The sequence below is a fragment of the Emys orbicularis genome, chromosome 3 (genome assembly GCF_028017835.1).
Source record: "Emys orbicularis isolate rEmyOrb1 chromosome 3, rEmyOrb1.hap1, whole genome shotgun sequence".
Taxonomy (NCBI): Eukaryota; Metazoa; Chordata; order Testudines; family Emydidae; genus Emys; species Emys orbicularis.
The window spans coordinates 171,298,747-171,361,171 of NC_088685.1; the positions used below are offsets into that span (position 1 = coordinate 171,298,747).

The 62,425-nt window shown below is 43.9% G+C and overlaps 1 protein-coding gene across 1 annotated transcript; it reads right to left on the bottom strand.

Moving 5' to 3' along the window:
• Positions 1 to 30,628: 30,628 nt before the first annotated feature.
• FLVCR1 (FLVCR choline and heme transporter 1) lies at positions 30,629 to 60,579 on the bottom strand. The gene is made up of 10 exons (XM_065401799.1): positions 59,935 to 60,579; positions 46,481 to 46,625; positions 40,362 to 40,502; positions 39,293 to 39,360; positions 38,936 to 39,039; positions 37,538 to 37,648; positions 35,337 to 35,442; positions 34,974 to 35,085; positions 32,038 to 32,105; positions 30,629 to 30,703 (listed from the first exon to the last, which is right to left on the bottom strand). Exons 1-10 carry the CDS (start codon positions 60,562 to 60,564, stop codon positions 30,629 to 30,631), a joined length of 1,560 nt encoding a protein of 519 aa, XP_065257871.1. The 5' UTR covers positions 60,565 to 60,579.
• Positions 60,580 to 62,425: the final 1,846 nt, after the last annotated feature.

A 62,425-nucleotide genomic window follows, 5' to 3' on the forward strand; every position in this document is an offset into this window, starting at 1 on the left:
ACACTCAGACTCCGTGCTTGCGAGAGGGGAAGTATTGCCTCTTAGAGGTGCCCAGGGGGAGAATGTAATTGTCCCAGGTCACTGGGTGGGGGCTCAAGCCGGTTTTTCATTACGTTATTGGAAGGGAACCCCTAGATACAGAACCCGGCCCTTGTTGCTGCCAACTTAGATGGGCAGAAGGGTTACATTAAATTACCCAAATAATGGAGCTTCCATAACTTCTCTTGTGAGACTGTCCCTCACCTAACATATCACCATTAGGAAATGTTTCCCAATATTCAATTTCAGTTTTCCTTTGTTTATTTCCATCCTGCTACTCATGGTTTATCTCCTTGTCCCAGGAGATCATGCCTACCTATCACAGCCCTAGCCCAGCAGTGATCCTGATTGGAGCAGCTAGGTGCTACCACAATGCAAATAAATAATCATCTAAACGGATCTGCTCTCTCCAGTGTCTACACCCTTCAAATGCTTGCATAGAGTCCTCAGGCCTCCCCTTCATCACATAACCAAGTGAATACTCTCGTTAATTGGTAGTGTATGTTTAGGGCCAATCACTATCCAAAAGAGACATCTTCCCTTTGTCAATCCCATTAAATAATCTCCTGCAGTAATTCCTGTGATATGACATTACAAAATCTCATCATTATGTTTAACAGCAAAGGAGGTCAGAGAAATGCTGTTTGAACAACTAATGTAAACCACCTCTTTGGGCTTGTGGTGCCTGCTTAGTGTTAGGTTTCAGCATTGAAGCCAGTTTTACACTAGAAGATTAAGTTGGTTTAGCCACATCACTCAGTGGTGTGAAAAATCTACACCCCTGAGTGGCACAGTTATGCTGACCTAACCCCCAGTGTAGACAGCGTTACATTCTTCTATGGAAGAATTCTTCCGTCAACCTAGCTACTGCCTCTGGTGAAGGCTAATTACCTACACTGATGGGAGACCCCCTCCTGTCGGCGTAGGTAGTGTCTCCCCTGAAGTTCTACAGCAGTGCAGCTGTAGCAATGCCACTGTAGCATTTCAAGTATAGACAAGTCCTAGGTATTTTGGAAGGAGGTAAGAGGATAGTTCACACCAATTCTATTTTGTATATCCTCTTTCATAGGAACTGTATCCCACTACGCTCACCAGAGTTCAGACATACACACATTTACATCATTAAGACTTGAGAAAGAAGGCCTGGGAGAAAAGGTAGGTGTTCCATAGAATCATCGAATCGTAGAATATGAGGGTTGGAAGGGATGTCAGGAGGTCATCTAGTCCAACCCCCTGCTCAAAGCAGGACCAATCCCCAACTAAATCATCCCAGCCAGGGCTTTGTCAAGCCTGACCTTAAAAACCTCTAAGGAAGGAGATTCCACCACCTCCCTAGGTAACCCATTCCAGTGCTTCACCACCCGCCTAGTGAAAAAGTTTTTCCTAATATCCAACCTAAACCTCCCCCACTGCAACTTGAGACCATTACTCCTTGTTCTGTCATGTGGTACCACTGAGAACAGCCTAGATCCATCCTCTTTGGAACCCCCCCCTTTCAGTTTTCCAGATGGGAACTGATGACGTTCAGAGATACCGGGAAGCTGTGCCAGATGGTAGGAGCCACAGAAGAGAAGGCTGTTGCTCTAACAGGGTGAAGGAAGTTAGAGGAGGCTGATGCTAGACAAGTGGAGGGAAGTGGAGACTGGTGAGGTCTGTGAGTTAGGCTGGAGCAAATTCAAGGAGGGGCTTAAAGCAACTTTTGAACATGATCTTGAGGGAATTGATTGAGGTGGTCACACTTCATGGTAGGTGTCAGAGGGACAGCAGCATAGTGCACGTACTGGAGCCTGGAGAGCTGGGAGATGAGGGGGCCATAAAGAAGGGAGCTGCAGTAGTTCAGTCGAGGCCACTAGCACTGAGCCTGGCAGTTCCTAAAACAACACAGTGCGTCCAGAGATCGCTGCAGACCTGCCACAGGCTTCTCCTCTAGGCTGCAAAGTCTCATTGCTGAGCCTCTCTATTTTTTCAAAGGAGCGAGTAACCCTCACGCCCACTTCATCCCACTGCTTCTCTCCTCCACCCTCCCAGTTATTAACAAGGAACTTTGGGGGGAAGTGACAAGCAGATATCACTCCAGGATCTCAAAGTACTTTACGTGTATTAAGCCTTGCAACATTTATCAATGTTTATAGACTGCATTGAAGGTGTAAAGTGCTATGTGTTATTATAACACCCCTGTGAAGTAGGTAAGGATTGTGGTGAGATAATTCACCAGGCACTGAAAGGCAGCCATCTATGGGCTGGAACAGAGTGGCTGGTTAACAACACAAACAATGCCATAGAACATTGTATCCCAGGGAGTGAAGAACACCTTGTCCAACTGAACCTGCAGGGGGAGTTTAGGCAGGCAGGACATAATTACTTGTGTTGGGACTTAGCCAAGATACCAGGACTAAGGACAACCCTTCAGAAATGCCACAGGGGGCCAGACCCATATCCCAGGCTAAGTCCCCTTAGCACCAATCCAACAGCACAAAGGGGACTTAAAACTGCCTTAAAGAGGCAGCTGGGGATTCCCACGTTACAGGGGAATCAACTAGTGGCATAAAGTCTCCGTGTCCAGCTTTACCCCTACGTGCACTGTGCTCTGGAGATCTGGGGCCAACAGCAGGGCCGGCTCTAGGCACCAGCAAAGCAAGCAGGTGCTTGGGGCGGCAAATTTGCAGGGGCGCAAGAATCCAGCATGAGAGCTGAGAACCAATAGGGAGCCCTGGGAGCTGTAGTTCCTTGGTTAGCTCCCTGCCTATAAAGCCAGCCCTGGAGCAGGGAAAGAACTACATTTCCCAGCATTCCCTCGGCCGCAATTAACAGGAAAGGGAGGGGAAGGAGTGTAGAACTGAAACCTCATGCTACAGCTTGCTGTAAATGGTAGGAACAGAGCCAGCTCTAGGTTTTTTGCCGCCCCCCACCTCAACCCTGGGCTCCCCCCACACCCCTGCGTTGCCCCAGCCCTGGACTCTTCCCTGCCCACACCCCCTGCTGCCCCAGCTCTGGCGCCCACCTGCACCCCCTGCTGCCCCAGCCCTGGATTCTCCCCCCCCACCCACATCTCCTGCCACCCCAGCCCTGGCCCCCACCTGCACCTCCTGCCGCCCCAGCCCTGGGCTCTTCCCCCCCCCCCCCCCCCCCCGCCACCCGCACCTCCTACCACCCCAGCCCTGGGCTCTTCTCCCCCCCCCCCTGCACCCGCACCCCCTGCCGCCCCAGCTCTGGCCCCCACCTGCACCTCCTGCCGCCCCAGCCCTGGGCTCTCCCCCAAAGAAAGAATTGGGTGGACTAAATGGACAGTGCACCTCTCTATCTGAAGCCTAGCAAGGGAGGTATGTGGATCCCACTAGAATTTAAAATGAAAAGTAAGGGCGGGGGGAGGCTCTATTAGACTGGGCAGCTTTAGATACAGTACCAGGCACGTAGGAGGATTTACACTTCTGAGCCATGGAAGCAGAAATTGACTTTTCCAGATTTAGCTAATATTCAGAAAGGGAATCCAGCACCTGCCTTCCAGATTTGAACACCCTCAAAATTCAGGAGTGCTCAAGCTCAATTTGGGCAGCTGTTACTTCATTTCTCCCAAATCAAATATACTGATCCACTGTAACTTGCTGTAGGAAAAAGTAGAATAAATTGAGCAAGAAATGCTTCCCAGTGGTTATTAGGACTGGAATTGCTATTTTCAACAGCCATTGCTTTTTTTTATTATTATTATTATTATTATTTTTAAGTTTTAGTTTTATTTGTTTAAAAGGAAGACAGTGATATTGCCTTGGCAAATTCCCCATAGAAACAAAGAATGGAACAAAAGAATAATAAAGGCACCTCAACTTTTCCTCATTCATGTAGGACAGTCTTATTATAATATGCCTCCAGATAGCCTTCAATCACACAAGCTGAAAATTGTTCCACTTTACTGCAGTTCTGTAACCATATGGGAACCAATCCTGTCTGTGTTCTGTGCACATCCAAAATTCCTGCTGAATGACCCGCCCTGGGAGCGAGTTACCAGTGACCCAGGGCTGGGGCGGCAGGAGGGTGCGGGTGGGGGCAGCCAAAATTTTTTTTGCTTGGGGCAGCAAAAAACCTAGAGCTGGCCCTGGCCAACAGAACAGTCCCTAGGAACCTGTTCAAGCCAGTTTCAGCAGCTCTGTGGCTTTTCAAGTGCAGTTCCTCTGGTGGTCCACAGCTACCCCTCAGGATTGGGAGAGGGGGCAGAAAGTTGCCATAACACCACTTCTGTCCCCCTAACAGGTGAGCCAAGGAGGGTCCTAGTTCAACTGAGGCTCAGAACAAGACTTTTAATGACCACAACTGGTCGGGCCCTTGCCTTGCTTTTACACTCTACATTATATGAAAGACATCCCGCCCGGAGCAGCACATCAGCCCCTCAGATCACACTGGCTCGGAGGGAAGCAGTGCCACCTACTGAATTACCACCACCATTTGTTGGGCTTCCCTGGAAATCCCGCTTCTAAGTATTGCCTGAGCCCAGCACTCTTTAGCTGTGGCAAAGCTACAGGATCACAGCCCAAGGCAACATAGCTAGGGCCATAGAAAATGATAAAGGAAAGACAAAAGAGCCCAACTGATCATAATTTCAGTGATACCTTTGCCCAGCTAAAATACCCTGGGATTCCACAACCTTGCGGAAAATGTTGGTAGCAATGGACAATTCATCACATGCTTTCCATATTTCTCTTCCATTGACCCTCATAGACTCATAGACTTTAAGGTCAGAAGGGACCATTATGATCATCTAGTCTGACCTCCCGCATGATGCAGGCCACAAAGTTGGAATAATTCTCTCCCTTGACTCAGCTGTTGAGGTCCCCAAATCGTGATTTAAAGACTTCAAGTCGCAGAGAATCCTCCAGCAAGCGACCCCTGCCCCATGCTGCGGAGGAAGGCGAAAAACCTCCAGGGCCTCTGCCAATCTACCCTGGAGGAAAATTCCTTCCCGACCCCAAATATGGTGATCAGCTGAACCCCGAGCATGCGGGCAAGATTCTCCAGCCAGACCCTCCGGAAAAAGTTCTCTGTAGTAACTTTTAATATCCCATTAAACTTAACTGTGGACATTGGCATGAGAACAGGATTTTGCTTCTGTCCCGTTCATTTTTGCTCATTTCTGTTTACTCCTCCTGCAGAAAAATATGATAAATGATAATACTTTGCAGTTCCGTAATGTGGTAAATTCCTGTGGGGGCGTCAACACTCCATTCCATGACTGTATAATCCAGGCCAGGTTCTAGGTAGCATTTGTGTGGGAATCCTGGGAGGCAAAAACTATTGGATGCATGAGTCCTGAACCCTAAATGAAATATCCCCTTTGCATGTACTATACTTCCCTCTGGGAATGAATCTCAAAGCCCAACCTCGCAACACCCTAGAATGGAAGATCAGTATTATCATCGTCCCCATTTTACAGATCAAGAAACTGAGGCACAGAAGCATTAAATGACTTGCTCAAGGGCCCTTGGGAAGTCAGATCTCTCCAAATCCTGTGCTTTCACCACCTCCCTCTTGCCATTCCCACTCTTGCCTCTAGCGAAATCAGTATAATTTTGCCCAACATCACAATAGGCTGCCATGGAAATGATTAGAGAGAGATAAGGGGAGTGTGAGGTAATATCCTGGGACCAACATGGCTACAGCTACACGGCATACATGGAAATGATTGTGACTTTGCAAATGGGATTGTGACTTTCTGTGAGGAATAAGCAGCAGGCCCAGATGAGGAACAAAGCTAATAAACCATTCTGGAGCTGACAGTCTCGGGGCAGCTGGGTGCTGCTGGCCTGTAACCAGCATCTCATTAGCACTTCCATAATGATTTATGATTTGTTTTTAAATCAGAAGCAGTGGTGGTGATTCTTCCATCAGTGTTCGCAGGGCACTTCCCCACCCTGACATACAAACCCTAAAGCAAACTATGCACATTTATTTTCTTCCCAGGTTTTTTGCTCCATACACAGCTGTTAATTTCCCTGTGCAACACTTCCATCACTCAGATGATCCATGCTTGCAAAGCCAGCTGCTCCCCTTTTCCCTAATGGGCAGTGTAAATTCCGTGAAGGGGCTCCAGAGCAACATAAGCAGCAAGCATTTAGGAAGGGCACCAAGATGTTAACAGACATCCAGTTAACAGACAACCCACCGCAGAAGCCCCTGGCACTTTTAAAAGAACTCTATATTCATAAATGTATATATATGCAGCTTGTGACGAAGTGCGGCTTTTCCCTTGTTAGGTTGTATGTGAGTCTTACTGTTGAGCCTATGTGAGTTTTACTGTTTTGCATGAATAATGTGTGCCTCAGTTTCCCTGTGTGCAGCACCAATACCTCGGTGGTGGGAATAGGGGTGTGTGACTTTGGCTGAGACCTCTGGGGCAGGTGAGGCTGTTCCAGCTGTCTGCATGTATGCCATGACCAGTGCCCTTCATAACCTGAGACTCAGGAGGGGGATGCAACCAGGGGATGACCAGGTGACTCTTTGCCTGGGAAGCGAGACAAAGACAAGGAGGAGGACCAAGGGGGGTGTCTGAGGTCGGGTCGCTGGAACCTGGCAGTCTGCTTCGGGGGACTGGAAGAGGGGGACTCCAGGCCGCCTGGCCCAGGACTCCCCAAGATGGACTTGACTGAAAGTCACTGATTTCTGCACTAACAAGTTCTGTTTTATGCTGTGTTCCTGTCGACTAATAAACACGGAAATGATTCCGTTTTACACTGGCTGAGAGTCACATCTGACTGCGGAGCTGGGGTGCAGGGCCCTCTGGCTTCCCCAGGAGCCCTGCCTGGGCGGACTCGCTGCAGGAAGCGCATGGTGTGGATGGGAATGCTGAATGCTCCAAGGTCAGACCCAGGAAGGTCGAAGTTGTGTAAGCTTCTTGCCCTGCAGACACTACGCTCAGAGAGAGGAGGCTCCCCCAGAGTCCTGACTAGCTTCATCTGGAGTAGTTCCAGAGCATCGCCCGGTGACTCCGTGATACAGCTACGGAGTGACCACAACCCACTGGGAGTCAGTACAGAATGAAAGGGTGGTCTTGTGGTTAAGGCATTAGAACAAGAATCGGGAGAGCAGGGGCCAGTTCCTGGTTCTGTTGCAGACTGCCTGTGTGACCTGAGACAAAACATTTAACTGTTCTGTGCCTCAGTTCCCCATCCATAAATTGGCCATGCAAATACTCCCCTGCCTGTTGTGAGGATACTTACATTAACATCTATGAGGTGCTCGGATACTGTGGTATCGTATGAGGGTGTTGGTAGAAGAGTCATGCAAATTTTAAAAATTGGGGTTATTGTGGGACCAGCAGTGAAATCAAATGAGTCCTGCAGTTGCACTGAGCAGAAAATGAAGATGAGTCAGAAAAATTGACAGGACATGCCCCATGGTTGCACCTACGTTGCTGATTAACGGGAGACAGGTCTGATTTTGAAAAGCTCAGGCACTCACTGAGCATGCACATTTGCATGACATTTCCTATGATTGTGCATGCAATTCACATTTCTGAACGTGCAAATGGCCAGCTAGCTGCAGAGACACCCACTGTGCATGCACAGTCACATATAGAAATGCACACCTAATCCTAAGAGCTGTTGTACTGCTGTAATCATTTTTAAACTGACTTTGGATTCTGTTACATTTTCTAAAATATTTCTTTATTCCTCCCTAAAGTATTTCTGCACATTGTCTCTTCCTGTTGTCTGTGACCCCAACAGTTTTATAAGGCTTTTTACTCTAACAGAGCATGGAGGATATGGGGTACCATATAGCACTGCTCCCCGTGTGCTGTTGATTGCCCAGTTTGATTTTCAACAGAAACAGTTGTGTTAACAGTACTTGTTAGCTGTGTTGACCTCACTATTTGGTCAAGCTTTTGATTGGCCTTTGGTAAAATTAGGGACTAGGACAGTGGTTCCCAAACTGGGGTTCGTGAACCCCTGGGGGTTCGCAAAATGTTACAGGGGGTTCTCGGGAAAAAATTCCCTAATGGCGGACAGAGCTGTGCTTAGGGACCTCAGGCACCATGGGGCCAGCAGCCCGGAGCCCCTGGACTTCCAAGAGCTAAGCAGATCAAAGCAAGCAGATCTGTCACACTGAGGAGATTTCAACTTCAAGACTCCTTGTAAGAAATGGAAAGGGAGGTAGATATTTTTTGCTGTTTTTAATATTAAATAGGCAGCTAGTATTGTTTTTTAAATTATTATGAAGAACAAGTTTAAGCTTTGTTGTAGCGTGCGTTGTTTGCCTGGACTGCTCAAAACCTGAATGCTTGTGTAGGAGGAACTCTTTGAGTTGGCTTCTTAAATACCTTCCTGCTGTTTCACATCTGATACTCCTTGATGAAACATAGGAGCCTGGTCTTATAACAGGCTTATTCAAAGTGATACAAGCTACGAAAGTGAGATCTTGGAAGAGTGTTGCCGTTTTCGTAATGTAATAAGAATACTGTAATGATAAATAATAATAATTAATAATAAATAGTGTGTAATAAGCATGTCATAAAAACAAATTTTATATTTCCAAGATCACTGCTTTTCTAATTTATACTCAGGTAAAGTTGAAAATCCCTGGAAATATTCATTTTTAGGAGGGGGTTCGCGAGACGACATTTTAGTGAAAAGGGTTCACAGGTTGATAAAGTTTGGGAACCACTGGACTAGGAGGATGGCTGGTTGTTAGCAGAGGTTTCATTATGCTTTTGATTTTGTAATTAACTATTTTATGAATGCACGCCACGCTGTACTGCTATACATTTCTAAAGCTAAAATGAATAATATTGTTATCCTGCAATCTAATTCCGAATGCAGGGAGATTGTTGCAGCGCTGTTTTCTTGGCCACAGCAGCTAATTTGATCATAAAATCATAGAAGTGAGTTTTACCTTCATTATTTTAATTGCCAGCTAATTTAAGTGTGATACAAAAAAGACCCTTCAGTATAATTACAAAGCCATCTGAGGGTTTAGATTTGAAAGGTTAGATTTAAAATCTGATCTGTAGTACCACAGTAGCAGCATGATATTAACATTTGTACCTTGTCCAAAAAGAATCATATTCTAAGGATATCATATAAACCCAAAGGAATGCTATGCATTGTCAGAGTATCATAATATTGTTTGCAGTGTTGTAGCCATGTTGAGATCTATAGATATATATCTCATAATATTATACTTTCCAGTTAGAATCTGTTCATGAATTTGAATATTTATACTAATAAATTCAGTCCTATTGTGTATCAAAGCCATAGTGCCCTGCCCTACTTTGCATATATGAAGGCCACAGCAGCAGTGGGAACACTTATGGCCATTATTCCTGTTATCAATGGCTTGCAAACAGTCCTTTGGACTGCTAGGCGCAAGTGCATGAAATGAACGGTGGAGGGCTCCCTCTGTCTAGGCTTTGCATGAAGATGTTCGTCCGGTGGATGACTCAAATGAAATGCGGTTGCATGATCCTAACATTCCTAAAGAAACCCTGTTAATACGTGGTAAGGAAGGTAGCTTTATGAGCGTCTGTATGAGTCTCACACACTGAATTCCTTCCTCCCCCCTCCCAGTAACTGGACATTTTCAGTTAAGAAAAGATGTCGGGGTTTCTGTTTTTCCACAAATCCTCTTTTATCCTCCTGCCAGCTTGAATGTTGTATGTACTAGAGGGTCACACACTTCTTAGCTTGTGTAGCTCATTGTGCATAGCAGGGACTCCTTACCTCCCTTCATTCCATCCCAGGAGCTACCATGGGCCAACCTCCCATCCCCCTCTACATCAGGGACTCCCTACAATTCTCCCCAACCTCCTCCCTTATTATGATTATTTGTATTACCACAGCACCTAGGAGCCCCAGGCATGGGCCAGGACCCCACTGTGCTGGGCACTGTACAAACTCAGAATTAAAAGATGGTCCCTGCCCCCAAAGAGCTTGCAATCCCAGTATAAGAGACAAGAGAGTGATACAGATGGGGGAGTACAAGGAAACACTGAAATCATTGATAGTTAGTGTCTCTCTCCTGTCTGGTGATTTACACAGTTACAGAGGCTAACAGTGCAAATGCTCAAATATTACCTTACAATATGGGATACAGATGTTGTAAGTGAAATTAATGCATGCAGCAGTTTACAAGTATTCCGTAAAGTCGAATCACTAAACACGTTCTTATAATTCTAACACCTGTGTTAACAATACGAACACCAAGGTGAGCCAGACTGGTTCCAGCTATATATGTCAGGGTTCAGTGGAGACATGGGGACCTTGGCATGAGCTGGCACCTGGTCTGCCAGCATCATACAGTATCCCCCAGTATCCCCCTGCCAGGGGCTCTCTGTGATCCCCTTCCCCTATACCAATCTCCCCCAATTTCTCCCTGCCAGGGATTCTATGTGCCCCTTATTCCCCTCTTCCCATACTGAGGACCCTATTCTCTTCACATGGCTGTAGCTGTGTGCATTCCCAATTCCAAACTCTCCACTTCCCCCCCATACTAGGGGCTCTGTGTACCCCCATCCTTCCTCCTACAATCCCCTGCCCCTGGCCAAGTGTTCTATGTGCCCTCTGTTACCCCCTCCCCCCCAGCAGGGTCCCCCCACTTCCTGCCCATTTTAGGGGCTGTGTGCCTGCCTCCATTCCCCCTTCCTCAAGACTGGCATTCCCCCATTCTCTCTCCTATGCCAGGAACTCTATATGACCCCCCATTTCTTTCCCTCCCCGCACTTGCCAGGGGCTCTGCATGCCCCACTTATGCCTCCCCTCATACCAGAGTCCTCCATTTCTCCCCCATGACAGTGGCTCTGTGTGCACCCCATGCTTCCACTATTCTCCCCAACCCAACCATTATGATTTGTTTTCTTTCAGTCTGGGAGATTAGTCATTCAGGGTGTCACAGGGTGTTAAACTCTGCTGGGAAGATGAGCAGAGATGAGATTAGGGGGCTTGTTATGCTGGAAGGCATTAATGGCTGCCGTCAATCAGTTCTTTGATCTACAGACAATCACAGAGGTGGTTGAAGCTGTGGGTCTGCTAAACACATGGCAGGGGGTCCATATGTTCCCCATTTCCCCCCTTTTGTTCTTTTCAGTTTTCCCCAAAATCAATAGGGTTCTGTCCAGCAATGCCTACAACGTTCCCTGAAATTTTGGAATTGCTCAGATGCGGTGTTTAGAGGTGTAACAGACTTCCTTGGTCCTGTTTCTGTCTCAGTCGACAAACCACTCAGAGACCCTTGTGCTGGTTCAACACCCTGTGCACTTTATTTATAATTGAGTCCCACCACCTTGGCAGCATGCCTAGCACTGACTCACTCCTGCCTGCTTTCCTCCCTTTCACTTCCTTCCTGCACCTATTTGTGAGCTCTGGCTAATGGCTTGTCCTGCCCTGCCCCACCCACAAATTAGGCACAGGTCTGCCTCATCAACTCCAATCTGCTATGTTATGCCTGATTGGAGCTGCTGTGAACAGAGTGCTGACTCAGGGTTTCCTACCTAGCACTTTGTCTCAAAAGGTTATCGTTTATTTGACAGATACACGGACAGAAATACTGTCCAGTGGAGTGTAAGGCCTTCACAAGCTTAGCCAACAACACTGTAAAATGGTCCTAACAAGTATCTCTTTCTTCATCTTATTCAGTTTGCTGTTAAGAATTAAAATCCCATCCCTACTGAAAAGAGGTCACTACCAGCAGCCTTCCAATGCACCTGTGCTTAGAGCAGTGGTCCCCAAAATTTTGAGGACCGTGCCAGGAGTGGGGCCGCAGCTCTGGGAGGGGGGGGTACATGACCAGGGCTAAGGGGGCCAAGGCCGGGTCCACAGCTGGGGCTGGGGCAGGGGCAAGAGCTGCAGCCAGGATCCAAGGCTGGAGACGGGGGCAGGAGCGGAGCTGCAGCCAGGCTGTGGTGGAGGTTGGCAGCCGGCCCACTGCCACGTGTGGCTCCATGCCCCCAGCCTTGGCCCGGAGGTGAGCCGCACCGAGGATGGGGATGGGGCCAGGAGCAAGGGACACAGCTGTGGGCAGGACCGGAGCAGAGCTGGGGGGTGGGAAGGGGCTGGATGGCAATCCCACCCCGCCCCACATGGGGGCTGGCCTGGCCCCCCCACCCAAAGGTTGCAGGGACACACTCCACAGTTTGGGGACCTCTGGCTTAGAGAAACAAGGCAGCATTTTCAAACTTGGGTGCCCAAAGTGAAGCACCTAAACCCATGGCTAGGCCCCTCAATGGGCAGTCTGCTTTTCAGAGGTACTTGACCACCCTCACCTCTTGACATAAGAACATAAGAATGGCCATACTGGATCAGACCAAAGGTCCCTCTAGCCCAGTATCCTGTCTTCTGACAGTAGCCAATGCTAGATGCCCCAGAGGGAATGAACAGAACAGGTAATCATCAAGTGATCCATCCCCTATCGCCCATTCCCAGCTTCTGGCGAACAGAGGCTAGGGACACCATCCCTGCCCATCTTGGCTAATAGCCATTGATGGACCTATCCTCCATGAATTTATTTAGTTCTTTTTTGAACCATGTTATAGTCTTGGCCTTCCCAACATCCTCTGTCAAAGAGTTCCACAGGTTGACCTCACCAGTAGCTTTGGCTGCTTGGCCCTTCTTAACACTTGGCCTATTTATTTAGACAGATCACAGAAAACAGTGGGCTAAATCCTTGAGTACAATACTGCTGAAGATCAGGGAGTTGCAAAGGTGGCCTCTGCGCTCTCCCATTTTGCTGGGTTTGCCGGCCCCCCTGCTACAACTAAGAGCAGCCATCAGAACCTGAAACATTATCCTGAACAATGGCTCACCCTCCCTTAGAATATTGGATCCAGCTGTAGTTGGCTCTCCTGGAAAAAGATATAATCAAAGGGCAAAGATGATGGTTAGCAGTTCGGAGGGATTTGTATTTGATGAGAAAAAGCAAAGACCAAGATTATTTAGCCCAGCAAAGGGAAGGCTTAGCGACAACTTGAGTGAAGTATTTTGGATTGACTTGTCATGCTGTGATGACTTGGGGCTATAGCTGTACATGAATGCTGATTGATATTGTGAGGTTGTATTATGAAAATCTGCTGTATCATGAGTGCCTACATGTAAGGGGATCCACCATTGCTGACAAGCCCTGTGACAAGAATGCACCAGACCAGACAGGTAAGTAGAAAGTGCTTATGACCCTACTCACATGCAAACACCTGGGACAAAGGGTGAGTTGCCTCTTTGGAAATCCAGTTAGCTGACCCTTTGAAGGGGGACGGGGAGGGAAGGGGGGTGGAAGGCAGGAGCAATGGAAGTTACCAGGAGGAGAGCAAGAGAGACCAGCGGACCAGGATGGGTTTTAAATGCATGGGGCAGGAAAGAGTGAGCAAGGTCACAGAAGCTGGGAAGAGGCTCCATAAGAGAGAGCTCAGCCAGGGTGCAACAGCCAGCACGAAGAGGGGACACCCTGCCCTCCCGGACCCAGATGGTTCCTCCAGGACTCACAAGGAAAGGGCGATAGAAAGCGGGGGACATTTGTGCTTTCGTACATTTATTGTTTTCTAGAATCTGTACTCTCCTGTGCTGAACAGGATTAAATCAAAGAGCATAAAGATGTCAGACTGGACAAAGCATGGGTGTGCGTGTGTATGTGCTTCACACCTTTTGGGTGGAGATCTGGAAGAGGTGGGGTGTTAAGTACTAGGGACCTGAAGGGTCAGCACTGCGCCCAGAGGAGCTAGGCAGCTGGACAGCAGGTTCCAACACTCAGAGGAGGGTGCCAGATAATGTCCACACCCTGACAGTGTGCCTAAGGACCTGAGATTGGGGCAGTGGCTAAACTCTATTCAGGCTCCAGGGACTTGGAACACCTAGGGATCCAGACCACCATTGGCTTGGATTCCCCTTGCAGCACTCCTAGTGGATGGACAGGAGGGGATGCTCAGTAGGAAGTGTGACACATGCTATCCCCTACTAGAAGAACACGGAAATGCAATGAGTGGAAGGTAATACTGGCTCAGACACCACTGAGTCAGCCTCTGCAATTCATTGCTTCAGGCAGTTAATGCATCAAATACTGTCACTGAATTTCTTAAAGGGGCTGTATAATTCTATTGCTCCTAAGAACACTTGCGGTTTTCACTTGCTAAGGGAAGGGTAAGCCAATCCTACACTTCAGGGTGCACACTGATGGCTAAAGGGGTCAGAAAGGAATACCCAGTTACTACATATAGCACTGGAAGACTAACTGAACTATGCATTTTTTTTCATTCCCCTGGCATATCAGGTAGGGGCAACTCTCAGAGACCAGACAGTGGATTTGGACCAATGTTATGACTTGGCATGGCAAATCTATATGGTGGTCCACAGCTTTTTGAAGACATGCTCCCCTCATAAGCCACTAGTGTGATACAATGGTTAGCACAGGGGGATTCCTGGATTCTATTCTCAGCTCTGGGAAGGAGTATAATCTAGTAGTTAGAGGAGGGGGACTAGGAGGCAGGACACTTTTGAGGTCAGAACAGATTATCATAATAGTATTTTCTGGCATTAATATCTATGAGTATGAGAAATGTCCCAGTGTACAACAAAAACACAGCAATGTTAAGACACTATATACAAATATTTCTAGCACCAGGAAGTATTTGTTATATGACCAAGATCTAAGAGGCAGAGTTTAAAAGAAAGATCAGATCCAATGGCCAAACATAATAGATTAAGGCAGAGGATTACTTTGATTGGGGAATGGATGTGTTGAATATGACACATGGTCTAGCCCAGGGACCTCTGCCTAATTAATTGTGTAGTTTGTTTGTTTTTCACCTTATGAAATTTGGCATGTTTTACTTGACTAACTTCTTTGCTGAAGGCTGGGGAGCTGCCCCCTCTCTTTCTGTGCTTATTTAGTAACTGCACACTCTGGTTCACAATGTGATAAATATCTCTTGAATTCTTTGCATCTGTATGTTGCATGTTAGCGTCCATATAAAAACGCTCAGCCCTTTCAGTTTTGTTCCTAGAGTTTAACACTTAATAGTGCTATGAGGTGGGAAGACATCCGTCTCATTTCAGATAGCCAGCAGGGTCATGCTCTCCCCCTGGGACCAGTACAATAACTATGTAAATCCATCTTGATATCTAGATGTTTATTTGAACATGGATATACCACTTTTACCCTCAAATCAATTTCCCCTACTTTTTTTTTAAAAAACTCTGATTTCTTATTTGCCCCTGCAGCTTTAATCAGAGAGTGGCTTCTATTAAATGTAGATTACTTTCCCTTGGGAATTACAGGATAAAAATGCAGCTAACAAATCAGGGGAACTGCTAAACAAGGACAGCTTCTAAACAGATAGACAGGATCTAATTTTCAGAGGTTCTGAGCTCCCACTAACCTCAACAGGAGCTGCAGGTATCCAGCAACCAATATCAGGGCCATAGTGTACCTCCCTTGCAAAATTAGAGTATTAGTTTAATCTGAGCTGCTACTGCCCACATCAAGAGGAATACATTTCAGTAGGAATTTGCTTGACTAAGGACTGGAAGCAGACACTTACTGTAGATAGTGCTGTTTAAAAATTGATCCAGCAGGATGATGATATTAGGAAATGAACCATACCAGTGTGGATGGTAACACACTGGGAGAGAAATATTTTGAATAAGTGTTGTGTTTATTATATAAAGTATAAAACATCCTCATCTGAATCGCATATTATTGCTGGAAGGTGAACTGAATTTTTTTTTTAAAAGGTCAAAAGTTAAGATAATTAACAGCGGATGGTGAAATCTTAATTACAAATAATAAATACATTTTTAAAAACTGACTTTTTGTTATTTTATTAAGTTTGCAAAGATTGGAGTCCAGGATTCAGTGGAGTTTTTCTTACCTGTGGTATGAAAAGATGTCACCACAAATTCCTAAGATCTGATCCACCAGCTTTTTACTCACCTCAGTGCCTTCCTGCAACTCACTCATGGAAGTGAGGGCTGCAGAATGGGGGCCCTAAAGGAAAGGAACGAGATCTGCAAATGAGAACGCCTCCTCCCCACCCCCGCTCTCTAAAAGAGAACAGTGATTGAATAGCCACACACTGCAGAAGTAGCCTTTAGCTGTGAATAACACTCATGTGTTAGTTTCTTTGAAGACAAACCCTCTTACCTCTTAAAAATCCACAGCCCTTAGCTCAAGAACCATCATTTGGATCAAAGTGGAGCTTTTTCTTTCAGTAAGTTTCACTCTGTTTGCTACAGTGTATATTATATCTATGTATAGAAACATCTAAATTTTCAGAAATAACTAGTGATTTGAGTGCCTCACTCAGTTCTTTGGTACTCAACTTGAGACATGGCAAAAAGAGGCCTGATTTTCAGAAAGTGCTGAGCACTCACCCTCTGAAAATCAGGCCCCTTTAAGGGGTCTCAATTTGGGCACCCAAAATCATTAGTCACTTTTGACAACGTAGACCTCAGGTTTAATCGAAGCATTTGCCTGAGGAATCTCAGCTGTTTGACTGTGAATAGAGGCTATTTCCTTTGTGTAAAGTTGACCATATGTCCTGGAACAATAAGTCATTCCACTGTGAATACATGCAGGTGGCTAGATAAGATTGCCTTTTATTTAAATAATCACCCCATGAGTACGATCTTGCTGAGTTCAACAAGGGTTGAGAGTGCTCTGCATCTTGTAGCATCAGCCCCCGTTTACCCCCTGCATCCCCTTATCATCTCACTGGGATTGGAGGGGATTTCAACCACAGCTCATCAGGGATGGATGAACTAAGTCAGACAAAAAATCAGCTCCTTAGCTCAAAATGAACTACTTTGGAGCTCTGAATAATGTCTTCCCTTCTCCAACATTATTATTCATTTCCATGGGCTTCTGTGCTAGGCCCTGAAGAAAAGCAGAGTTGCCAGCCTGCCACAAGAAACACAAAGTCCTGCTGTATTACCAGTCTAACCAGAAACAGATAGCTCTCAAAAATCTCATCGGAGGACAGCCAGCTTTGGATGGTTCTGCCAAGGTTTGGACTTTTGTGGGGGCTTCTCTGCCCTTTTGAGGCTTTCATGCATCAGTAACACATGAAGCCGAGGGACTTTTAGACTTTACATACTGGTGCTATGTTGAGGCAGAATCTTTTTGAAAGAGTCCTCTTCCACTAATCAACTAAATCAATGCAGTAAAGCCTTAATCATTCATAATTACATTTGATTGCTTGCAGCACTTCCGGAGATTATGTAGTGCAAGGATTTACTATAACTAAGAGCTGAGCTACAGTGACATCCTACTTAGGGCCCTAAATGAATTTCAGTCATTTTGTGGGAGCAAAGGATGTACTAGATCAAGATATAAATTGGCTCTTCAGAGACAGTTAATTAGACCATAAGTGAGATGGGGCTATGCTTTTCTTCAGATGATTGTTTCTTTTTATTCAGCTCAGAAGTCAGGTTTCTACTAGTGTCTGTCAGTCTGTTTCAGATTTACCATCTGAATCACTCTGATCAAACCAGGTAAATTACACCCAGAGTAATCAATATAAACACTTATTCTCCAATGTGCCCTACCATAGGCTGGACTCAAATGTCATGATGACTGTTTGTAAAGGTCTTTCCTTAAAAAAGACATGCCTAATTAGGGAGGACAGAAAGTGTTCTGTTAAATTTCAGGTTTCTCTTACCATAAGGCCTCAACTTGAGAACTACCTGAAATGGGATAAGTGACTTTGCAGCAAACATAAATGCATGACGAATGTTATAATGAAGGTGTTTATTGAAAAGGACAGCACAATACTTATAATGCTTATACAGCACTTTACAAACATTAAACTACTTCATCTTCACAACACACCTGTGCTACACCCATGTTAGAGATGAGAAAGCTAAAGGCTATCTGAGCGTTAAGTAATGGTACTAAACATGGAGTCACCCTCAGGCCACAAAGGAACACTGCTGCCAGAACCAGGATTAGAACTCAATAACTATCTCCCAAGCCTGTCAGAACATCAGACCATGGCTCTCACCAGTAAACCAGGTTTCAGCAATTCCTCATATAACTTATTAAAAAAAAAAAAAAAAAGCACAGCAGACAGTCTTTAGTTGCTGAAATTAATTTATTTCTGAAAGGTGACTTCAGCAATAACTGCTTCTTTAAAATGTTCATTTAGAGTAAAATAATTTCCCCCTCACAATACCAAAATAGCTAGATTACAAATTGAAAACATTATATAGATAACCTACCTGTATATGTCTCCATCTTTGAATACAAGTTCTTTCAGTCAGGTAGTACTTTCCCTTACAACTGCTGTGTTCAAGATTGCCAATAACATTTTACTGAACTGAAGTCAATTACAGAGTCCCTTTTTCATGTGATTTTTATTCAATATTTTGCTAAATACAGATACAACACAAAGAGTAAAAACAGTATGGAATTAGTTACAATACTATTATATACATCATAAAACAAACTTAGGATGCTCTTCTTTCCATTCCTCAATTACACACTTTTGTTTAAAATCAAATCCCTTGGGGATGCACATTCACTCTGTTGTCAAGCTGATGAATTTGGACCTTAATGAACTGTATGCTATGATTATCATTTCTGTGCTCATATAAGGCTTCCTTAGACTAGTATTTAGAAAGTGAATCCCACCTCACCCACCTGTGCAGCATCAATTGCTTTGTAGACTCCAGTTTGCTGTTTCTATCGCTCCTACCACAGGAAGACCCTTATCCTGACTAGGGCCCTCAAGGTGTTACTGTAATACAATTTAAAAAATTTACCCAAACATTGTTAGAAATGCAAAATTTTCAGATCCAGAAAAGTCTTATAGCAGGATCCTGATCAATATATGGTATTGTTTCCTATGCTGACGGTATCAGAGCATGCAGGTAAATCACATTTTCAGTAAGCTTTCCACAGACTGGACAATATATCTTCAACCTACATATGTGGCATGCTCACCTCTCCCATACGTGCAATCAAGTATCCTCATGATCTAGGAGAAACACAAGAGGTTATCTCCAGCCCTATCAATTTCAACAGGCTTATTCAAGGGTCGTATTTTGGTCTCAGCCTTGTACGTGGAGCTCTCATGAAAGTCTCAGGAATGGCTCACAGGCCAGAATTTGGTTCTACATGAATTTCTGGTTAGTTAAAATACACAGCTATTGATGGCAATGCAGTTTAAACAGAAACTTCCTACCAGCCTCCCCTGTAAAATGAATGTACGTCTAGCTGTGCCAGTATTTTTAGCAATTATTTTTTAGGGAGGAGTCCCCGAAGCAGGTTCCTGCACCTCAAAGCTCAGGATGTTATTGTTTTGTCTTCCAAAGGATGTTGTTTCATTGAAGCTCTAAACAATTTATTTTGATAATGGTTGGATAAGGCTGTCTCATTGTGATCAAACCCAGCAGGCAGGAAATCCACCAAGCTCCTGAGAAACCTTTTCTGCCTGGGAAAGAGGTGTTATCATAAAGCACCTGCATAGTTAATCCCTTTGCAAACTCCCTTGCTTTATGAAAGGGATAGAACTGGTTGATTTTGGATACACAGAGTCAACCTCCCTTGTGGAAAGAAACATAAAAGACTTTTTCCCACAAGAATTACTTCAATTTACCAGTCAGGATGAACCCATGACCTCATTCATCCAGTGGGGTTTCTGGGGCTTAGCCTTGGGAAAGGCAGATGAGCTGGCAAATATGCATTTGGACAGTAGTGACCACCCTAATCATTACCTGTCCCACCGGGGGAATGTTTAAATAAGAGCACTGAACAGGAATGCAATATGAGGCCTATCACAGCAGCATTATATCAAGAATATGGTCCCTACATCACTGGGTAAAAAAGAAAAAAAAATTGCCAACTCATACAGCATGTTCTATCCTGGACGATCACCATGGCCACATAACCTCGGCTGGATAGCCAAGTTATTCCATGGCAAGGGGGAAGGATTCCACTCCAGTGGATAAAAGCCTCGTGTCTCCCACGTTCTGCAAACTCCATTAGCCTCATTATGTGCAGCATCTCCCCTAGATAACAGCCCTTACAAATAATTCACAACTATTTACACTTGTGTAGTCATCCTCACTGGCATTAAATTACAGTAATAAGAAGGGCTAAAGGTATTCCATGATGTAACAGACAACGTGCCCCTCTGAAATTAAAAGGCAGATAATTTACAATGAAGATAAAAGACAGAGAAGGATTTTCAGAAGTGCTCAACATTGGCCTAACTTTGCTCCTACTGAAGACGATGCCGGTTTCACCGTTGACTTGAATGGGAATAAAATGAAGCCACCATAAGCTTTTTAATGGTGAAATGTTTCCCCCCACAGAACAACTTCAACTCAACTGGAGGTTCATTAAAACAGCATCTGCCTACTGCAGTGCATGGAAATAATCTGAAATTTTTCACTGTAAGACTTCATAAAATGTATAGTCAACCCATGGAATTCACTCGCATATGAAATATTATCATGTTAAAGGATACACTAACAGAATTGGATTATTTTCTGACCATTAACAATATATATATTACAGCTGAAACAAGATGAGGAATTTGAGTTTCAGTTTACAAACTAACAGCTTGTAGGGGTCAGGAAGGAAGATTTTTCCCTACCCATGTACAACATTGCATGCTAGAATAGGTATGGGGATTTTTAACTTTCTCCTGAAAGACTGGAATTGGTCAGTATCTGAAGCAGGATATCAGAGAAAAGATATTTTAATATCCCAAGGATAACACAGACTTGGGCAGGAAGTAGCAGAGTCTTATATAGAAACTATTTGATAATGGGATCTTCAGTCTAGCAGACAAAGGTATAATATGATCCAATAGCTGGAAGCTGAAGCTAGAAAAATTCAGACTGGAAATAAGGCATAAATTGTTTAACAGTGAAGGTGATTAACCACTGAAATAATTTACCAAGAGTTATGGTGCATTCTCCATTATTGGAAATTTTAAAATCAGGAGTGGATGTTTTTCTAAAAGTTCTGCTCTAGGAATTATTTTGGGGAAGTTCTATGGCCTGTGTTATACAGAAGGTCAGACTAGATGATCACAAATGGTCCCATCTGACACTGGAATCTATGAATTTGTTCAGACTCTTAATTTTTACATTTGTTTATTACATTAGAAAATGGTGAATGATGCATTTCTTATTTAGTAGATTAAGTTTTTACTTGTCATTTTTGTCAAGCTCTATTTGGATGGAAATTAGAATTCAGTTTCTATTTTTTTCATTATTAAATAAAAAACTATCTTAAATGTGTTGGTTACATAAGAAACAAAGTTTATCAAAACATGCCTTGCATTTATAACTGACTGATTATTAAAAAGAGGAAGTATTATTATTCTCTCAGTCATGACTAGGGCTCATCAATGCTACGATAATGCAAGTTAATAATAAATTGTCTCTAGTTAGTGAATTGAACTGATTGTTTCTGGTCACAATTGTCCTTCAAGATTTTAGAAGGAGTAAATCTCATCCTCAAACGCCTCATTTTTATTCAACACTGAAAGAAGAAAACAAGATTTCCTGCTTTTTCAACTCAAATCAGTTTCTTAATTTTGAATGAACTAGTCATTGAACTGAACTAGTTGAATAAACTGAAATGAAGAAAATAGTCTCTATACCTGTAAAAGAGGCTAGTACTGTCAAGAGATGGTTTAGCACTTCAGCAAGCTCTGGTTTCTAGCACTTAGCCAGTGACTTCAACCAACTGAGTGGTTTAACTTTCTTTAATTTTTAAAATTTCATTTAATTGATTTTAATAGATTATAGTAAGTTTAGGATTTAATATAGGTTGACAATTTCAAATTTTATTTTAAATAGGTTTATTTTTAAAAAGAAAAATTTATTATCTGATTTTTCAAAATAGATTTTAATCTACAACGGATAGAATGCATCTTAAGCAGCCCTCTAGTACAACGGCTGATGGATTTCATTATAATAGAAAATCCTGAACTAAAAAAGATTATTTAGAAGACATAGTTTAGGGAAAGCCTGTGTTAACCCAAAATTATTTGGTGCTTATTTTTACCCCACACACACACACACACAATTTTCCCCATTCTTTCCTTACCTTTATCAAAACAAACATTTAAAAACAGTGACAGTATGAGGTTCATACAAAAACCCACACAGTCACTCACTTTTGTTTAAAGATATTCTACCATACACAGTATGGCACTAAATTGCATAAGAGCAGATCATGGAAACCTGTGAGATTGAGTCCACGTATGAGGAAGTGTTTCTGACACATTCTAGTTATGGTGGTCTACCCCAGAGGTATTTCAGTGACTGGCAAGTTGTTCCTCACATATACACAGTTTGTAAAGTACTTTGGGATGCATCTAGATTAGAAGTGCTAATATTAGGAATTATTGTGCTACCGAGCAATGGGAGAGGAGCCTCATCAGAAAAGCATCAACATAAATGGAGTGAATTCTACAGACAAACAACTGAACTCAAGGTTATTACATTTTAGGTGTTAAATTCAATACTATAACTAAACATTATAAAATACAACAATTCAAAAACATAATGCACTAAAAGCATACAAAGACAAATCTAGGGAACCAACACAGGGGGGAAATGGCTATGAGAAATTAAGGGAAATGCAAATGAAGGATCACCAATGGCCATACAAAAAACCCATCTTCACCAATACACCCATATGGATCATACTACAAAAAAAATAACTAGAGAAAAAATTAGGGGGTTCTGAAACTGGGTCATTTGACTGAAACATACGTTGAAGTGAGTGCCACACTACAATGAAGCCTAAACTACAATAAAGGCCAATTGCCTTGCAACCCACGGCCTTGTGTACATGGGGACACTCAGGAAAGTTCAACTAAAGGCATGAAGTCAACGTGGATAATTTATAGCACATTGAACCAGTGTGGATGCGCTCATTCGGGAGTAAAGTAGCCTCAGTTTCTGTAGCTTAATTCTACAGTGAACTAAGGCTGCTTTACTTTTGAATGAGAGCAGCCATACAGCGGTTTAATAAGCTTTAACTAGTGCATTGACCATAGCTTTAGTTGACTTGCCTGCACAAGGCCACTCAGGAAAGTTAAGACAAGCCCTAAAATGCAGTAGTGGAATCCCTAGAAATTGGATGAGATTTGAATGAAGTGAGGCAGTGAAATTCAGCTACTTAACAGATTGATTATCAAAAGCTTTATTTATTAAGTGTGATACTCAGTAACTATAACTGTAGCTTTCTCTGATAATGTCAGCAGTGACACAGGTTGAGGGGAATGCAGATTCCGGTGAATAAAGACAAAAGATGCTATGGCCCTGGGGGAAGGCTGCAATTCAGTTTGAGATGGTCCTGTTCTTGTAGACCTTGTAAAGTTCACGGACTCTGAGTACAGGATGCCAGAGAGTCAGGGTATGCCTACACTTACAACGCTGCAGCTGCACCACTGTAGCACTTCAGTGTTGACACTGCCTACACCGACAAGAAGGGCTCTCCCATCCATGTAGGTAATCCACCTCCCAGAGAGGTGGTAGCTAAGGCCATGTCTATACTACAAATTATGTCGATGTAACTTACATCAGCATAAAGCCACCAGAGTTATTAAATCGCTTGTGTGTGCGCACACTTGGCAATGCGCATCCTCACCAGGAGTGCTTGCATTAATTCTATTATCAGTGTGGGGCATTGTGGGATGGCTCCTGGAGGCCAGTAACAGTTGATGTAAGCAACACAGTGTCTATGCTGACACTGCGTTGTCCTAATTACATCGACCGTGACTCTACACCGCTCAAGGTGGTGTTACTGAATCAGCGTAGAGAGGTACTTATGTCAGCGGAATCCACATTTAAGTGAAGACACTTGCACAGCTAGATCGACGCAAGGCAGCTTACATCGACCTAACCCCGTAGTGTAGGCCAGTCCTAAATTGATGGAAGAATTCTGCAGCGCTGTCTACACTGGGGGTTAGGTTGGTATAGCTACGTCTTTCAGGGGTTTGAAATTTCACACCCCTGAGACACATAGCTATACCAATTTAAGTTCCTAGTGTAGATAAACCAGTCCTAAATACTACCAAGGGCTTGTCTACACTTACATTTTATAGTGCTCTAACTTGCTGGCTCAGGGGGGTGAAAAATCACCCCCCTGAGCACAGCAAGTCTGAGTGCTTTAAAGCGCTAGTGTAGACAGGCTCCAAGCGCTATCCCCTTGTGGAGGTGGATTACCAGGAGCGCTGGGAGAGCTCTATCCCAGCGCTCACACGTGACCACACTGGCACTTCAAAGCGCTGCTGTGGGAGCGTTCCCATAGCAGCGCTTTGAAGTTTCCAGTGTAAACATACCCTAAGAAAGCCAAGGACTAAAGTGTTCAAACTGGGAGCTGAAAGTTGGGAGCCTTATGCCCATATTTGGGTTCCTAAATAGAAGTGGGCTGCTTTTCAGATCGCCAAGCGCTTACCCCTCCCACTGAAATCACTGAAAGCCTCAAGTGCTCACCACATTGGAGTGGGGTGGGGTGACAGGGAGGGGGAATCAGGCCAGATTTATTTAAGAGGCTAACCTTTGGTACCCAGGTTTGACTATTTTGGCCAAAGTTAGCAGCTACACCCTGTAGTTGGGTGGACACCCACTCCTGCCCTGGAGGGCTTGAAACCAGCCCTGAATGAGGGCTGCAGGGGTTAAAAGCAGCCCTGCAGAGGGCTGTAGCTCTAAAAGCTGGGCTGATTGGGAAAGCGGCTGCAGCTGGCCCACGCCCCAATCAGGCCACAGCTGGCCTGTATATAAAGGCTGGGAGCCAGGAGCTCAGCAGTCTCTCTCTGACTGGAGAGGGAGACAGGCCTGGCTGCTGGGGACCTAGAGTGAGGCAGGGCTGGGAAGCCCTAGGCCAGCAACTCCCCAGGCTGCAGGGCCTAGTCTTAGGCCCACCTAGGTATTGGGCTTGCAGAGGGGCAGCCTGAGGGTGGGTAAAGGCAGCCAGTCCAAACCCCTTTGCCTATGATGAGTGGCTGATACTGCAGTCTGCCCCAGTGAATGGGGGCTAAATGGAGACTGGGCAGTAGCCAAAACTGAGGTGAAGTGGGGATAGTGGGTGGGGAAACCCAGAGAAAGTGGAGTACTGCCAGGGGGGCAGTACCCAGACAAGAGCACTGGGGTCCTGGGAGGGACACGGGGGGCCAATGGCAAGCGGATCACTGGCCTGCAGAGGGTGCTCCTGGGTTGAAGACCTAGTTCCCAAGGATGACCAGCAGGAGGCGCTGCAGGGGTGAGTCTGTGCTGTGCTACACACCCCCTGCTAGCAAGCTGGCTATAAAGGGGGGTTTCAAGGCCCATTTGATTAAACAGAACCTGAGCATGAGGAGGATTCTCTTTAAAACTGTCCCTCAAAGGGCTCTAGACAAAACCAATAAAATCTGATATACACAGATTGAGTAGAATTGCCTAATTAAAAAACAAACTATTCCAGCAATCTGCTCGAGTCTCCATTTCATCTGTCTCATTTCAAACAATTTAGATCGACAGGTCAGACAGCAAGTTGGTATTTTATAGAAGCTCTTTTGTTTTGTTACTGGGGTCCATACATTTAATAGGCTTTATCTTTGCAAGGAAATATTTGGCAGATAAACTTTTATGCTCCTTTTTGGAAGGGCATTTAGTTCTGTAATTAATCCCTCATTATGCGGGAATATTTTCTTTTCAGGAGCCCAGCAGGCACTCTGACATGCTGAAAACTGTCGGCCTTTTCAGAAGGCAGCCAAGCAATTTGGCTGAAGATAAAACAAAGGGAACAAGCTGGGCTAGAACATTTATTGGTAATAGACTCATTCCTTCTGGCATTCAGTTCAACCTCTTAAAAGGACATGCTGGCACAATGGAGGGAGGGGAAAAAATCAGTTCTTGCTCATTTGAACTTTCTTGACAGGTCTTTAGTATGGGTTGTGTCCTGCCGAGGGTCTCCCATGGCAGAAGTGACAAAACGGCAGCACAGCCTAGGACTAAAACTATCACTGGGAGAATGGGGTTGTAATACTGAAGGTTTTTAATGGAACAAGTACACAGCAGCTGCAGACAATGACCAAGATATCTGCATTTTACAATATCTAGATTAAGGGGGGGAAATGAACTGGTGAAACTGCAACATTTGTGGAATGGCAGAAGCCAGCCAGAATTATGCAAGGGCAGCTTCCACAAGCACATTTCTGGAACTTTTAATTTGCTCGTGCAGGTCGGAAATGTTGGTATCACCAGATTGTATTTCAATCAAAAAGCATAGGAGCAATTCACCTTGGAACAAGTAATTAAATCGCTGAGGGTGGCATAATGGAAGCATTGTGCCCCCATTCGCTCCCCAGTATCTTTATGCCAGCTGAACAATTACAGATTCCTTTCCCCCATCTTTCCAAAAGCAGGAGAGTGAGCCTGTTTCCATCCTGCACCATAACTGGCAAAAAAAAGAGTGTGGGGCCTGTTTTGGAAGAGGGTTGCTTCAACACACGCTGATCTTATTCAAATACTGTCTATCTCTAATGCACAGTTCTAGTCCCAGCTCAGCCTGTGGTTTTGTTCAGAAAACTGTACAGACAGAGCATTTCTTATAAAGCTAGCTGACTCCCTAAAGCTGAGGGGCTTCCGGAAAGCTGTGGTGGCCTTACGTAAAGAAAGGGCAGAGTAGATTACTTATCAGTGCCATTTACCCTCAGGACTGGGGGTTCCACACTTAGCAAGTCTAGAACGCTCAACCCTCACTCTAACACTCCCTGGAAGTAATGTTGCAGGATATCCCCTCCTTATTTGCATATCGCCCTTGGTCTAGGTCAGGGTTCTCTCTCCATTCAGACATTGTGTAGGGAAGGAAGGGGAAGAATTTAAACTGTGTCTGGGAATAACCACTTGGGTAGCTTTTAGAGGCCACAGGCTCAACAGTATCAAATCTGTAGGCTCTCACTGTAGGTCTTTTTTGTAGCACAGACAGGGGCTTAGAATTAATTTGTGGTGCTTTGTTTTGCAACTGCTTCGGTTACTGCTACTTTGTTTGGATAGAGATCGCGTTTTCAAATGCACTTAGTCCCATTTTCATCAGCAACTTGGGCACTTGAAAGTACAACCACAGAGAGTTTTTATAACAGGGCCCAGATAACAAAGAAGCATTAACTCCCTATCCCAAACCAGGAATCTTTGAAATCTTCACAAGAAATGAACAAGAAATTAAACCCTTAAGATGCTAGAATGGAGCCTGTGCACTAGACTAGAATGTGCTGTGTTTAAAGGGGAAAGGAGGAGTCTAAACACTACCATTTCACTTAGAAAACTTCACAATACAAACATCCTCATTTTGTCCCTTCACCCTTCTTTCCTCCTTTGATCCTTCATTTTCCTCCTCCCTACCCATCAAATGCATTTGTTACTGTTAAATTTTAATTCCCTGCATTTTGTTGGGTTACGGCACAAACTGTTTGATTCACAAGGGAACTTATGTGCTTAACTGACTCTTTGGGTGCCTAATACCAACATTTAGGCACCGCTGACATTCACAAAAATCACTGCTCAGCTGCTGCCTAGCCCTGAATGTGTCTATTCCCATAAGCAAGCAGGTTTCCACTAGGGGGCATGTGCAAAGCCTCCTAAGTCCTAATGCTGCTAATAAGCTGCTCAGAGCCCTACCTCACGCCTAAGACCCAGCGGGGATTCTCAAATGTGTCAGTCCCTTATCTATCGCACCTGCAGGACCCAAGGTGATAAAGCACGCCTAACCTGCACAGAAGACAGCCAGGGAGGCAGTGAACAGGTCAAAATTTTAGGGGTGGGTTGGCTGGCATACGTGCATCCCAGAATACCTAAAAACCCAATGGGTAGGGCACTCACATGGGATGTGGGAAACCCAGCTTTGAATCCCCAAACCGCCGGATTTGGAGCAGGGACTTGAACGCAAGTCTCCCACATCTCAGGTGGATTCCCTGACCACTAGGCTATACAGTCACTCTCGCTCTTGCTCTCTCTCCCCTCCTCCCCCCCCTCCCCCCAGACTATTTCATTATTAATACAAAGTGGAACAGCTCTAACAACGAAATCCACCCAAGAATAGCCAATAGCCTAGTGGTAAGAGAGTCACCTGGTTGGTGGAAGACCTGGGGGTTCTAGCCCCTGCTCCAAATCCGGCAGAGTAGAGATTTGAAAACTGGTCTCCCAGGTGGATGCCATAACTACTGGGATAGTGGCAATAATGGGGTGGCCTCTCTTGCTCTCACCAGTTTTTCCTGACAATGGGCTCATGTGGCCTAAATCCAGGAGAGGGGACACAGCTAAGAATCCCAACCTGAGATAAGTGCCTAGCAACCAGGATCAATGGAAGTTAGATGCATAAATACTGAGATGGATCTGGGCCCTGAGCACCACCCCCTTCCTCTGCATTTCAGTCCTGGCTAGTTTACGCGGGTTCCCATTCAGCTTGCTGCCTTCTGAAAACCCCTTTCTTAGGGATCTAACTCTCCCAATGCAATACATAGGGAGCCTGGGCAATTAACTCAGGGGCTGTTATTTCCACTGGCAGCAGGGCGCCTATTAGTTAGGCATTGCAACACCTAATTCCCCTTTATATATATATGCAAACTAGACACAATCAACTCAGGGCTAAATAGGGATTGGGAGTGGCTGAGCCATTACAAACATTGAATCTATCTCCCCTTGTAAGTATTTTCACACTTGCTTCTTATCAAACTGTCTGTACTGAGCCATCTTGATTATCACTTCAAAAGATTTTTTTCTCTTACTTAATTGGCCTCTCAGAGTTGGTAAGACAACTCCCACCTGTTCATGCTCTCTGTATGTGTGTGTATATATATCTCCTCAATATATGGTTCACTCTATATGCATCCGAAGAAGTGGGTTGTAGCCCACGAAAGCTTATGCTCTAATAAATTTGTTAGTCTCTAAGGTGCCACAAGTACTCCTGTTATTTTTGCGGATACAGACTAACACGGCTGCTACTCTGAAACCTTTATATTTATGGTCAATACTATGACTTGGGAATGGAAATATTCAGTAAATTTCACAGAAAAGGTGTGGGCAAAAGTGATAAGTCACAGAAAGTTAATCAAACAAAGTCATTTTCGTTACATCAACACATGCAAGAGCATAGCGAGGGGTGCTGAAAGGCGAGGCCCGGGGGAGTTATAGAGTGAGCTCACCCCCCAGCAGCAGCTCCCCACTCCAGCTGTTGTGACTTAGTGCATTTAGCTCACAGCACCAATCAGCTATGGTCCATCTGCTCCTCTGTACATGGAGAAAGAAAGGCAGATGGGCCAAACCTGAGTAGCGCTGTGATCCTGTGCACCAGGTCGCAAGGCCACTCTGCTTGAGGGCATAATCAAATATGTTTTACAACCATTTCCAAGATTTCACAGACTTTATTCAAATTCATGATTTCCATGATCACTGTGACAAAAATCAACCTTATTTATGACCCACAGTACAAAGAGCAGATGCTCCAACTGACGCCGTGAAGCACTTCCCTTTCACAATTTGTTTAAAGCTATACGGACTGAAGGACAAATGTGTTTTACTTCTAAGCAAGTTGTTTGCAAGTTACATGATAAACACAAGCATTTAACTAGAGACTATCATTACAGTTCATGATGCAGAGACATGGTAAGGATGGAAGACATTTTCTGTTAAGTCAGCAAATACACAGAGGAGGTGTTTAAACATGTCCAGTGGAATTTCCCCAACAACGTAAGACAACACAGATATAACTTAGATTGAGCCAAGGCTCTTGTTTACAACGTTCAGCAATAAAGGCACAATCTTTTTGTAAACATGTACTCATCTCACATCAGCTATCTAAATTAGCATTCAAAGCATTTTATGGAGGTATATCAAGTCATAGCACTCCATTGCCTATGAACACTTTACCTTTGTAAAAGAGTGTCAATATTCAATAGATCACTATTAAGTCTCCCCTGTAAGTATTATGATGAATTTATGCAGAAAGTGTTTCCTCTTGCCTGTATCGGGGTACCAACAAGTTTCATATACTGTGGTTTTCCCCAAGGCAATTAAAGCTTCAGATTTCACTCACTGACACATTCATGCCTGCAAATTTTTTTTTTCTATGTATTGTGCTAAAGACAGAATCCCTCAAACAGGAGGACTGGTTTAAAATTTGCAACACATTTATATTAAAAATAATGTTAAAATATCAATCCCTTTCAGTTGTGTGTCTGCTCAGTCCATCTCTCCCCAGTAACAGATTGTGCATTAGGAAAGTGTGACTTTGGGCAAATGAATTAACCAAATGTATTGACTTCATTAAAAACTGACTGGCCATTTGTTATGACATTTATATTTTGAAATGCAAGTTTCTTTACCATGTGGTTCTGAGCATGCACTGCTTTCGGGAGGGTGGACAACATTCAAAGAAACCTTTACCAATGAGACTACCAAATTTGAAAAACTCTATGATAAATATTCAATATAAAGTTAAAACCGTTTATGCCTTAGGCAAAATGAATTGTGCATCTTCATTCAGCAATACTGCACGACTCTCACACCAATATTCTAACAAAATTCTTACTACTCATACATACAAATCCAGTGATTATGCTAATCAGTGCAGTTCACTATTACATGAAACTTGTGCGTTTCTAGAGTATTTTCCTTCTGCCTCACATGGCTGATTCTGGCTGTTTTTTTAACACAGTGTTATTCTTTTCATGTTCTGTAGGACTGTCAACTGGTACCTGCAGAAAGAATTAAGGGATTAAGTAGTTATACAAATGAAGCGGTCCCTGACTTCAGTTTGCCTGGGAACAATGAAACTAATCATTAAATTCTACAGTTCATATAGCCAGTTAGACTACATTACTGTTTTAGAAACTAGATTTGGTGAATAATTAGTTTGAGTTAGATGATAATAGAAAGGCATAAAAAACAGATTCCCTTCCCCCTCCAATTTTTGATTAAAAATCATATGGAATTTAGATCTCCTATAAATTATATAATTTTCCCATCTATATTACAGATGGAGTGTTGACATGGATCTTACTGAGATTAACATTCAGCTCATCCCCAGTGTATTTAAATACAATAGAGGAGAATCTTGAAAATAAGGAAATCCTGCTGTAACTTATAGGTACATGTGAATTACCTAAAGTAGGCAGAAAACTGTGTGATAGATGCTGTTACAGTAAGACTTCACAAAGGCATCTTCATTTCCTTGAAGGTCAAGAAAACTACAGGATGGAAAGATTTCAACGGTTTACCCTCATTTAAACAACTAGTGACTATGTAATATATTGCAAAGCTAACAGCTGGGGTACACATCTTGTAATCTACTAAAGAACCTAAAGCAATGCTTATTGCTCAACTTTCCCTCACTTCAAAAGGAACAAAGGGATACACCAGGGATTGGCAGCCCGTCAGGGAAATCCACTGGTGGGCCGGGACAGTTTGTTTACCTGCAGCGTCCGCAGTTTCGGCCGATTGCAGCTTCCACTAGCCGCTAGTTCTCCATTTCAGGCCAATGGGGGCTGCGGGAAGCAGTGGCCAGCACATCCCTCGGCCCGCGCTGCGCCGCTTCCCGCAGACCCCAGTGGCCTGAAACGGCGAACCACAGCTAGTGGGAGCTGCAATCAGCCGAACCTGCAGACTCTGCAGGTAAACAAACCATCCCGGCCCGCCAGCGGATTTCCCTGACGGGCCGCGTACCAAAGGTTGCCAATCCCTGGGATACACCAAAACCGCACTCAATAAATTCGTCATGGCATGAAACTCTACCATGCCTTTCTTTAAGACACACGTGGACCGTACTTAAAGGGAAGACCATTATATCACTGAAATGCCAAATGTACAGCATGTACCCCTAAGCCATGTAATCCTGCTAAGAGATATACACATATCAGTTACATAGAGAAATAATCAGATAACTGAGGGCAGGTCCTGAAGTGTATCAGTTGCTCTAGCTGAATTAGGAAGCAGTCACATATTGTATTTTGATGTTAAATACTCATGAAATTACAAGTCAAATATTTAAGTGCAATAATACAACCAAAATAAAAAAGGTTAAATCACTTACAGCTTTAATGTCTGTGTTCAAAATCCCAGAATTTACAGTGTGTCTCCGCAAATCAGATTTGATTAAGGCTGAAACAAAGAAAAAATTTATAACCCCCAACTTTCCCATAACGCGACCATTCCAGGAGACTGACTGTACCACTATGGCACAGTTGTGGCAATTACTTTATCACTTGTTCAAAAGAGATTTCTTTATTTGCACTCTGACTTATTCACCTACCCATATTATTCACAAATTTTAAACTTGCCCCTCACAGAAGCCATTTAACAACAGTTTTTACATATGACATTTTCTTAGCCGCATTAAGCCATCGGTAAGGGTGTGGTGAATGTTGACGTTTTTGGCACACACTCAGCTGTTTACATGTGTACCCGGAAGTAAGTCCCAGGTATAAATTTGTGAACCAAACAGTAATTTCTCTAGTCTGAGAATGTTAGAGCTGCCCAGAATGAAATCTTGTCAGGCTGTTTGCATGTCTCTAAATCCCCACAGAAGAAGGCCCTCAGAATAGAAGACTTATGTACAGAATCTCTTTTATGAAAGAAGAACAGAACAGTTTTATTTCTAGAGGGAAAGCATCTACTTCCATGCCCCAGCACCTCTCCCATGTTCCCTTTGAGTGCACAATGTCCATGGATTTCTTACTAAACATCAGACCACCAGAGAAGAATGCTATCAAGCCACCCACTGGGGAATGAAAGCATGTGAGTGGGACGCAGTACTCCAGGAAGCACTCTCAGGTAAGATTCCTGCAAGTCAGTTCCTCTCTTCAAAGCAACATGCTTTGACATTCAAATGCATTAAATTACAAGTGTGGTCCAGTGAACCAACCACAGGCCCGAGATCAAAAAATCCCACACTCTAACCATGAATTTGACTTGTTGTGGCACATTGAGCAAGCCACTTTATCTGAGGCATAGATAAGCTCCTGTCTATAAAACAAGCGTGATTTGCTTCAGTTTCTTTGCACCACGTTATATAAGTACTAGGGTTATTACAGTATCAAAAATGTTCTGGATTACTACAAAAGTGAAGCAGTGCTTATTCACTTTTATGAGCTGATACTGTATATAGGCCTATAAAGCTTTAACAACCAAATTTCTAGTTCTTCATTGGATAATTTACCTTTAAAAAAGGTCTATAAGCCAAGGAATCAAACTCAAGCTAGTGAGAGAAAACTTTCACATACACATAAAATGCCATTATTTCCTCACTAGCCAATTGACATCCAGCATTCCTCATAATCAAAAGGTTCTTATCTTAAGCACACACTCAGTGGTGGGTATTTCTAATTGGCTAACAAGGTTAGTTTTTCTCCTTATTATATTCCATAATGGATGGTTTTGCCTTTAACAAAGAAGTTGCAGACAAAAAATAAATGTGAAGAATGCCAATGCCATCCAAAAATTTAACAAGTCATTAAAAAGCGAATGCCTAATCAGTTCTCAAAAGCCAGCTACAAGATGACATGAATGTTTTGCACATTAATAGCATACCGTTAAAAACCTTTAAAAAAAATAAGTAATTTGTAAGACAATTACTAGTAGAATTGCTTATGCCCCACATATATAGGGCATCAGATAACACGAGATCTTATAAGGCAGCCTTGCAAGCTTGTCAGTAACACCTACAGGCAAAAATCTCTTATCCCGCTCAAACACCAATATGCACAAGAGCCCCATCCCCCAATACACACACTAGTGCACATGTGGATATGTGCAATCCAACACTATAGGGATGAGGCACATAAAACTTTGAGCTTTCTTGAGCCATCAGGTTTGAGCAAAGCCCAACGAAACATTAGTTGCTCTTGTTAGATTTCTAGAGGATTAGTTTTACAGATTTTAGCCAACTCCTTATTCTCATAATTTTGTAAGTAATAATACCCCTCTAGCAGTCAAAACTCCAGAGAATGAGATAGCTGCCATCACTGATGGCTAATACCATAACTAGGCAATTCCAACCCTTTTCTTATGGCAGCTGGAAGGAATTTGTGGTTTCACCTCCAAACTGGCAGATCAAGTTCATACAAAGAAACCTCTTTTTCACAAAATAAAGCTTTGTGCTGTCTGTTTATACAACTATTGGATCATTCTATTCTGGAAGAGTGATCACCCCAGGCAACTACTAGAGATAGTCATTCACTCCAAAAACATTAAAATCAATTATTAAAAAAACCTGGAGTTTTGCATAGGCCAGAAAGGACCATTGTGATCATTTAGTCTGACCTCCTGTTTAACACAGGCCAGACACACAAGGCCAAAATAATTCCTAGAGTATATCTTTTAGAAAAAACATCCAATCTTGATTTAAAAATTGTCAGTGATTGAGAATCGACCATGACCCTTGGTAAGCTGTTCAAATGGTTTATTACTCTCATTGTTAACAATTTATTTGTTATTTCCAGCCTAATTTGCAGTTATTTGCTGAGCAATGTATTTGATTGGATCTAAAAAAACCCCACATATTTAAATAATCACTCTGGCTTGTAAACAGACAGACTTTGCTGGCGAAACTAACTTCGCCCTGTAAATCCATTTAACCAAATCTATCCAAAAATCTCTATACCTTAAGTGTGCTTTTTCATACTTTGGATTTAAAAATAAATCCAGTTTAATGTACTCATTTAAACTGATGTATGTTTTCCTCATTTATGTTTACTGAAGATAGTCAAATGTTCTAAATTTATGAAGACACTGTAGAGATGCAGCCAGGAATATGACTGTATATGTAGTTGCTGTGTTGTCCTTAGAATGAGGTATGCATGCAGTAAATATTAATAACGATTCTTTAATCAAGAAATAATTTTCCATCCTTTGACATAGATAAGAAAACGGTGTGTTTAAACTCTATTGCTTTGTTGGAGACACTGTCTCAACAACAAAGAACAAAAATATCTACATAAATAAAGATAAATAGCAAATGTGATTAGTTACCTGTTAAAATAATGCCTACAAACATCCATGCACAGAGGAAAAGGTTTCCCGCACGAGGGTCATAATCTGTTATGAGCTTTCCTTGAACCAGCGTAAAGAGAATCCCAAATATCTGTAATCAATCATCATAAAACATTTCAGATTTTATTAGACTCACTTAGTAAATCTCTTCTAATTTAGCTTATAAAAATCCAGATCAGTGTATTGCAGTTTATCTACCAGTCTAGAGACTGGTAAATAAACAAACACTATAGGAGCGCAATAAAATGCCAGTAGCCAAATGTAGGACTGTTTCCCCAAAAATTCAGGCAGAGAGGCTTTATTAAATGTTACCCTCATATACAAGAATAAGCCTGCAATAACCTGTGCTGAAGCATTAAGGAGTCCTGATGAAGTGCCTTCAGACTCTGGGTACGTAATTTCCACAGCAAACTCAAAGCCAAGCGGGAGATAACCTGTCATGAAGAAGCTGAAGGGGGGAGGGGGGACGACAAGAGTATCATAAGTGTGGCTCTAATCCATTGTTCTGGATATGAAAAACAAACCAGAACAAAGGTCATTTTAAAGTATCAGGTTACAGTGTCATGTGCTTGATTTCAAGAATTTATATAGTTTAGGGCTTAATCTGGTTACCTCCCTAGTTATCTGCCCTTGTCTTACAATTTCATTCTCATATTCTTCCACCATAGATTCTAGTCCTTTCACGTTTGTCTTGTTCTCATTGATCTGGAAAAAGGGGTAAACAGTGAGGTGGCAAAATTTGCAGATGAATAATTTTGTATCAAGATAGTTAAGTCCCAAGTAGACTGTGAAGAGCTACAAAAGGATCTCATTGGGTGACTGGGCAACAAAAATGGCAGATGAAATTCAATGTTGATAAATGCAAAGTAATGCACACTGGAAAACACAATCCCAACTATACATATAAAATGATGGGGTCTAAATTAGCTGTTACACTCAAGAAAGAGATCTTGGAGTCATTGTGGATAGTTCTCTGAAAACATCCACTCAATGTGTAGCTGCAGTCCAAAAAGTAAACATAATGTTGGGAATCATTAAGATAGATTGGGAATCATAGGATAGATAATAAGACAGAAAATATCGTATGGCCTCTATCTAAATCCATAGTACGCTCACATCTTGAATACTGTGTGCAGATGTGGTCGCCCCATCTCAAAAAAGATATACTGGAATTGGAAAAGGTTCAGAAAAGGGCAACAAAAATTATTAGGGGTATGGAACGGCTGCCATATGAGGAGAGATTAATAAGACTGGGACTTTTCAGCTTGGAAAAGAGACAACTAAGGGGGGATATGATAGAGGTCTATAAAATCATGACTGGTGTGGAGAAAGTAAATAATAGGCAGCAGGTTTAAAACTAAAAAAAGTAGTATTTTTTCACAGAATGTGCAGTCAACCTGTGGAACTCTTTGCCATAGAATGTTGTGAAGGCCAAGACTATAACAGTTCAAAAAAGAGCTAGATAAGTTCATGGAGGATAGGTCCATCAATGGCTATTAGCCAGGATGGGCAGGGATGGTGTCCCTAGCCTCTGTTTTCCAGAAGCTGGGAATGGGCGACAGGGGATGGATCACTTGATGATTACCTATTCTGTTCATTCCCTCTGGGGCACCTGGCACTGGCCACTGGATACTGGGCTAGATGGACTTTTGGTCTGACCAAGTATGGCCTTTCTTATGTTCTCCCATAACCATCTCTGTGTTTTGTTCCATGCCACCCTCTATATATAGAGCTCCCTTCTGGAGCTGGTCCACAAAGCCACTACCCTCTCTTCACTAAAATCCCTTTACTAAAAGGCCAATTTCTTGCAAGTGCAGGACTGAAACAGGCAATTTAGTCACCTAATCTATTTAATGAGTAAGCTGTTCATTTATGCGGAGGAACGGGATTGACCATCAGTAGAGACACTAGAACTGCAACTGGGGATTGCTGTGGAAATTGGGCGAACTGAATGATGGAGGGCAGATGGGAACTCAGTGTACTTACTTTTTACAATTATAACTTAGACTTAACGCCTATCATCACCACAATTGCTTCGCTTGTATATCCCTTTCCTCACCTCTCTGGGTTTTTTTTAGATTATACGCTCTTGGGGGCAAGGACTGCATCTTCCTCTGCATTTGGGATGTGCCTAGCATATTTTGGATGCTAGGAAAATATAAATTGTACATATTAGCAAGTAGTATTAGTGAGCTCAAATGCCCAACCCCACTACTTTTGTTTATTTGGGGGCCTGATCCAATGCCCATTGAAGTCAATGGGAAGACTCATTTGTTTCAATGGGCTTTGGATCAGGCTCTCATAAGAAAGCTAAATCTGGTCTTCATCACACCAGTGAAAATTGAGAGTAAATCTACTGACTTCAGCAGAGACTAGAATTTGGTCCACTCACCCATTGTATCTGTAGCAGAAGATAGGTTGTATGTATGGAAAGGGAGTTTTACAGGTATAGTCTTTTAGTTTAAAAAAAGCCCTTAGATACCTTTAAATACAGTTTTTAACTAGAATTACAACATGTCTTCCTTTCCCCTTTGATTCCTTACCCAAGCACTCCTCCAGTCACAAACACTATTACAAGCTTTCCAATGTCCAGGGTGAAAGTAAATATGGTCATTCCAACAAATGAGAGAATGTAAACGATTAAAGTAGTCTGTCTGCAAACAAAACCCAAGAGAAAATACCCATTGTAAACCGGAGAAGACAATACATATTGTCAAACATGGAACAGTCATGTAAATATTACATATTCTCTTTGCTACAACTGAAATATCAGTTTTAAAAATCTGCTTCAGGTAATTCCAACTCAGCTATATCATGCATTTCAGTGAGTCTGTCCCCATTCTCCTCATTCCCTTAGTTATATGGCTGCTTTATTCAAGCCACAATGGAGGGGAATGACTTGCTCAGACTCACAGAGGACAAGTAGTTACACCAGAAGATGACGTCAAGCCCTTTGTAGTTCCCTGCTCTATTGCATTCTCTGAACGACACTACTGGATTACATGCTATACTACATCAAATCTCAAGCAGCCAAATTGAACACTATTTCCAATAAAAGTGAAGAGTCAGATAAAAAACAAGCCAAATCTGATTAGAATGAACTATTCATTTTACAAATTGTATTACAGACTGAGCAACTGAGGCACACACTTGTTTTATTAGCCAATCATATGCAGCAGAGCAACCATCCTACTGCATTACCATCCACTGGGGTTATTAAAGCTATTGTACATAATTTATGATAAAGAAACAGTCACTGAAATAAGAACTTCACTCTAAGACTGAGAGTTCTTGTTTTGAAAAATCAACATCCCCTATTTCCCTTGTACATGTTTGCTAAATGCCACAGCATGTGCATACTACAGAGCCTGTAACAGTGTTCTGCTGCACAGACATGCCCTGGATTAAAGGCTGTGTTGTGCTTATTTAAAGATCCAGCAGAGGACGCAAAAATTTGAATTAATAAATTAAGATCCTAATTTACAATATGACAATGTGGTGAAGCCAGTATGCTCCACCAAAGGAGGGACTTGTTGGGTCAAAGCTGGAACAAGATAAAATGGAGAGCGGTGGGACTGCTGGAACCCAAGATGCCTTTCCTATTTTGCTAACATCATGCATGCATTCTCCAGCCACAGGGATAGACAGAAACCCCTACAAATTCACATCACACTATAGTGGACTCAGCCCAACCTTGCCAAAACCTCATCCTGGCCAGAAACCAATGAGACTGAGTCTAAGACTCTTACCACAGTCTCAGTCATGGCACTCCCTCAAGGACAAAGAAAAATCATGGACATACTGATTTTTTTTTTTAATCATTTCCCTTCTCCCTTCCACAAAGGTGCACTTGAATCTTTGCATTTTTATAGAAGACTTTTTTTTTCCTAACACAATTGCACATCCGCCTACCCCTGCCCATCCCAACTCCACTCACTTACTTGTATGTTTTGGTGTAATCCAGCCACAAACCGCAAATAATGGAACCCACCATTCCTGCTACCACCAGTGTCAAGCCAATCCTCCCAGCATTCACTTCTTCTCCCTTTCAACAAATATTTATATGGTTTTTATTAATGACTCACTTCCACTCAAGGAGTCAGGCTCTCAGGCCTCTTGACAGTTATAAGTACAAACACTAGTACTTATCACCTCCATAACTGTATGGAGCATGCAATTTTAAGGGACTACAAAGGAGACTCTGAATCCTTGATCACACAAAAATGCCTATAAAACATCTGGGACACTAACTCTACAGATATACAAATGAAAAAGCAAAGGATTCAAGAGAAACTTACCACATAATATGTCACTATCATTTGGTTCAATAATGTGGAGACAGAATAAAATGCCCCAGTCATCATACCTGCAATAGAAAAACAACATGATGTACCCTCCATATCATTAACCATATCATAAGTGTCAATAATAATCAAACGTTTACATTTAAACAAGCAACGTTCCCCACCAGGAAATTCAGTAAGTCACCAGCTCGATGTCTACTTTATCGCACTTTTTTTTTTTTTTTTTTTTTTAAGGTTTCTCTGTATCCTAAAGCGCCCCCACCCTCCCCCTATAATCTGTGCCCAGACTCTCAAGGGCTAGCATTCAAGCCACCATCTGTCTGGATGAGGAGAATTCGAATGATAACTTTAGGGGTCTATGTTAGCTACTCCTTAAAAGGAGGCACGAAAATTAAAAATCACACGTGTCTGAATGTATTTTACCTATTCTTAAAAATGATAATTAAGATAATAACTTAAAGAGATTAGAGAAAATATATTTATGTTTTCCTCAGTGGGTTTGCTTTGTGCATTTAAAAGCATTTTGTACACAGTCAGCTTCATTGTTCCCACAGTTTGTTTCCCTAGGTCTTCCACACATCAGAGAAAAACAAAGCAATAAGCAATAAAGCTACTTTCCTCAGCAAGTCTTGCTCTCCCAGGCTGTGTCTACACTAGAGACATTTACCATGCTAAGTGACATTTGTCCCCTCAGAACTACTCTCTCAATCATTTAGCAGCTATAAAGACTATGATTTGTCAAGGCTTCACATCAATTAAGCTTCAGTCATTCCAGGCCCAATTTGAATGCCAGAAGTGCTAGTACAAACAGTGTAAGTAGTCCTTCTACTATAGTGGGTGAAGGATGTCAGGAGTAGAGCTAATGACAGCCTTTCATCTACCTGCTTCCTCCAAAAGTACCATGATGCACTGAATTCTGCTCATAGTTTTTGAGAAGACCACAGGCCACCTACAGTTTTTGATCTCAAGCTGCTAAACGAGTGATGGCATGGCAAAGATCAGATGGACTCTAGGAACGTATCTAGCCTTTATTACCAGCCTAAAGACAGAAGGCAACACTCACCATAACTGATCAGCAAAAGCACAAAAGGAATATTTCTGAACAGGTTAATTATTGATTGTTTATAAGAGTAATCTTCAGGAGGAATGTCCTGGAGAACTGCTTGAGCCTGGCTTGGAGGAAATTTAGGCTTTTCATCAAACACTAGAACAAACAGAAAAGAACAACATTAAAAGAATTTTTCACCCTACTTATCTTTACCAGTTTGCCTTGAGTAATGGCTTGGGATTTTATGTGAATACAAAATGTTCCGGCTTAAGGAACATTGTAAAGTAGATTTTTATGAAAGCATAAACAAACATCTTCCATTCTGACTTTATCCTCCAATGAGGGCTAGCCAGTCTGAACATGCCACCTCCATTCACTCTGGTTGGAGCGCTACTGACAAACATATCCTAGAGACATTTTTCATCTGTCACATGTTTGGGCCCTTAAAACTTAGAATATAATTAGTCCAAGCAAATGCCAAAGTCATGCTGTGGCATAAATTAATTGGCACACTATTCAGAGCACTATGTCTCTCTCTTTTCAAGATGACTGAACAGCTTAACCACACCAGGGTCAACATATTCCACTCTACTTGGACCTGGTCCAGTTTGTAGTTGGAGTCCCAGAAGTAAACAAGCCAGTGAATCAGCACATTCCTAAATACACCTTGAGCTAACTTCAGTTCAGAAAGAAGATGCAACAGTTCAGATCCTGAAACTGAAGCATTAATATTGGTAAGCCTCCACCATAACTTCTTTTTAAAGAGTTTGTTTTCCTCCTGGTTGAGAGTAAAGGACCAAGATTAAGGGCTTGTCTACACAAATGATTAGTTTTCAGTAGCTGGGGTCTGAATATACCCCACAATAGCCTGCTGTGAACTAAATGCCCATGTGGACTCTGCTCCGCACATAAACAATTCGTTAGCACTCTTTGATCTAGTCCTCTTTGAGATGGGACTAGATCAAAGCGCATTAATGAACTGGTACGGGTCAGCAGGGTCCACATGCACAGTTAATCCACAGCAGGGTAGGTTAGGATATTCACACCCCAGCCGGCTGTGAACTAAATGTTCATGTAAATAAGTCCTAAGAGTCCTTTACTCTGGATATACTTCAAGGGAGACCATTTTGTTTCACTGGAAACTTGTCAAGTTACAGTAACTCAGTTCTCTTCTTTCTGATTGGCCCCACGGATAACTGAAGAACAAAACTTGAGAAAATCTGATTTGTGTTGTTGCCCCTTACATTAAAGCTGTGATTTTCAACTTTTTCTCATTTGCAGACCTCAAAGAAATTTTGAATGGAGATGTGGACCCCTTTGGAAATCTTAGGCATAGTCTGCGGACCCCAGGGGTCCACAGACCACAGGTTGAAAACCACTGTTCTATAGTAACAACAATCTTTTGCAGACTGCTTAAATAACCCCTGCATTAGAGGACTGGCAAAAAAGGAACAGTGTTTAAACTGTTGATTGCTCCTTCTCATGCTCTATCTTGTCCTTGTACTAAAGAGGAAGTCAGCTGACGTTCCTTGAAAGCGTCTTTGAACCCTAGTTAGATGGGAGATATTCTTTTTGGCTAACATTGCTAACACAACCTATGACAACCTATATTAAGGTCTAAACATACTATAATACATTAAAATCGTTAAAAAAAATAATATTTCATCAGTACATTTGCTGCCTACGTTTTAGAGTCAAACCATTCAACTGATGGAAGTCACTGGCTAAGTACCTGGAACCAGCGTTTGTTGAAGTGCTAAACCAGCTTTTGACAGCAGTAGCTTCTTCTGCAGATGCAGAGAGAATATTTTCTTCATTTCAGTTTATTCCACTAGTTCAGTTCAATGACTAGTCAATTCAAAGGTAAGGAACTGACTGGGAGCTGAAAAAGCAGGAAAGCTTGTTTTCCTCTTCCAATGACTGAATAAAAACAAGATGTCAGAGATCGACTAGCCCCAAAATCTTGAAGGACATGCAGACAAGAAACAATTACTTCAATTCACTATCTACAGACAGTACTTCCTTTGATTAATAAATCAGTTTGAATGCAAAACATGTTTTGATTAACTTACTTGTTTTTGTATGTATCCAACATATTTAAAGTAGTTTAATAAAAGCAATTTTAAAATGCTGGTTTTGTGCATTTAACTGAATTTCAATTTCCATTCAAATTCAGTTTGCCACAAATCACAAGTTAAAAACCAAAAACAAACAAAAATCATCCAATAAACAAGGAATGTGTCATTCTTCATTTTCTAACACAATAAAAATATAAAAATTAAGAAAATCTGAACATATGTTACAGTATAAAATTGCTAAAATAAATGTGAATAGATATAGTTTAGTAAAAAGTAGTACCAAAAACTTAGGGTAAGGGCTATATTTAATAGCAAATCAACATATTTCAATTGTTACCAACCAATGAGACTCAGCTATTATTTAGGAAAATAACTAAAAAGTACAAAAGCAAAACAAGATTAGAAGTGATTATTTAAATCAAGGTTTTCTGCTTGCTGATTTATATCATGATTAAAATCAATCCACTCTGGAATGAAGCAGGATCACATTAATCAGATCACCTAGCCCTTAAGTATTTAGATGTTCTGCTTACTGTGGCAAAATGAGGGTCAATCTAGCTCCCTTATTTAGTTATTAGGCCAAAAGTGCATTGCTATGCTAACTCCATTATATCTCAGTATTACAACATTTGTGACATAAGGTCACAAGATGGAAAAAAAAAAAATCACAACTTTGTGCAGAAGACCTGTCAAGGACCTCTATACTGTTTATGCACCATTTTAAAGGGCTTAAATGGTACACAGAGTCTTCATGCAGACCCTCTACAGAAGGGTGAATTTCACCCCAATCCTTAAAGATTCTACAACACACAAACACAAGAGAATAGGGCAGGGGTCGGCAACGTTTGGCACGCGGCTCGCCAGGGTAAGCACCCTGGCGGGCCGGGCCAGTTTATTTACCTGCTGACGTGGCAGGTTCGGCCGATCGCGTCCCCCACTGGCCGCGGTTCGCCGTCCCGGGCCAATGGGGGCAGCGGGAAGTCACGGCCAGCACATCCCTCGCCCACGCCGCTTCCCGCCGCCCCCATTGGCCCGGGACGGTGAACCGCGGCCAGTGGGGGCCACGATCGGCCGAACCTGCCGCGTCAGCAGGTAAATAAACTGGCCCGGCCCGCCAGGGTGCTTACCCTGGCGAGCCGCGTGCCAAACGTTGCCGACCCCTGGAATAGGGCAAGAACAGACTTTCAGTGGTACCTGAATTTACATGCTTTGGTATGGGTTTGTATCAGACCCTTAATAGTCTGTAGTATAACTTCTTTTATTTACAGTATTAAAAGTTGGATTTCTGTAAATATACCATTGGCTCCGGAGTTTCTTGAGGGATCTTTTGGATACAAATAGGCCAATGAACCCTTTAAAATCCTTCTGACCTTTGTATATATCTCTAAAGACATAGTAACACCATACTAGCTCAATATCCTGTGGATATAAAAACAGAGTCAATAATTGTTCAAGTGCCATTCAGGTGTATTTGATGCTTTAGCATTTTTCCTTTTTCACTGTAGGTGGAACCACTAAAACAAAGCACATAAAGACTTACGAAATAAAGTCTAAACACAAATCCTTTCTAACTTGCTATTTAACAATACTTGAAAGTGTTTACATTTTAATCTTAGTAGGATTCAGTTCTCATTACTTTGATCTATTCAATTAGTATTTTTCCCCTACCACTTCCTTAAACTTTAGTCATCCTCAGGTTAGATAAATCCATACATTGATATTTGGTAATCACTAGACACTCAATCACCAATTTGCAGTATTGATCAGCAGCTTTCACATTGACTGTGAGTGAGAAACGTGAATTCAATATCAAAGACTGAAAAAATAAGAGCAGCTCACCAGCTTTATAAAACCACATCAGATGTCCTATCCATCCTCCTGAAGCTTTAGCAAACCAAGCCCCGCTAAAACCTCACAACTCCTTCCAATGACAGGTGATGAGGTTTTATCAAGAAAACAGGAGATAAACTATCTGGTGTAAGAGGAAATCAAGCTCAACTTTAGGTAAAAGTTATACATGAGGAACATGGACATATTGGTCCATGTGGAATAAAGCAAAGGGAGTATATCACCTATGAAAGCCTGCAACTCATTCATTTATCATAGATGTAACTGACCTTGGGCTTGTCTTGGTGGGTTAGAGCCTGGCAAGCTGGAGTGTAAATCTGCTGCACACTAGCATGCTACACACAGTCTGCGTGCCACGGACGCTGCTGCTGTGCACTGGTTTTTAGCAACCAGCGGAATAAAGAACACTATCCCCAGGGTTCAAAAGGAATACTCTGAACTCTGGCACCGTTAAGCTGAGATCCTCTTTCTGAACACTTCTTTGAACCGACATCAGTCATTTAGGGAATCTCCTGGTGTTGGGATGGCTGAAGATTTTACAGTTGTCAACTGAAGGAATGGCAGAAAATCAAGAGACTTCAGTTATAATAACAAGTCCAAAAATAGACTAAGAGGGAGCAGAGCATGAAGACATGTTATCTGCTGCCAACAGAGATAACCTTTTCCATACCTGGTAGTAACACTGGAGGATTTTATGCAACTTTACTGGACACGCTAGATCAGAAGCTGATGTCTCATAATCCAAGCTGCAAGATGAAGAGACTTTGGCCTGGGGATGCAGAACAAGGCTGTCTTCCTGGGCTAGGCATTCTGAACACACCGAAGACAACCATGACAGATCCAGAAGATGCACATACCTCTACTACTTGGCCCAAACAGGAGGGATCAGAATGACACAGGCCTTGTCCTGTCTGATCACCAATGTACATACAAATCCACAGAATAGGAGGATTCTGCTCCAGTCTCAACAAGAACACATCTCTAAATGTGTTTCCATCGATCTCTGCTCTGAAGCAAAACTGAGGGAGCTTTGCATTGCTACACCTGCAGCTAGCCACAGAAAAGGAAGATACTGAAGCAACTGGGGCCAGGCTCTTACAATCTCACCTGTGAACATTCAGTGCCTTGAGGGGATGCTTGTGCAATCCCAACGCCCACTGCTTTTTGAGCAAGTTCCCAAAGCTCAGCAGCACCTTGGAGCACAACCCACAAGAGGTAACATGCAGAAACCACCTCAAGTATTATCAGTGTACAATTTATAGAAGCTTATTCTCAATTTTTTTGCTCCAATGGCATTTCAACTGGTTTAAAGTTAAAACAGGAATTTGAGGCGAAGTCTACTCTTAAAACATATTCTGGTGTTGTAACATCAGTTAGGGTTACTTGTGGCACCTTAGAGACTAACAAATTTATTTGAGCATAAGCTTTCGTGGGCTATATATATATATATATATATATGTTCCATTCTATGCATCTGAAGAAGTGGGATGTAGCCCACGAAAGCTTATGCTCAAATAAATTTGTTAGTCTCTAAGGTGCCACAAGTACTCCTGTTCTTTTTGCGGATACAGACTAACACGGCTGCTACTCTGAAATCAGTTAGGGTTGTGATTTTTCTTTTTAAATAACATTTTATACCAGCAAAAGCTCTAGCTTAGATGCAGTTATACTGGGGGGGGGGAGGGGAAAGTGCTTTTGTGGGTACAGCTCATATAATTATGGGGAACTGGTATTCACTATTCTGACAAAAGCACTTTTTGGTATAAGCTGCATCTATACTGGGAGAGTTTGCCGATACAGCTATTCCTGCAAACCTTTTTTAGTGCAGACTAGGCCTAAGTCTATTCAGGTCTTTTTCTACAGCTCAGGGCCAACACACAACATGGCATAGCATGGTTAAACGCAGGCAAACACTATTTTAGCCAAACAAAACTTGCACATGAATTCAACCTACTTATACAGCCTTTACCGTTATAGTAAGCAGTACCTCCCAAGAACAAAAAACAAGCAAATTTAATTCACCACTTGCTAAGAGTATCTCGACAGAAAGCAGATGTTTGGTGTGACACACTGAAAAGTTTATTCCAAGGAAAGCTAAGTCAGAGAGGCGGGGTTTCCAATTTGTTCTAAAAGCTGAAGGTCATGGAATTTAGAGTCACTATTAGATTGCTCTGCTCACACAGTCACTATATGAAATGTTTCACTTACCAACTCCTGTTAATAAGAATAAAAGTGTGGATACTGCTGCTGTTCCATAGAACATGATGCTGATATTATGCCCCATTAGATCAATATCATCAACTGTGTTTGGAACCAAAACTGGTGGTAACAAGAAGCCAATTGCCGTGCCAAGCTGTAAAAAGACAAACAAAAAACAAGTACATTTTCCTGTGAACACGAGCAATCAAAAGAACAAAGAAAAAAAGTCCTACACTGTGGAATACGGAGCTTATATTATAGCACAGAAAGTGATTAATAAGAATTACAAAGGAAAAGTGTTTCTGCATTGTACCGAAGGGCAGTAGTTATTGATCTGTCAATCTTACTGACAACCCACATCCAATATTTCCATAAACCAGTTTTCCTACTCTTCACTGCAATGCTACAGTCGGAACGTTACACACTGACAAATAAATTATATATATATGGAAATCCTTCTTTACGGAGGAAATTTCATACGAGAACACTGCTTTATGCACACACATTTACTTGGCCTGTCATTCTGTGACTGAATGTACAGTAGATCTAGACAGGACACACGTTTCTCTTACAGACCAGTCTTCCCTCATTCTTGATCATAATCCTGCATTTGACTTCACAGCCTGATGTTATAAAAGGGAAGTTCAGCATTATATTTTCACTACAGGATTAATCAGGAAGAGAAAGGCAACGGGGAAGGGAATGCCTTTGTAGAAACACATTTTCAGTTACTATTAAGCCTGATAAGAAGTGCCATAAAATACAAAAGTAGCAGGTTCATGTTTTGGGCCAGTTTCAATTCAGCCTCTAATTCAAGAAAAATAGAAGGCTGTGATTTAAAATTTGGCTCCTGGGGTATGTAAAACATTTGAAAATTTCTGCAGGCATAAGCATAGCATAGTTTCTTTAAATTTCTCTTGGTTTTGTCTCGTTACTTCAGCAAAAATAAACTATTTTCTTTTTCAGTAAAAAGTGAAACATTGTCCGTCAGGCTAGAAACCCCAGTGACTATTTCAAGTAGTTTAATTTCTATAATTATGTCCGAAAATCTTTGTTAAAAAAAATGCTAAGGATTCAAAGTCAAGCACTCAAGCTAGGAAATGCCAGAATTAAGGTTCCTTGTGCAATCTTAATACAGCCCTCATGTGCATATACATTATGATACAGTCTTTAATTATATGCTCATATGCTACTTTTTCCATAAGACCTGCATTGAATACAGAATTATTGATTTCTTCATGGATCTTTTTAATATTGTTCTTACTGTAGTACCTTAGGACCATGTCTACACTACAAACTTTTATCCCCACAATTTATATTGGTGTACAGCTGCCAGAATTAGTATGACGCTCGTGCACATGCATACTCGGCTACTTGCGTCAGCACAGCACGTACTCGCAAGGAGTGCTTATGGCAATGCAAAATTGGTGCACCAAAAAGAGGCATCCCAGTGTGTCCTGCACTGCCATCTGGTGCAATGCCTTTTGGGAATTTTTTGCCATGTGTTATGGGATAGAAATGACTCACCCAGAGAACTCTGGGAGCTAGAGATCAAGTTCCCAATATACAACATTCTCCATCCCATAGTACCATCCATATTCCATAATTTTCGCACCTTATTTTAAAATCTCACTAACCCACACAGCATTTTTTTGCTGTTCGCCATCTCTGACGTAAGCATGGAGCCTGCAGAGCTCTATGCTATTCTCATTAATTTTGCCAATACAGGACACTTGAACCTCTTGCACATGGAGGCCTAGAGGAAGTACCACAACATGGTGATTTCCCCAAGGACAGTCTGCTGAGGGACGTAACGCAAAACAATTTAAGGTTGTTGGTGCCGTTCACCGAGCAGCTGCAGAGATGGTGGAGCACTGCTTCTGGACTTGAGAAATGAGCACTAACCGGTGGGATCACATAATACAGATTTGAGACGAACAATGGCTCCGAAACTTTCAGACGCAAATAGCCACATTCCTGGATCTATGTGCTAAGCTCACCTCAACTGTCCAGCATGATAGCTGCATTGACAGCAAAGAGAGTAGCGATCGCACTCGGGAAGCTAGCAATGGAAATAATTTTGGAAAATCCACAGTGGGAGCCATTATCATGCAGGTGCGTAGGACATTAACTGTGTCCTGCTATGCAGGCCTGTGACTCTGGGAAACATAAGGACATAGTGGATGGATTTGTAGCAATGGAGCTCCCGAACTACAGTGGGTGATAAGATGACATACACACATCCCTATTTTGGCACCAGTCTACTTTGTCACAGAGTACATTCACAGAAAGCGCTATTTTCCTAAGGTAATGCAAGTGTTGCTGGATCATCAGAAATGCCTCACTAATATCAATGTTGGCTAGTCAGGGAAAGTGCATGAGGCTCGCATTTTTAAGAACACAGGACTGGTCAGAAAGCTGCAAACAGGAACATTCTTCCCAACCAGCAGATTACCATGGGTGAATCTGAAATCCCTCTACTGATTCTGGGGGCCTCAGACTTCCCCATCTCATGAAGCCATACACAGGCCACTTTGACATCACCAAGAAAAAAGATTCAGCTATCAGCTCAGCAGGTGCAGAATAACAGATTAATGTGCATTTGATGGATCCCAGGGAGAAAAATATCCCAATGGTTATAGCTGCCTGTTTGGCCCTGCATATCTGAGAGACAAAGGAGGAAAATCTGGCACCAGAGTGGAGATGGAATGGCTGTTTGCTGAGTTTGAACAGCCAGACAAAAGGGCCACTACTAGAGCTCAACTTACTCCTAAGGGAATTCTGCACCAAAAAATTAAAAGACTTTACACACAACATTTTAAAATTCTGCAAATTTTATTTGTCAAAACAACAAAATATAATCACTCCAGTCTCAATTATGTTGGTAATTTATTTCAAAATATCTGTCAACAAGTATGTCTGTAACAATACAGACAACAAATATTCAGGAAATGGTTTTAGACAAAAAGATTCCTTACTAGGCATATTAACACAGAACTTTGAGTAATAATTCATTTAAACTACAACACAGAAATTTATTTCCCACACCCCTCAGAAGCAGTGCAAAGGCTTGAAGGAGTCAGGAGTAACAGAGGAGCTGAGGAAGAGGGAAGTAATTGCTGGAGAGGAGCCTGGGAGTGAACCTAGAAGGTTGTTGGGTGTGGGTGGGAAAGTATGGAGCAGGGGTTTTTGGGGGGGGAGGGGTTGTTAGGGAGCCTCCCCTATGAAGACCCTGGCTGATCCCTAGCTTCTCTCATTCAGTCAGGCACACCTGCCCCTGTGTCCCTGTACCCCCACTCCCCATTCAGCCAGGCATATCTTCACATCCCAATATGTCTCTCCACCCTCACGCCCCTGTCCCCATGTGTCCCTGCACCCTCACTCAGCCAGGTATAGCTGCCCTTGTCTCCCTGCACCACTACTCCCATTCAGCTCCTGCCTCAATGTTGTCACTCTACTAGCTCCTGTGCTTACACCCCCGTCTGCCCCCCACCAACCCTTCTGAACCCCCATCTCTGTGATTCCCCCAGCAGCCCTGTGTGCCCCGCACCGTGCCTCCTCACCTGGCCCTGTGGGCAGAGCGCTGTAATGAAGGAAGCCTCTGCCCCCTTGTGACATTATTGATATAATCTGGGACCATATAGAACATGATTGCAACCAAAGTCCTGTAGTGGCACCAAATCTTGTATAAAGGGGGGTCAAATGAGGTGTCTAAGACAAGGTTATGGTTTACTGGTTAGGATTATGCTGTCTATATGGGTGTATCAATTTTGTAGTTGAAGTTATGAATATTGGCTCTATACTGTCTGTATTTCAAACTTATGCTATGCTTCTGGGAGATATCCCAGACAAGTTGGTGTTAGTTCTGCCTAGCGTGCTTGATGGCCCATTAAGGACCATCAGCTATACAACTGACCCAATGAGAGAAGGCAGGTATGCCTTGTAACTCAGCAAAGTATGCAGGAACTTGCCCATGTGACTCCATTTTGCTGTAATTTTCCACAGTAAGAACAAAGAGGTCTGGAAAAGACTATAAACGGCTGATGCCTCGTCTCCATCTTGTCTTCAATCCTGCTTCTTATCTCTGGAAGGACTTTGCTACAAACTGAAGCTCTCAACAAAGGACTGATGACCTATCCCAGCTGGGGATGTATTCCAGAGACTTGATTTTGAACCTACAGTTTATTTCATCACTGCTACAAGCCTGAACCAAGAACTTTGCCATTACTGTATGTAATTGATTCCATTTAACCAATTCTAGCTCTTATCTATATCTTTTTCCTTTTATGAATAAACCTTTAGATTTTAGATTCTAAAGGATTGGCAACAGCGTGATTTGTGGGTAAGATCTGATTTGTATATTGACCTGGGTTTGGGGCTTGGTCCTTTGGGATCGAGAGAACCTTTTTTCTTTTACTGGGGTATTGGTTTTCATAACCCATTTGTCCCCATAACAAGTGGCACTGGTGGTGATACTGGGAAACTGGAGTGTCTAAGGGAATTGCTTGTGTGACTTGTGGTTAGCCAGTGGGGTGAGACCAAAGTCTTCTTTGTCTGGCTGGTTTGGTTTGCCTTAGAGGTGGAAAAACCCCAGCCTTGGGCTGTGACTGCCCTGTTTTAGCAATTTGTCCTGAACTGGCACTCTCAGTTGGGTCCCGCCAGAACCAGCACTGTCACACCCCTCTCTCTTCCACAGCTGACTGATCCCACCCTTGAGCCAGCTGCCCTCTCTTCTGGTGCCACATCAGGCAGGTGGGTGAAAGATGTAATTGCAGCATGACCCCTCTCACGACTTCCCTTCGCCTCTCCATCGGAATCAATTATTCTGCCTGGGGCGGGGAATCTGCAGGGGGCATTAATTCTGCACTTGCACAGAACTCCCCCAGGAATGAGCTTTGGCTGCTGCTAGGAAATGTGTGGTGCTTGCTGTACATTTACAAGTGTCATGTGCTTTGAATACCAATAGGCATTCTTCAGTGTGTGCTGAGAACTACTAAAGATGATAATTTTATTCTCAAAAATAGAAATTTATTGAGTGTCAAAAATAATGCAGAAAAACCAATGTGAAAAAATACAACAAGCAATGCAATACAATCTTGAAAACATAAATTAGCAGAATGCAACTTTGCTGCCTTTCCAATTTCAAACATTTCTGTTGCTTTCAGTTCACAAACACAGTCCGTTGTGACTTCACAAACACTAACCCCTGAGAACCATGATTAGTGTATGTGAAATTGCAGTTTTCTTGCTATCCCCTGGCATGGAGTGGTACGGATAGGATGCAGCATGAGATGCCATGTGATATGCTGGGGGATATAGGGAGTTCTCTAAGGACTGCAAAGGGTGGGGAGTCTGAGATTTGTAGACTTGCAGGTCAACCAGGGTCTGCAGCATTTGGGTTTGCTGCCTGAGGAGACCCATTATGTCCCTGTGCATCTCCCTCTCCTTTTCCTGTTGGGATTTCCTCCTGTCTGCTCTCTCCTTCTCTGTGCCATCTGCCACACTGGCCCTCTCTTCACAGTCCAATGCAGCACTGACTTATAAGATCTCACTGAACAGGTCTTCCCCCAGTCTTCTGTCTCCTCCCTATCAGAGTGAGACGTTCTATGGGCCTGGAGGGGGCACCCCTAAAGGCCACAATAGCAGAAGCTACATATAAAACAGACATGTATCACTGGCTACACAGTCACAACAAAAAGGCAAGTTTCAAAACTTCCTTCCCTCATTCTGATAAAAACTCTTAAAAAGGAATGTTTACTGACCCTTCAGCTTTGGAGTGTCTCGGCACAGCACCGCCCTCCAGCCCCAGCCATGGTGAATATGACCAGGGGAAGGGGGAAATTCAGCTGCATGAAATAAATTTTTGGTCCCTATTCCATGGGTGTGAGTATAGGGCAATGGCACTGAATACTGGCACTATCTTCCACAGGCAGTGGTGGATTTGCTGATATTCATTCTTGAGAATGACAAAGGCACAGAAAGCATAGCTGCTACTGGTGTCCTGAAGCTGCCCAGGCCCGTATGTCACTAGTCAGTTTACTGCAATGGTGCCAGACAAACTCATTGCAGAGTGGCAGGGAAAAGTATCCTACTGCAGAGGAAAAAAACAAGGCAGCCATCGCCAGAAACCTTCAGGAGAGAATTGCTAAGTATCTCCATGAAGACCTCCATTGAGATCTCTCAGGAGGATACAAGGGACATTGTGTGTACATAAAGTGTTCTGCACGACGACCCCCCACCTAGCCCTATGGGGAAACAAAAAGCACATGCAAACGACACCTGTTTATTATACCCCTACCTCTTCTCATGCAAATTAAACAATGAAAAGTTAATGTGTGTGTCTTGTTAGCTTGGGCCAGGTGCCCTCTTTAAATTTAAAGATTATAAAGAAAAAAAATATATACACACACTTACCTGAGGTCCCTTCCACTTCATTGGGGCTCATACATGCTCAGCCGGCAGGACTGGACAGACTGTGGTGGAGTCTCGAGCAGGTCCTGGCTCATGGCATGGCTGAAGCCCCCATCCACATCTCCCCCACACACATACTTCTTTCTCTTCGCTGCTTATGGCAGGGGTCTCCGCCAAGGTGTCCATGATGGCGAGCAGGGTGCTGGTGGAGTGTCCACCAAATATGGCATGCAGCTCGTTGGCAAAGTGGTAGGTCTGTGGCTCAGAACCAGATTGACTGGCTTTGTGGGACACTTGCCACAGTTCCTTCACTTTCCCACGGTGCTACCGCTGATCCCTCTCACATTCCTTTGCTTCCATCCCCCATGTAATCTGCTTGTATATGTCCATGTTTCTATACCTCGTCTATGGCTGTGCTTGCCCAGCCCCTACTCCCCACAAGCGCAGGAGATCCAATACCTCCTGTCTATTCCAGGCAGGAATGCATCTAGTGTGTGGAGCCAGCATGGTTGGTTGGGCAGTTGCACACAAGAAGGGAGCGCTGCTAAATGTGCTCGCCAAGCTGGGCAATCAGGAAAAGGAACTTCAAAAATAAGTGAGGGATTTTAAGATGAGTAGTGGCTTCTGGTCTCCATGAACCCTACGCCGTAGAGTTCACAATTGTGACCAGAGCAGTTGCTGTTGCAGGGAATGGGGCATTGTGGGACAGCTGCTGAAGAACTGTTGGGGTCAACACAGGTCATACAATGTCTACCTCAGCTCCACACCATTAGAGAAGATGGTTTTGCTGTTTCATCATAACAAGGCACTCACATTGGCAGGAGACATTTCAGTGCTTCCCCAAATATTACTGATTTTTACTGAAAAATTCCTAGGTTTTACAAAAGCGATTTGGTTTTTACTGATTTTCACATGAACTTTGGACCACACAAGTACATGAGAATATTTACTATGTTAAGAAAACACAATAAATTAGGTAGACTAATTAACAAACACATCTAAGTGTAAACACAAGGGTGTCAAAGTAAGCCAATGCAGTGGAAGATACACACATGTACATACTGTTAACGTACGGGTCATGAAATAAACTGCAGCATTAACTGCTTTTAGAATCAGAACTGGAAGGGACCTCAAGAGGTCATCTAGTCCAGTCCCCTGCAGTCAAGGCCGGACAAAGTATTATCTAGACCATCCCTGACAGGTGTTTGTCCAACCTGCTCTTAAAAAGCTCCAATGATGGAGATTCCACCACCTCCCTAGGCAATTTATTCAAGTGCTTAACCATTCTGACAGTTAGGAAGTTTTTCCTAATGTCCAACCTAAACCACCCTTGCTGCAATTTAAGCCCATTGCATCTTGTCCTAGCCTCAGAGGTTAAGAACAACTATTTTTCTCCCTCCTCCTTGTAACAACATTTTATGTACTTGAAAACTGTTATGTCCCCTCTGAGTTTTCTCTTCTGCAGACTAAACAAACCCAAGTTTTTCAATCTTCTCTCATAGGTCATGTTTTCTAGACCTTTCATCATTTTTGTTGCTCTTCTCTGGACTTTCTCCAGTTTGTCCACATCTTTCCTGAAATGTGGCGCCCAGAACTGGACACAATACTCCAGTTGAGGCCTAATCAGCGCAGAGTAGAGCGGAAGAATTACTTCTCGTGTCTTGCTTACAATACTCCTACTAATACATCCCAGAATGATGTTTGCTTTTTTTGCAACAGAGTTACACTGTTGACTCATATTTAGCTTGTGATCCACTATGACCCCCAGATCCCTTTCTGCAGTACTCCTTCTTAGGTAGTCATTTCCCATTTTGTATGTGTGCAACTGATTGTTCCTTCCTAAGTGGAGTACTTTGCATTTGTCCTTATTGAATTTCATCCTATTTACTTCAGACCATTTCTCCAGTTTGTCCAGATCACTTTGAATTTTAATCCTATCCTCCAGAGCACTTGCAACCCCTCCCAGCTTGGCATCGTCCGCAAACTTTGTAAGTGTACTCTCTATGCCATTATCTAAATCATTGATGAAGATACTGAAGAGAATCAGATCCAGAACCAACTGCGGGACCCCACTCGTTATGCCCTTCCAGCATGACTGTGAACCATTGATAACTACTCTCTGGGAACGATTTTCCAACCAGTTATGCACCCACCTTATAGTAGCTCCATCTAGGTTGTATTTCCCCAGTTTGTTTATGAGGTCATCCGAGACAGTATCAAAAGCCTTACAAAAGTCAAGATATATCACATCTACCGCTTCCCCCCATCCACAAGCCTTGTTACCCTATCAAAGAAAGCTATCAGGTTGGTCTGACACAATTTATTCTTGACAAATCCATGCTGACTGTTATTTATCACCTTATTATCTTCTAGGTGTTTGCAAATTGATTGCTTAATTATTTGCTCCATTATCTTTCTGGGTACTGAGGGTAAGCTGTCTGGTCTGTAATTCCCCGGGTTGTCCTTATTTCCCTTTTTATAGATGGGCACTATATTTGCCCCTTTCCAGTCTTCTGGAATGTCTCCCGTCTTCCATGACTTTTCAAAGATAATTGCTAATGGCTCAGATATCTCCTCAGTCAATTTCTTGAGTATTCTAGGATGCATTTCATCATGCCCTGGTGATTTGAAGACATCTAACTTGTCTACGTAATTTTTGACTTGTTCTTTCCCTATTTTAGACTCTGATCCTACCTCATTTTCACTGGCATTCGCTATGTTAGACGTCCCATCGCCACCAACCTTCTTGATGAAAACCGAAACAAAGAAGTCATTAAGCACCTCTGCCATTTCCACGTTTTCTGTTATTGTCTTCCCCCCCCCCCCCTCTATGAGTAACAGGCCTACTCTGTCCTTGGTCTTTCTTTTGCTTCTAATGTATTTGTAGAATTTTTTTCTTGTTTCCTTTTATGTCCCTATCTAGTTTGATCTCGTTTCGTGCCTTGGCTTTTCTTATTTTGTCCCTCTGTACTTGTGTTATTTGTTTATATTCATCCTTTGTAATTTGACCGAGTTTCCACTTTTTGTAGGACTCTTTTTTGAGTTTTAGATCATTGAAGATATCCTGGTTAAGCCAGGGTGGTCTCTTGCCATACTTCCTATCTTTCCTACACAGTGGGATAGTTTGCTCTTGTGCCCTTAATAATGTCTCTTTGAAAAACTGCCAACTGTCTTCAATTGTTTTTCCCCTTAGACTTGCTTCCCATGGGATTTTACCTACCAACTCTCTGAGTTTGCTAAAGTCTGCCTTCTTTAATCCATTGTCTTTATTGTGCTGTTCTCCCTCCTACCATTCCTTAGAATCATAAACTCTACCATTTCATGGTCACTTTCACCCAAGTTGCCTTCCACTTTCAAATTCTCAACCAGTTCTTCCTTATTTGTCAAAATCAAATCTAGAACAGCCTCTTCCCTAGTAGCTTTCTCCAATCTTTTGCTTTCAACACTCTTACTTTTCTCAATTTGTTGCCTTTTTCTATCCTCCCGTCCCCTAATATTTGCAGAAAATTAACTTCACAATTTTCTGGGGAATGATTTTCACCTGTTTTTTTATTTTTTGTTATAAACATTGATAAATTCCCAGAAAATTTTAAACAAAATAAAAAACTAAAAACTTATAAGCAAATGAAGAAAGTCTTATCATGGAAAGTCTTACACAATCTTAACTATAAACACTGATACCAGCTCTGCCTGTAATAACCTAGAATGCATATCTAATTTAGCAAAAATAACAGGAGTACTTGTGGCACCTTAGAGACTAACAAATTTATTAGAGCATAAGCTTTCGTGGGCTACAACCCACTTCTTCGGATGCATATAGAGTGAACCATATATTGAGGAGATATATATACACACACATACAGAGAGCATGAACAGGTGGGAGTTGTCTTACCAACTCTGAGAGGCCAATTAAGTAAGAGAAAAAAAACTTTTGAAGTGATAATCAAGATGGCTCAGTGTACTCAGTGTACTGAGCCATCTTGATTATCACTTCAAAAGTTTTTTTTCTCTTACTTAATTGGCCTCTCAGAGTTGGTAAGACAACTCCCACCTGTTCATGCTCTCTGTATGTGTGTGTATATATATCTCCTCAATATATGGTTCACTCTATATGCATCCGAAGAAGTGGGTTGTAGCCCACGAAAGCTTATGCTCTAATAAATTTGTTAGTCTCTAAGGTGCCACAAGTACTCCTGTTATTTTTGCGGATACAGACTAACACGGCTGCTACTCTGAAACCTATCTAATTTAGGTCACTATGAGCCACAGGAAGGGAAAATATTTTAAATCCCGGTTACCTTTTTCAAATTCACCAAAGGCCTGAGCCCGCACCAGTGAAGGTGATGGGAGTTTTACCATTTTGTGGCCACAGGCAAAACACAGTGGGGATGCAGGGGAGCAAGGTTATGGGGGAAGTCTACATCCTCCGATCTTTACCTCTCCATCCCCCACACACTGGGAGACCTATTCACACAGGTTTCAGAGTAGCAGCCGTGTTAGAACAGGAGTACAAGTACTCCTATTCACACAGTGCAGCAAAGAAGATATGAGTATCATCATTACCAGGAGGCACTGGAGATGGATTGGCCATGCGCTTCGGCTGGAAATTGATTCCATCACCAGAATAGCTACAAGATGGACACCTGAAGGCAAGCAAAAATGAGGCTGCCCCAAAACAGCAGAGAGATGTGGAAGTTGAGCTGAAAAACCTGGGGCACAGCTGGGGAACCACTGAAAGACTTGCCAGAAACAGACAGGAGTGGAGGAGTTTCCTCACTGCCTTAAACGCCAGAGACATAATGGGTACTAACTAAGGCTGCGCATGGGTCACGGAGATCACGTGACCTCTGTGACTTCTGCAGTGACTGGTGCGGCTGGCTCCAGGGCTGCCCGAGCACATCAGGCAGCCCCTGGGCAAGCAGCACCGGCCGCTGCTGAGGCAGTTTGGGTGTGGGAGGGGGCACAGGGCTGGGGTGCGGGGAAGCGCTTACCTCGAGGAAGCTCCACAGAAGCTGCCGGAATGTCCCTGCAGCTCCTAAGTGGGGGAGCCAGGGGGCTCCGTACGCTGCACATGCTTGCAGGTGCCACCACCACAGCACCCATTGGCTGTGGTTCCCGGCCAATGGGAGCTGCGGAGCCAGAGCTCATGGCAGGGGCAGCGCAGGGAGCCCCCACTGGCTTTCCCTCCCCCTAGGAGCTGCAGGGACACCCGGAACTGAGTAGGGAGCTTGCCAGCCCTGCCAAACCTCCCCCTGCCCTAGCACTAATGGGGGTTCCAAACCACCCCCCAGTCCCTGCGGTGCCCCCCCCGACCACCACCCCAGTGCACCCACGGTCCCCCAGCCCAAGTGTTAGTTAAGGGAATATAGTACAAGTCATGGACAGGTCATGGGCCATGAATATTTGTTTACTGCCCGTGACCTGTCCATGACTTTTACTAAAAATACCCGTGACTAAAACGTAGCCTTAGTACTAACTAACTAACTCACTCTTATGGTGGGGTAAGAAGACTTCCAGTTGAACTTCCACAAGAGTGAAATTACCAGCTCCTCTCATGAATTCTCCAGTCGTCCTGGCAAGACTTCTGAGGCTCACCAAAGGACAATCCCAGTCTGTTCATCCTGAACAGGTTCATCAGACCAGGACTACAGCTGGTGAGAATGAAGACTTCTACTTGAGTTTAGGAGCATGAATGGGGCAGACCCTCTTGCCTACCCCAAGCATCCCACCTCCATATGGCGTCCCCCATAGAAACAACACATGACGGTTTGAGATGTGGAGTCATGGATGTGCGCAGGGAATGGGGGTAATCAGTTCTTAAAGGGATTTCACAGAGCTAATGCCTAAGTAGCCTAGCACACGAAGGCGAGCCTTGATGCAAGGATGGCTCGACTCAGGACTGGATGATAGTTTGCCCCAGGCTCACCCTCAGACCACAAGCCCTGCCTACATCTCCACATGACTTTCATCCCCCACCATCTTCTCCCCCCCACACACACCCCTGATGCTGCAGTATTATAGTAGTATTTGTTATAGTATTTATTTTCTCTGCTTTTTGTTTGGGAAAATGATAATCACAGTCATTTAACATAAAGCTAAACAGACCTTTCACCTCATTACAAGTCTCAACTAAAGCTTGTTTCTCCATTAGTTTTTCTTCACTGCTTACCTAACTTTCACTGGATTAGTGAAAAACTCTATTAAAAATTGAACCATGCTGTACATATTTGAAACAAGCTCTTTGTAAGTTACTTGGTGATGTTACCCCAGTTTTATTCTCTGATATGGTTTGTTTAAGTACTTGCCATATTGAATTATAAGGGACAGATAATTTAGCTTCTATAACATTTATTTAGTTTAAAAGAAATACATCAGCCAAAACCTCCATTAAATTATAATCAGCCTCTAACACCCATGTGCCCTTGAAAACTTCAGAAAAGATGCTGGATCAGAGCAGTCAGGTTTCTGATACAATGCCAGCAGATTTTCCCCTATGTAGGCCTGCCACACTCATCTGCAAGGAAAAAAACTCAGTTTGTGGGGAGGATGCACAAAAAAGTACTGGATTTTAAATCTCGCCTTCTTGTGATAAAGGATTTTGCTGTGTGCGTATCAATGGAAAATCTCTCTTGGGTCTGAATTTTCCTCATTCAAACAACATCAACTCTGTATGCTATATTACAAAAGCGAGCACGCAAAAATACAACATTATCAAAGTGTGTCCCGTCCCTCCCATCAGCCCCTTCTGAGATTTTACCCAATTTCAACCAGATTCTTCTCTTCCCCTCCTTCTGTCTGGATTTCCTTCACCTTGATTTCTCCCTTCTAAACCATGGATTTGTGGCTGCTGCACTGATGAACAGTGACCTACCCCTCTTCCCCCACGACTCAACCTGGCATTTCTTTTTTTTAAAAGAAGGGCACAAACCTGACTCCCACCTTCCTACACAACCCATTCCTCCCCCCCTCCCCCGATCTTTTGCTCCCTTTCCCCTTTAGCTCTCTCCCCTCCCCTTTGCCCCAGGTCCTCCCATGCTCTCCCCTCCGCTCACCTGGTTGCCCAGCACGGCCACAGCGCAGGCAGTGGACACTTCCTTAGGCCCAAACCAGACAGCGGCGATGCGGGAGGGCAGCCCCAGGATGAAGACCTGGGCCACCGCGCACACGGTCTGGGCCAGCAGGGTGAGCGGGTAGAGGTCCTGCCGGACGCTGGCACACTTCAGCCAGGCGCCCAAGCAGTTGAGGCCGGAGCCCAGCAGGGCGGTGAGGCGCAGGCCGCGGGTGTCCAGCAGCCAGGTGGCCGGCAGGATGAGCGGCACGTAGGCCACCATGTAGACCATGGAGAGCCAGTCCACGCGGGTGTAGGAGGCGCGGTAGAAGTGCACGAAGACGCTGCTCAGGATGCTGTACTGGATCCACTGGAAGGCGTTCACCAGCGAGTAGAGGCTGAACACGGCCAGCACGACCAGCCTGCGCCGGGAGAGCCGGATGGGCGGCCGCGCCACGCCCGAGCCCGGGGAAGGCAGCATGGCCTGCGCCTCCGGGAGCGCCCCAGCATCCGCCCCGGCCGCGTGGCTGCCGCGCTCGGCCTCCTTCCCCGGGAGGAACCCATTGGGCTGCGGCGGGGGCCCCGCCAGCATTTCCCCCTCCTCATCTTCCTCCTCCGCCCCGTCCCCAGCCATGGCCGCGCCCTCCCCGCCCAGCTTCCCGCGCCGCTCGCCGGGAAACAAGGCACCGATGCCCGGCGGGGAGAGTCCCTGCACCAGTCCTCTCGCGCACGCGGCTCTTCCCCGGCCCAGCAGGCTCGCCGAAGCCGGTCGTCCAATCACAGGAGAGGGGCGGAGCTCCTACTCCATCCTTTCACCGTACCTATGGAGAGCGCCTGCGACCTCCCCTTGCCCCTCCCGCTCTCCCCGTGCCCGCGGGCACTAAGCCTGGAGCTGCCCAGTCCCGCCCGCTGCCCCCGCCCCTCCTCCCACAACCCGCTGGAGGGCGAAGGGCCGGGCCAGGGAGGTCACAGGAGGGCGGCCGGGCCTGAGCCGGGACTGGAGAGAGGGTCTCCCCCCGTGGGGAAGCTGGGAGCCCAGCAGGGAGGCAGGATCCAGCCCCCTGCCCCCCACAGGACGAGCGGGAGGTTCCAGCCGCCCTACCCTAGCAGCAAGACTCCCCAAAGAGAGGAGCCCCTCCCCGCATGCTCATGGTCTCTGCCCCATAGGGAAGATGGAAGTGATGGGGAGAGGATCCAGCCCATCTCACCCCCCCCCCCCCCCCAACGACCACTTCTCTAGAGGGAGCCAGAGCCCAGAAAATGTGGGGAGAGGAGCCAGGGACCTTTCCCTGCTGAACACCCTCTGAACTGGGGGAGCCAGAGCCCAAATGGGGATGGGGGAAAGTGCCAACCCCTCTTGCCTGCCAGCAGAGCTACTGTCCAGGACAACCCATGCTCAGGAGCAGGTGGGAGATGCGCTTCAGCAAGGGTAGCCATTGACTGTAGTGTATATCCTGCCTGACTAGGAGTGAAGAAAGTCTGGCCCACAGGCTTTTTCAACCTCCCTGCCCCATCAAGGAAGATCCCAGTAGTAATGGAGAGGATCCAACCTTTTTGCCCCTGCAGGAACCCTCTCCCATCAGGGAGACAGGTTCAGGTTCTACCCCTCTGCCCTATTGCTCCCTTTGGGGAACTAGAGCCCCCAAAATGAGAGAAGGCATTCCCTCTATACCAGGGGTGGGCAAACTTTTTGGCCTGAGGGCCGCATCAGGTTTCGGAAATTGTATGGAGGGCCGGTTAAGGGAGGCTGTGCCTCCTCAAACAGCAAGGCGTGGCCCAGCCCCTGCCCCCCCCCCATTTCTCGCCCCTTGATGCCCCCCCCGGACTCCTGCCCTCCTCCTCCTGTTCCCTGATGCCCCCCCTGGGACCCCTGCCCCATCCACCCCCCCGCTCCCTGTCCCTGGAACCCCCACCCCTGACTGCCCCCCGCCATCCCATCCAACCCCTCCTCTCATTCCTGACTGCCCACCCCAGGACCCCACCCCATCCAACCACCCCTTCTCCCTGTCCCCTGACTGCCCCTGGAACCCCTGCCCCTGACTGCCCCCTGGTCAGGCTGGGCTCTGCAGCTGCGCTGCCCCAGGAGCTCGCAGCCCTGCCGCCCAGAGCATTGCGCTGGCGGCGCAGTGAGCTGAGGCTGCGGGGGAGGGGAAACAGCACGGGAGGGGGTGGGGGCTAGCCTCCTGGGCCAGGAGCTCAGGGGCTAGGCAGGAGGGTCCCGCGGGCCGTAGTTTGCCCACCTCCGCTCTATACACTGAGCCAGAGCACAGCTAGAGAGATGTAGGATAGTTCTGCAAAATAATCTCCCCAAGACGCAGAGCCAGAGTCCAAAAAGCAAGGAACCACTCCTGTTATCTTATAGCACCCTTCCCTGCAAGAGGAGACAGCCCCATTCCCTCACACTAGTATTGCTAATCCCAAGCATTCAAAAACCAAGAGTCAGGGCTCGTCTACATGGTGCCACACTAATTAGGTTGTAAACTCCAATGTGTACT

What these genes read in the sequence shown, in the direction of transcription:
- FLVCR1 (XM_065401799.1), bottom strand. Translation starts at nt 60,564, where the DNA reads ATGGCTGGGGACGGGGCGGAGGAGGAAGATGAGGAGGGGGAAATGCTG. An exon ending in GATTACACCAAAACATACAA is followed by an intron (nt 37,649 to 38,935) that starts GTAAGTGAGTGG and finishes TTTTGTTTGCAG; the next exon opens with ACAGACTACTTTAATCGTTT. An exon ending in GTGACTGGAGGAGTGCTTGG is followed by an intron (nt 35,443 to 37,537) that starts GTAAGGAATCAA and finishes TCCCCCCTTCAG; the next exon opens with CTTCTTCATGACAGGTTATC.